Consider the following 69,934-nt stretch of genomic DNA (forward strand, 5'->3'; position numbering starts at 1 on the left):
TTTTGAGTCTTGAGGGCGCGTCTGGTGTCGGATTGAGGAGCGGTTTCACCACTAGATTCTTCTCTTCCAGGGCTTCAAAATGATATGTAGATCGCCTTCTAACTCCTTGTATTTTGAGAGATATGATCGTTTGAAGTTGAGCTTCGTGCTGATAACGTATTAAGGAAAAAACTCTTATCTTATTGTTTCCATAAGCAGTGTATATATACATTTCATAACTAATGTATCAGAAACCCTAATGGGCCATGAGACATTAACCTTATGGTTAATAGACCGGTTACTAGAAGTCCATTTGTTTATAACAAAGAATTGTTTTTCACTAAACTGATAAATTAAAAAGAAAAACAAATCTGAAAATCGGCGATTCTAATTCTCTCCCCTCCTCCACCGCAAAAATTACAAATCCATGGCCTCAATGAAGCTCCCGCTTCACACCCTCGTCGAATTCTCCGGAGGAATTCATCAGCACATATGGGTTTTACTGAGCTTGGATCTGATCGAATCGGAGACACCTTTCAGCTTGTGGAGATTCCGAAACGACGAGGACGAGGTTAAGGCCTTTTTTGGCCAACTCAAAGGCGAAAGCTTTTTCCCGATATTTTCGGTAGATTCTTGGTGGGTCTCTGAGGAAGTAGATGTAGAAATATGTTAGGGGAGATAGAAGATGTTCTTCTTGAAGATGGAGATTAAAGCCAAAAGCTAAGAGAAGGAGGAATTTTGAAGTAAGAAGAGAGCTCAATGAGAAGATAGAAGGGATCCCAAGATCACAAATTCTCAAAGTAAGAAGAGAGCTCAAAGTGGAACACAAATTCTGATTGTTAAACAAGGGAATAGTAATTCTCTGTGTACATTGATTAGATAATTGAGTGTGCAACTGTATTTGTCGGAAGATAATTTTGGGTTTAGACAAGAGTTGTATGTTGTGTAGGGATTACGGAGATATAATGTGATTTAACTGTTGTCTGTGTAGATACCGAGCCAGAGAGCAATCTAGTTTTCCAGAGAGCAATCTAGTTTTCCAGAGAAAGTGAGTCCTTTTGAAGAAATCAGATCGTGAGAGAGATATTGCAAAACATCAAACTAGTAAGTAAGTTGTTTTAACTCGAAGCCTATATGTTATTCATCAAGTCCAAGTTTTGAACTTTTGATATTGGGATGATGGTGTTTCACTTTGCAGCAAGTTCGTTATAACAGACTTGGGCTACCCTAAGTGATGTCGCAGCTACCATTCGTAATTTGGAGCATATTTGCGGTCATTTGTGTCGAAATCGTGACTTCCAATGTGAGTATATTTTCTTACCTCTCTAAGTTACCATTTGGTATAGGCTGATAATATTAGTTGTGTGAGTCTTGCAAGTGTTTTGATATATTCAGAAGACTTTTTCATTGCTTTTCAATGAATCCAAGTTTGTTTAGTTATACTGAGTTTTCCTTTAGATTTTCTTACACATATGTCCATTAACCGTAATTAGATTCTGTGGATAGTTTTTGTTAACTTAATTAAAATCCTTAGAAGTTTCCTGTATAACATATGTGTCATTTTTAGTCAAAATTATGATACTGAAATCTTATTTTTTTGATAAAGACACTGAAATTTGATTTATTTGATGAACCACACAAATATCACCGATTTTCTTTTCAAATTTGTAATGTTGTTTCTCTGTTTTATGATTTTTTCTTTTTCTTTTTTGAGTTAAATAATTAATAATTCTGCCAAAAAATTTAAGTATTTATAGTTAACTATTGTTATAGTCTAAACCCACAATAATAGGAAACCACATTGCTACCGCCATTAAAAACGGAAACCGCATTATTAATGTAACAGTCCCACATCGCTTAGGATTAACGAGGGAGGTCGGCGAATTTCCCTTATAAATACAGAAACTTTTTTGTTTTTCCTGAAAATCTTACTTTTCTTTGAAACGTCAGATTACGCAAGGTAACACACAAGTTTAGTTTTTTTTTTGGTTTTCACCGGCGACTCAATCTTGATTCTGTTCTTGATTCTGTCTCGAATGTTATCATGGTGTCTCTGTCCGAAGCTAATCTTGATCCTCCGTCGAAGCTTACACCTGAGGAAGATGATGCGAAACTGGAGAAGAAGGCTAGGGTTTGGATGCAATTGAATTCTAAACGGTATGGTGAGAAGAGAAGATTAGGGTTCGTGGAAACGCAGAAAGAAGACATGCCACCAGAGCATCTTAGGAAGATTATGAGGGAACATGGTGATATGTCATCGAAGAGATATCGTCATGACAAACGCGTTTATCTTGGAGCTCTCAAGTTTGTTCCTCACGCTGTTTTCAAGCTCCTGGAGAATATGCCAATGCCTTGGGAGCAAGTCAGGGACGTCAAGGTCTTGTATCACATCACCGGAGCGATCACGTTTGTGAACGAGATACCGTTGGTTGTGGAGCCTATTTACATGGCTCAGTGGGGTACTATGTGGATCATGATGAGAAGAGAGAAGAGAGATCGTCGACACTTCAAGAGAATGCGGTTTCCGCCTTTTGATGATGAAGAGCCTCCGCTGGATTATGCAGATAATCTGATGGATGTTGATCCTTTAGAACCGATTCAGTTGGAGCTTGATGAGGATGAAGATTCTCCTGTGTACAGTTGGTTTTACGATCACAAGCCGCTTGTAAAGACGAGTATGATCAATGGTCCGAGTTACAGGAGGTGGAACCTCTCGCTTCCGGTTATGGCGACGCTTCACAGGCTTGCAGGTCAGTTGCTTTCTGATTTGGTTGATGGGAACTATTTCTATTTGTTTGATATGCCATCGTTCTTGACATCAAAGGCGTTGAACATGTGCATACCCGGTGGTCCAAAGTTTGAGCCTTTGTATCGTGATGTGGAGAAAGGGGACGAGGATTGGAACGAGTTCAACGACATCAACAAGCTCATCGTTAGATCTCGTATGCGAACTGAGGGAAGAGTAGCTTTCCCTTACTTGTACAATAACAGGCCCAGGAAAGTAAAGCTCTCTGCGTATCACACTCCTATGGTTATGTACATCAAGAGTGAGGATCCTGACCTTCCTGCGTTTTATTATGATCCGTTGATTAACCCAATAAGTAACACTAATCAGGGATTTCGTGACAAAAAGGTTTATGATGATGAGGAAGATGACTTTGCCTTACCACAAGGTGTGGAGCCGTTGCTACAAGACACCGATCTTTACACTGACACTACAAGTGCTGGGATTACGTTGTTGTTTGCTCCAAGACCTTTCAATATGAGGTCTGGGAAGACGCGGCGTGCAGAGGATATACCGCTTGTGTCAGAGTGGTTCAAGGAGCACTGTCCTTCAACATATCCGGTCAAAGTTCGGGTTAGTTACCAGAAGCTCTTGAAATGTTATGTTCTGAATGAGTTACACCGTAGACCACCTAAATCTCAGAAGAAGAAGCACTTGTTCCGGTCTCTTGCAGGGACAAAGTTTTTCTAAAGCACCGAACTTGATTGGGTTGAAGCAGGTTTGCAAGTCTGCCGGCAAGGTTACAATATGTTGAATCTGTTGATTCAGAGGAAGGGTTTAAACTACCTGCATCTTGATTACAACTTCAACCTCAAGCCAGTTAAGACTTTGACGACCAAGGAGAGGAAGAAGTCACGTTTCGGGAATGCTTTCCATCTCTGTCGCGAGATTCTCCGGCTGACAAAACTTGTGGTCGACGCAAATGTCCAGTTCCGGCTTGGGAACGTTGATGCCTTCCAGTTGGCTGATGGCCTGCAATATATTTTCTCCCACGTTGGCCAGTTGACAGGTATGTATCGCTATAAGTACAGGCTGATGAGACAAATTAGGATGTGCAAGGACTTGAAGCACTTGATTTACTACCGTTTCAATACTGGTCCTGTGGGTAAAGGGCCAGGGTGTGGATTCTGGGCTCCAATGTGGAGAGTGTGGTTGTTTTTCCTCCGTGGAATAGTTCCTCTACTAGAACGATGGTTAGGGAATCTTCTTGGACGTCATTTCGAGGGGCGTCATTCGAAAGGAGTGGCGAAAACTGTCACAAAGCAAAGAGTTGAAAGCCATTTTGACTTGGAGCTTCGAGCTGCTGTCATGCATGATCTTGTTGATGCCATGCCAGAGGGTATGAATCAGAAGAAAGTGCGAGTAATCGGGCAGCACCTTAGTGAGGCGTGGCGGTGTTGGAAAGCTAATATCCCGTGGAACGTCCCTGGTCTGCCTCTGCCCGTTGAGAATATGATCCTCAGGTATGTCAAGCATAAGGCTGACTGGTGGACAAATGTTACTCACTACAACCGTGAGCGTATCAGGAGAGGGGCTACAGTTGATAAGACAGTTTGTAGGAAGAACCTTGGAAGGATGACACGTCTTTGGCTAAAGGCAGAACAGGAAAGGCAACACAATTACCTGAAAGACGGTGCACCTGTCACTTCGGAGGAAGCAGTTGCAACTTATAGAACTACCGTCGCGTGGCTGGAAGCAAGAAAGTATTCGCCGATTCCGTTCCCTCCTCTGTCATACAAACATGATACGAAGTTGCTCATCCTCGCCCTCGAGAGACTGAAAGAATCATATGGTGGAGATGGAAGGTTGAATCAGCAGCAGCGAGAAGAGCTTGGTCTTATTGAACAAGCTTATGACAATCCTCATGAGACTCTAGCGCGGATTAAACGCCATCTTTTGACTCAGCGCAAGTTTAAAGATGTGGGTATTCAGTTTATGGATCAATACAGCTGTTTGATTCCGGTTTATGATATCGATCCTCTAGAGAAGATTACTGATGCCTATCTTGATCAATACTTATGGTACGAGGCTGACAAGCGCCACTTGTTTCCCAACTGGGTTAAGCCAGCAGATTCAGAGCCACCACCGCTTCTGGTTTACAAGTGGTGTCAGGGTATTAATAATTTGCAAGGCATATGGGACACAGGTGATGGGCAGTGTGTGGTGATGCTCCAGACGAAGCTTGAAAAGTTGTTTGAGAAGATTGATGTCACAATATTGAACAGGCTTCTTCGTTTGATTGTTGACCCCAACATTGCAGACTATATAACAGCCAAGAATAATGTTCTGTCTTACAAGGATATGAGTCATACTAACTCGTATGGTCTCATCAGGGGACTTCAGTTCGCATCCTTTGTTGCTCAGTTTTATGGACTAGTGCTGGATCTTTTGCTTCTTGGTTTGACTCGAGCGAGTGAGATTGCTGGGCCACCGCAGAAGCCTAACGAGTTTTTGACCTATTGGGATACAAAAGTTGAGACGCGCCATCCCATAAGGTTATATTCCCGGTACATAGACAAGGTGCACATCATGTTTAAATTTACTCATGAAGAGGCCCGAGATCTTATTCAACGTTACCTTAGGGAAAATCCTGATCCCAACAATGAAAACATGGTGGGGTATAACAATAAGAAGTGCTGGCCAAGAGATGGAAGGATGAGGTTAATGAAGCATGATGTCAATCTTGGTAGAAGTATCTTCTGGGAAATGAGGAACCGTCTTCCTCGGAGCCTTACAACTTTTGAGTGGGAGAATAGCTTCGTTTCTGTGTACAGCAAGGATAATCCCAATCTGTTGTTCAACATGTGTGGATTTGAGATCCGCATACTTCCAAAGATCAGGATGAGCCAAGAAGTTTTTAGCAACATTGGGGATGGTGTCTGGAATCTGCAGAATGAACAGACTAAAGAGAAGACTGCCGTGGCTTTTCTGCGCGTTGATGAAGAAAAAATCAAGGCGTTTGATAATCGTGTGAGGCAAATTCTGATGTCGTCAGGGTCAACCACATTTACCAAAATCGCCAACAAGTGGAATACAGCTCTGATAGGTGTCATGGCTTACTTTCGTGAAGCCACTCTGCATACACCAGAGCTCATTGATCTGTTGGTTAAAGGTGAAAGTAAAATCCAGACAAGGATCAAGATTGGTCTGAACTCAAAGATGCCTAGTCGGTTTCCTCCTGTTGTCTTCTACACTCCAAAGGAAATCGGCGGGCTTGGAATGTTGTCTTTGAGTCATATTCTGATCCCTCAAAGCGACCTTCGGTACAGCAGACAAACAGACCTTGGTGTTACTCACTTCAGAAGTGGAATGAGCCATGAAGAGGATCTGAAAATACCAAATCTTTACCGTTACATTCAGTCATGGGAAAGCGAGTTTATAGATTCACAGCGGGTGTGGGCGGAGTTTGCTTTGAAGAGGCAGGAAGCACAGATCCAAAACAGGCGTCTTGCACTTGAGGATTTAGAAGACTCTTGGGATAGGGGACTTCCGCGTATAAATACGCTATTTCAGAAGGATAGGCACACGTTAGCATATGATAAAGGCTGGAGAGTCCGGACCGACTTCAAGCAGTACCAAGTCATGAAACAAAATCATTTCTGGTGGACTCATCAGAAGCATGATGGGAAATTGTGGAACTTGAACAACTATCGAACTGATGTCATCCAAGCTCTTGGAGGTGTTGAAGGTATTCTTGAGCACACTTTATTTAAGGGAACATACTTTCCAACGTGGGAGGGTCTTTTCTGGGAGAAGGCATCTGGGTTTGAGGAGTCTATGAAGTATAAGAAGCTGACGAATGCACAGAGGTCTGGTCTGAACCAGATTCCAAATAGAAGGTTCACGCTCTGGTGGTCGCCGACAATCAATCGAGCCAATGTTTATGTCGGTTTCCAGGTGCAGTTGGACCTGACCGGAATCTTCATGCATGGAAAGATTCCTACCCTTAAGATATCTTTGATTCAGATTTTCCGTGCCCATATGTGGCAAAAGATCCATGAGGGTGTTGTTATGGATCTTTGCCAAGTATTGGATCAATATATGGATGCCTTGGAGATAGAAGGTGTACAGAAGGAGACAATTCATCCAAGGAAGAGTTACAAAATGAATAGCTCTTGTGCTGATATTCTTCTGTTTTCTGCCAACAAATGGCCAATGTCTAAGCCTAGTCTAGTGACTGAGTCGAATGAAATCTTTGACCAGAAAGCTAGTAACAAGTATTGGATAGATGTACAGCTTCGATGGGGAGATTATGACTCTCATGATATTGAGCGTTACACTAGGGCGAAATTCATGGATTATACAACAGATAACATGTCTATCTATCCATCTTCAACCGGTGTTGTGATTGGGATTGATCTGGCGTACAACTTGCATTCCGCCTATGGTAATTGGTTCCCTGGTTCAAAGTCTCTGCTTGCTCAAGCAATGAACAAGATTATGAAGTCAAATCCAGCGTTATGTGTTTTGAGAGAAAGGATAAGGAAGGGTTTGCAGTTATACTCGTCTGAGCCTACGGAGCCGTATTTGTCATCACAAAACTATGGCGAAATATTCAGTAATCAGATGATGTGGTTTATTGACGATACCAATGTCTATCGTGTGACGATGCACAAGACATTTGAAGGGAACGTGACAGCAAAGCCAATCAATGGCGCAGTTTTTATCTTCAATCCAAGAACTGGGCAGCTGTTCCTGAAGGTTATCCATACAAGCGTTTGGGCTGGTCAGAAGCGTCGTAGTCAGCTAGCGAAATGGAAAACGGCCGAAGAAGTTGCTGCACTTGTGCGGTCTCTCCCCATTGAAGAACAACCAAAACAAGTTATTGTGACTCGTAAAGGAATGTTGGAGCCCGTTCAGGTTAACTTGCAGGATTTCCCTAACATTGTTATCAAGGGAAGCGAGTTGCAGCTTCCATTCCAGGCTTGCCTTAAGATTGAGAAGTTTGGTGATATGATTTTGAAAGCCACTGAGCCGCGTATGTTCCTCTTCAATATCTATGATGATTGGTTGACGAGTATTTCCTCTTACACTGCCTTCTCAAGACTCATTCTCATCCTCCGTGCTCTTCATGTCAGCAATGAGAAGGCTAAGATGTTATTGAAGCCCGACAAGTCTGTTGTCACTGAGACGCATCACATCTGGCCTTCTCTCACTAACGACCAATGGATAAAGGTGGAGGTTAAAGACCTCATTCTTTCTGACTACGCCAAGAAGAATAACGTGAACACCTCGGCTCTGACACAGTCAGAGATAAGAGATATCATACTTGGAGCTGAGATTACTCCACCGTCTCAACAAAGGCAACAAATAGCTGAGATTGAGAAACAGGCCAAGGAAGTGGGACAGCTTAGTGCAGTCACAACGAGGACCACAAATGTTCATGGTGATGAGCTCATTGTCGCCACCATCAGTCCTTACGAGCAAGCTGCGTTCGGTTCTAAAACAGACTGGCGCGTCCGTGCAGTCTCAGCTACTAATCTTCACCTTAGGGTGAGCCACATTTATGTGAACTCATATGACATAGATGAAGCAGGATACACCTACATAATGCCAAAGAACATCTTGAAGAAGTTCATCCGCATAGCAGATCTTCGTACTCAGATTGCTGGGTATTTGTATGGTGTCAGTCCCCTGGATAATCCGCAGGTCAAGGAAATCCGCTGTGTTGTGATGGTGCCTCAGTGGGGAACTCACCAGCAAGTTCACTTGCCGTCTTCTCTTCCTGAGCATGATTTCTTGAAGGGTCTTGAGCCCTTGGGATGGATGCACACACAGCCTAATGAGCTTCCTCAGCTGTCGCCACAAGATGTTACCTCACATGCCCGTTTTCTGGAGAGTAACAAGCAATGGGACAGAGAAAAATGCATCATCTTGACTTGCAGTTTCACTCCAGGATCATGTTCGTTGACCTCATATAAGCTGACCCAAGCCGGATATGAATGGGGACTGGTCAACAAAGACACAGGCAATAATCCCCAAGGCTACCTTCCAACACACTTTGACAAGGCTCAAATGCTATTGAGTGACCGGTTCCTTGGGTTTTACATGGTTCCTGAAAATGTACCATGGAACTATAACTTCATGGGAGTAAAGCACACGACGAGCATGAAATACAGCGTGAAACTCGGAAATCCCAAGGAGTACTATGACAGTGAGCATCGACCCACTCATTTCCTGGAGTTCAGCAATATGGAGGAGGATGGTGACTTCAGCGAGAGAGATCGTGAGGACACTTTTGCTTGATATTTCATTTGTTTACTGCTTTTATTGTTTTGCTTTACCTTTCTTGCCAGTCTTATTGCGCTACATAGAACTTAGAAGAATCAAGTATAATTGAGAATTAAGAACCGGATGTACTGTCTTTTACATTGCTGGCTGGGATTTGTTTTTTTGTTTTTGGTTCAAGCTAGATTCATCTTATTGTCCTTGTACACGAGTTATCTGAAGTGTAATTTGTCTTGAATATATCTGTTCTTCTGTGTCTTTGTGTATATATGCTCTCTCCCAGATATCATAACGATGTGAAGGCTTGGTAAAATTTCATATGAAACAATTTCCTTGTGGCTATCTTTTTTGCAGGCAATGGATCTTATATTGGACCTGTGACCTGACGTTTTACTAAGGTCTGATGTATTTACGATTGAAGTGGTTTGTTCATTTGTTTTCTTAATCTCTCTCCATTTCTTTTCCCTTGTGGATTCATCAATTCTCATATTGGCCTGCGTAGATATTTTTATAATCATATATACTTGCAGGTGACATTGCCAAAACAGTTCACTGCCAAAAAAGTTCACTGGTAGCCTCTGCTTACCACTAGGATTTCGATTGAGAACAAGTTTACTTGACCATCTTTTGGTAGCCTTTTGCAAAGTTCTCTTTTGGCTGCCTCTTTCTTTCTTTCTAGTTTCTGCTTTTAGTCTCGGATTGCATTGGTTTTCAATAAACAGTAGATGAGGGAATGGATTCATAGGCAGAAATCATGAAAACAGAGCAATAGAAATAAAGGCCGCGATGGTTAATACCAACATCTGTAGAAGAATCATGGCAACGACCAAAAGAGGGTTACATTAAAATGCAATTATGATTGCTAGTTTCTTGAATGATTTGGTGACAGGTAGATGGATCCTCCGAGACAGCAGAGCTCGATTCGCGCAAATAGCTTTAGAAACAGAAGGTCAGGCGTTAAGACATGCCCTTAAATCGTTATGCTCACTTGGTTACCGATGGATTATAAAGGTACGTTTCTTAATATTCTTATAAAGTGTGACAATCGAAGATGGAAAGCAATCTTATGTCGTTAGATTTTAATATTGTACTCTAAAAAAACAAATCAATGATAACATAACTTTTTTGAATATCAGACCGTCACATGAATTATAAATTTTTCTTGTAGCATCATCTCTATACAAAGTGCATCTTACTTTATTCATTCAGTAGAAGCATACACACACTCTGATCACTGACTGTTTCTTACAAGATAGTTTTTTATTCATTAATCAGAACCGTTCAACATAAAGCATGCAACCAACAACCTCAAATTGAATATAACCACTCTAATAACCAGCAGAATCATCCACCTCGGTGTCTTTAGAGATTTGAATATCAGATCCACCTGGAAACATAAGTATAAACCTTCGAAGTACTGTAGTCTCTGTCTTCATTGACCACCTTCATAAACCATAGTTACAGACATAAATATGATTGCATGCAGTCAGAATTAAACTGAATCATAAATCATTAGGTGATAAAAAAAGAGAACCTGTATCTACACAAATGATGGATAAAAGTGGCCATTAACAGCTTAGCGAAGTCAGCTCCTAAACATAGTCTAGAACCAGCGCCAAAGGGTATGAAAGTCTTGGAGAGGATTGCAGTTAAGTCTTTTTCCTTCAAAAATTAAGTTTAACATATGTTTTAAATTTAGTTTAATTATATGTTTAATATAAAGGATCTGAATTAACAAATTAACATATACCTTCCAGCGCCATGGATTAAATGCTAAAGGGTCATCATACTTCTCTGGATTGAAATGGACATTAGGATAGCCCATGAAGATCCAACCAGCTGGAATTGTATAATCACCAAATTTGAACTCATGATCAATTATTCTAAACACCGTTGGGACCGTGCTCGTGATCCTTAGCGACTCATTTATCACCTGACGCAAAACATCATATTTGTCTTAAACTATAAGTTTCCAACGCAAAACCCGTACGTTGACAATAAAATATTTACCATTTGGGTGAAAGTCATTGATTTGTAGTCTTCCCATGTTAAGCTGGCCTCCTTGTCCTTGTCATTTCTATCCCGGACTATTCGCTTATGCTCTCTCGTCAGTTCTTGCATGACTTTCGGGTTATCGCTTATGAGCTTTACTGTTGCCGCAAGGACGCTAGGAGTTGCTTCGTTAGCAATCAAAAAGAAAATGAAAATGTACTCGATCTCATCCTCTATGTTCATCGTTTCAGCTTTTCCTTCCATTTCTCCAAATAACATTTTGAAAAACTCCCCAAGCTCCTCTCCTGATGCTTTCTTTTTCAACACCGTCTCCTTTAGTATGTTCATCATTCGCTTTCTTGCCTGTCCATGTACAACATCACCTCAATTATTTTCCTTTTACTCTTACGTCCTATGCATGCATATATGAACTCAAAGCCACGTACCTTCATCATTCGATAGACACCAGTGCCAGGAATGTTCCATGAGAATCGAAACCACCCCTTTGGGAAATCTCTCCAACATAATGCGAGTTCTTTTGCGGCCTCTGGTTCCATCTCCCCCATAATTTTCTTCGCAAGGGATTCAGTCAAGATCTGTATAACGTTTAATGTTAATGTATATAATGATGACATGATCCAATCTTAAATCATCTAAGTTTATTCTAATCGATCGTGTGTCTTGACCAAAAAAAAATGATCGTGCCAAGACTTAGACTAGGGGATACCTTGCTTGCTGTTTCCTTGACGTCAAGAGAGCCGTTACTAGCTCCTAGGTCAATGTGTCCGCGAGCCAAGAGATCAAGGTCTTGCATCATTCTTAATTTCAAACCTTGGGAACCTAAAAACTGTGTGGTCAAGCTCCGGACATGTTTATGGGACTCCTTACGTACAAACAAATTGTTTTCTCCGAATAACCGTGCTAAGCTCTTCGGCATACCAGGAACATGATTTGTCTTTGCTACCTCCATGTTCAATCCAATATCAGTCGAGATTATAACTTTTGCTCCAAATAAGCTTGTCCGAAAAAGTGGTCCATATCTAAATTTTTATTTTATTTTCCAATAGCAAGGGAAAAGTAAGGCAGCGTATTTGACTAAACTTGGAGTAATCAACAGAAAATACTCACATATATAAATTTTCCAATATATTTTTTTTGTTCTTTGAAATTATATTGTGTATATAAGTTATAATGTAACCTTAATTGGATTATAAACACCATTATCAATTCTCTAATTTGACAAGTTTCTTTTCATTTTTTCTTCCTTTTACCATAGAACTCATTTTTTCACTATTATTTTTTTTAATTCTTTTGATTTGAGTACACCGTCAAAGATTTTAAAATTATTTTCTAATAATGATAATTATTCCATTACGAGAAATGTTTTTATAGTATTTTAAGCTGAACAAATTCACAACCTTATATTAACAATATGAAAGACTAATATAAACAACTAATTATAAGAAAATGTGTAATACAATGTTTATTTTAAAGAAAATCATTAAATAAGTTTATATGTAATTTAATGGATTGTAGAAACAGTATATATATTCGATTGTGTGGGCCAATATATACAGTAGTTTATGGTTTAATTGCCACATAATAAAAAAATCCAAGAGACTACGTGACATATGATGCATGTTAGAGTAATTAACTAGGTCACATGCATAAATTAATTTAACCTGAGGATTTTCTTCTTGACGAATTCTGGAAGCTGAAAAGCATCATGAGGTTTCATGAATTTGAAAGTCTCTCCGATGATCGGAAAACCCATCGTCCCTGGAGGAAGTTTTCCACTACACTTTGGATTCTTCCACTGATAGATCCAGTGACATAGCATCACCAGTGTGAGTGAAACTACTACAGTCCATAACTCATAAACCTCTACCATGGTAACTAATTTATATTGGTTTAGTTTTTTTTTTTTTTTTGGTTTTAGATTTTGCGAGGTGCATGATTCTAATGAGAGAGGCACTCTCTCTTTATACTACTGCTCTCTCTTCGATTCATATAATTAATTTTTATCTTGATGGTACGTACGTATAACGTAACTCCGACAGAGCAGATACTGATCGAGATAGATAAGATTTTAAATAATTTTGGCATTGACATCAAATTATTTACTATAAAACCAATCCATTACAAAGATTAAAAATTTTGTATACAGTCCATACTATTCGTGATCCCAAGGTGTGATATTAAATACACTATACTTATTAATTTCGGTTGGGAGTTCATTTTTATTTTATTATATTGAGATTTGATAAGGTTTTGACAAATCTGGCCTATACATTAAATTCATTAGATATTATGGAAGATGCACTAAATTCCAGGCATGGAGCTGGCTTATGCATTTATGCATTGGGTTTTGTGAGCATGTTTATCAGAAACCGATCTAGGAATAGTCAACAGTATTATCGACTTATGATAGTGTCTATATGGCACACAAGAGAACCAAGTAAGCTCAAGTGTTCAACATCAAAACTGATTCGTTTAATCAGGGCATGATTTAATACTAGATGTTTGGTGTGAATCACGTTTCTTATTTGTGTTTATATCTTTAGATTACTGTATAAGCTTCGCTTATTTAAAGATATAATAATTTTTTTAAATAAGTTTAAAAGATTCTAGCTTCACGAAGTAAAGTCAATACCCATTCAAGTTTCTATTTTTGTTTTTACAATAAAAGGGAAAATATACAAGAAACCTTATCGAAACACTTTATATATATTTTTCATGTTTGAGAAAAATCTTTCTATATTGCATCACACAAAAAGACAACATCTGAAAATACAATTTTTGCCAAACTAAAAAAAATGGTCACTTTATGTTTAGTATTGGATGTATCCTGATTGATCACACCTGATTAGTAAAAAAGTCGATTCCATCTTTTATAATCGGAAAAACTAAAATCGAAAACTAGAGTTACAAAAGATTTTTCAAACAAAAAAAATTGATCCTCTTGCCAGAGTTTGCACAACTATTCCATGTTTCATGTTAATTCCAACTCGCCTTGAGAATCGTTGATTTCCTTGATTTTGACTGTCTATATTTGTTTCGTCTTTTAAAAAAAAAAATAATTAAAAAGTTTTAGGTCTAAGCCCACTACAAGAAAACAGCGGATTTACGTCGGCCGAAATTAATGTAAAATTATCGCAAATAAGTCTTTGCATCAAATTACTGTTGATTTTTGATTCATTGTAAACCGAGCGTCGTAAATTAAGGATCGTTGTAAATTTAACGTAAAATTAACAAGGACTGAAAATCGACGTAATTTCGACGTGGTAAAATCGTCGTAATATCGATATAACCTTTTATGTCAATTTTACGACGATTATAACACTAATGTAACTTTACATTGATTTTACATCGATTTTCTGATAATTAATAAACCAAAATAATAAATTATATATTTAAGATTGATTTAAAATCGTTGTAAATAATCAACTGTAAATCGACATAAACCAAATCGACGTAAAGTTGACGTAAACCTTTCGATGTAAATTGGTTGGAAAATTACGATGATATTACGTCGATTTCAAAAAATAATTATAAAAAATCAAAAATAATAAAATTAATTCAAAAATAATATTATAAAATTCAAATAAATTCAAAAATATTTACAAAAATAGAAAATACAAAAAAACTAGGATTCGTTTAAATTAATTTTAAAAGTATATATTATTACTAATATTCCGTCAGCGTTGACGGTGGACGATGTCTCCTCTTCGCCAATTCCACTCCGCGGAGCCAAAGTGAACGCCTGAAGCTGCTGTTGATGCTGTTGCCGCTCCTGCTCCTCCAGCTTACGCCTTTCCTTCTCCTTCAATGCGGCATCTAGCATAGGGTTGCTGGCTTTGATAATATCGAAGAGGTTGTTCATCTCGAGGAACTCCTGTCGCTGCACGACTTGCTCCACCCGCAAGTTCATGATCTCCGTGTTGGCGACCACATGACCACTGGATCCTCGTAAAATCCATCCAAACGACGCGACCGGACAATTCCTAATTGAGCCCATCCCTAAAATCTGGTACTTTTTCCTCGGAGCAACCTACAAAAATTTGTACTTAATGTTATAGAATTAAAAATTTTGAATAAAAAATATTAATGAAAAGTTAAAAAATGAAATTACTTCTTCAAATATCTGATTTTACTCGAGGATGATCAAAGAAACGTCTGGTGAGACTTAAGTTTGACGCTCTGCGATCCACACAATCGTCTCGTTGTAGACCTGCACCGATAGAGCATCTACGAAAGAGCCGTCTTTTTTCCGGTGCGTCTCTTCGAAGATCTTGGTCATAGGAGGAAATTCTCCTTCGTTTGCTTCAGTCTGAAAAAAATATCAAAATTAGATAATCATGTAAAGATAATTATTAATTAAAAAGAAAATTAAATTAACTTACCATCATCAGGCGTTTGCCTGCAAAAGAAGTATGGCAAGAGTTATGCAGTGTAACCTTCTTCTGGCCATCTGGTCCAACTCTGTTGCGTACCTCCGAACTGTGTCCTGTGCGTGCGAATTGATCCGTACACCTTTAACCCGTTCCAACATGTCGTAGACATGGCACTGGACTTCGCGTCGTCGCCTTCGACCTCCCACTTGCGCTTCCAGTCTGAGACGGTGTTGACGAGACGCTTCATCGCCTTCCTCTTGAAAGCTGTCTTCACCGTCTCAGTAATCTCCAAGTCCCAGTTTCACTTTTGCTGTAAACAAAAAAAATTATAGAAAACATTAAATACATATTATTATTTATGATAAATAAGGAAAAAATAAGATTAAATAACAATAAAAATTTACCGCAAAGCACTTGAACCATGTCTGGAAAATCTGTTGTGAAACACGACTCCAGTTGTAGTGCGGTTCCACGAAGTAGCTCTTGATAATGTCAGCGATGCTCCATGACACGCAAGAATCAATACTGAACCTACAAATTAATTTTAAGTTAAAATTGATTTTAATTAAAAAAATATCTATAATTAAGAAAAAATGTTAAAAAAGACGAACCAATAAGTCTTCGACGGTCGGGTCGGTACCAACCTTGGTAAGTTTTTCCGACCCGGTTGGACGAGGAGATCATCCACCTGATATACGGATGTGGAGCCTGTTGCTCGGCTGCCGCAGGCGGTGGAGGTGGCGGCAGCGGTGCATTTAGCGAATATTCGGGAACGTTCTGGGTGCTGTTTGAAGTAGACGGCATCTCCCGAGCGTTGGTGCTCGTCGTCGAGCCAGACGTACCACCCTCGCTCATAAACTGGTGGTAGTGAGTCTTGCATGGAGCTATATCTGAAAAACATAAAAAAAAAAAATTTAATAATTTCGTTCCTTTCTACATAATCCATTCTATATAAAAAAAAATTAATTATGTCCTAAACATATAATTCTGTTCCTATATATCTATTCTAATGGATGAATAAGCGTCGAATGAGGGAGGAAGAGTAACCCGATTAAAATTTATGTCGAATTTACGATAAAATTTGCTGACGTCGTAAATTTAACGTAAATGTGATGTAAATTTACGTTGAATATAAATCAACATAAAATTTTGATGGTAATCAGTTGTTTTCTTGTAGAGCCCGTACATCTTCTCAGGCCCAATATATCAGAGCATGTTATATGGTCTCGTCCCTCAAACCAGTAACCTATAGACTTTGCCTGAGATTTTTACCTGTTGAGCTATTGACTCTTGGTAAAATATCTTGCTTATTAACCTCAACTACTAAATCAAATATTCTAGCCAGTCGCCAAATATACTCTAACAGTTAAAATCATATATGCAACATCAAAACTGGTTCGTATATAAATTGAGTCTTTATTTTTATTATTTTAGTGATACAATTTTGAATAAATTAAAACATAATCAATCATGGAATCGGTGATCGAATTCTTAGCTTTCCGGTTTATTCATTATCTTTTATTTTTGTTTTTGTTTTTGAGAGAGATAGTACAAATTATTCATTTCAGGTCCGAATACATATCAATACCAATACAATCTTAACATCTACGCTTCTATCATTTTTTAAAAAAAAAATATCAATTATTTATCTGTAGGCTCTACTACTATATTAAGTTGAAACACCCTATCCCGGCTGTTATAAGGCCGCGGACGATGTGTTCCATGTTCAGGCCGTCTCCTGGCCGAACCTCAATATTTTCTACCCTTTTTCTTATTTATTCACTTCTTACAAGCGTTTCTTTCGGATATTTCCTATGACTTTACTTAGCCATTTAACTTAGATCCATTTAACGTTTCTAATAATACACAGCGGAATTTCCTTTCTACTTAAACTTTTATTTCCCCCTTGATCTAATCCCAATCTATCACTTGCCGGTCAGATTATCTTCTACCTTCAGACAGCCCTCTTTGACTTCTGTTCGGTTTATAGAATAATCTTAGACTTGGTTCAAGTCATACATCCTATGCATTCTATTCCCTAGACCTAACCGTCTAGTAATATGTAAGTCACTAACTATTTGTTTTCAGAGTAGTGTACTTACCGTAGCCACGTTTGTGATTCGGCGCCCTTTGATCCGTGTTTTGGATTGAACTGATCAATGCGTGCGTCTACCTTGTCTGTGTTCCTTGCCAGTCCCATTCCATCCTTGAACCGTATGCTGTAGATATGAACAATTTCCTTCGGTACTTAGTCATTTAACCAACCAACCCCACATGACTAAGTAGCCGATAAAGAATTTTCTATTCCGGCCCATCAATGCGTGCAGATCCAGTCCCGGCTTATGCACCATTTTCGTGACCGTTTTCTTGGATCTATCTTGATCCGAATCTTCGTCCTTTCCCAGTCGATCTTCTTGATCGTTCGTGGCTGCTCTCGGCCGGATCTTTACTTCTCCCATCTATACCCTTGGCTGTGGATTATTTCCTTGGCCATTTATTTACTGCCTTGTAAACAACCGTTCACTCTAATCCATCCCTGGATTATGGCCGGCCTGACTTCGTTCCCTTATTTCGATGGTCCATGCCTTCGGCGAGTTTTCGTTTTGGTTGAGAAATCTCCCTTGGCGTGAATCCCCTTCTCTATTATTTTCTCTCCATATTTCTCTGCGTATCTCTGTGTGTGTTTCGATCTCTATAGCCATGAAAATATAATCGTTATATAGGATATGAATGAGTGTCTCTTTCCATAACTGCCCATCCTTCCTTCGCACCCTGATCTAAGCCGTCTATTCCTCCAACGGTCTAGGTCGCACCCCTAGGATTCATAGGCAGTTCTTTGATCCCTTGCACCTTTTGGTCGCATCTCCCAATAGCCCATGACCTAAAGCTACCACAGTCTCACCTAGCTCAGCAACTAGCTGTTAGTCCATCCAGCTGGATCAGTACTTGATTACCTTACCGAGTTAGGTTGAGCTGCCGATCAGCTTGTCCAGCTAGTTCAGCTAGTAGCTCAGCTATTTCAGCTAGTAGCTCAGCTACTTCATCTCTTCCAGCTGGTTTAGCTCGACAATTTTCTCTCTTTTTATCTCGCTAAGTCATTTGGCCCGTTTTTCAACCCTGACTAAGCCTACACGATCATTCCTTTAACTTGCATTGTTTCGCGATCATTTCTTTGATCAGACCCAAATCACTTCTTTTCCATAAAACAAATCGGCCCATTTTAAATTCGCGGGACGCGGACGTTACATAAGTTTCTTTGACTTTTAATTCAAAACTAGATGATTACCCGTGCAAATGCAAGGAGTTTTTTTTTAATATTTTTTAAAATATTTTTAAGATTTTTTGTAACTTTAAATAAACTCAATTCAGAAATTTCTTTTTGAGGTTATCATATACATGTAAAAAAAAAGTTATTATTTAGTTCTTTTAAAAATAAATTTTTATTAATTTATTTTTAGCTATTATTTTGTCTTCAAAGAAGCTAATCAAACACATATTATACTAAACAAAATCTAGTGTTGATAATCCAACAAATACTAAGTATAAAATATCAACTTATGGTTATAAACTCAAGAGGCATATCCTATAAATAAATAGATAAATTTATTCAGATTTTCCTATTTTAATTGGTAAAGTCTTTCACAAACTCTTCTGAAATCAAAAATGAATATAATGGAGTTCTAACTATGATATCTCAAATTGTATTAAACCCATGACCACTTTTCTTCATCAAGTTTTTAGTATGAAATCATTATAGATCTCATGTTGGAGATAGACTTCTATGCTAAATCTTTCACTTGAATTTAATCACTAATTTTAATATTCGTTAACTAAAGCGAATTTAAAAACTATCAGCCCAAATTTTTTCAAAATGACGTCTTATGGTTCCATAGTTCCATATGCTAAATCTTAAAAACACTTGCATGCTTGAAAAGATTATCGAGGCTTTGGTCACATAATTTCATCCTCTTAACATCTGTTTTACTTTTTGGGATGCTTTATGTAGAAATAGAAAACTTTGGTACATAAAATTGGCATATAAACCAAAATCTACAACTTTAGGCAAAGAAACATATAAAAATTGAAAACAAATTAAAAATCCAAATTTACAATTATGAAATTTGTCTGAAAAGACTATTAGAATACGAAAAAATAATTTAAAAATCCAATCTCTACAGTTATGGGATTTTTATTTTATTTAAATTTGTTTCCAAAATAGTTACTTACTTCCATGATTTTAGTTGTATTATTTCTAATTTTTAAAGTTAATAAGATTTATCAGTCCCTTCATTTGGTTACAAATTTTGGTTTTTACGTCTAAAGTTGTGAAGTTTTATGCATAAGAGAAACGTATTGGTAAATTTTACAATTACTTCCCAATAATTTGTTGCATGAGAGAAATACGACTTTTTACAAAACAAAAATTCCTTAGTCATCATTAGTCATTACAACTAAAAATATATTTTTTTTCTTTAAGTATTTTGTATTCATCTTCTTGACTCCTTTTAAAGAGATATTATTTGGACTTTTGAGCATACAAATAAGTTTGATTACAACAGAACAAAGATTTGTCAAGATTTAAAATCTGAAGGCAACATACAAACTAAAAAGATTTGTAATCCAAATGCAAGATATAAACAAAGAGATGATTATTCACCTTTAGTTCCATAACTTTATGTTGTTGACTTCCTGATATTCATTAAGCTTTTTTCAGAGATTATGCAGTTGATCTTTTTTTGTTTTCTCAAATTATATTTGATTTTTTGTTGGACTTTGATTTTTTGTTGGACTATCTTCATCAATAATCAATAGAATAACAAGAAGTAATGGTATATTCTCTCTCACTAAAATCGAGAAGAATTTTCCAAAAAAAAAATAAAAGAAGATAAGAAGTTTATTGTTCCTAAGAGTTTTTTGTATTGTATTTAATGATTTAGGATTTTGGTGTTTTCTAAACAAATTAAAAATCAATAAAATAAATTATAAATTATTTTGTAAATCTGATGTGTCAAAATAATAGATGCTGATGTGTCAAGATTGTGAGACACAACTCAATTTTTATATAATAGATCAATTGAAAATAAATGAATTAGCACAAATCTTTCATAAATTAATGTTAGTTCCTTTAAATGTAGGATTTTAACATCTATCATGGCTTGGTGAGCAAATTTGAAACACGTTACTATATTAAATTTTAGCAGAGCACACTATTGACACTAGAAGATTGTGACTTGCCCTAAGCATTTAACTCATTCGAATTTATGGCATTGCTATATTAAGTACTTGAAAAAGACAATCTACGTACCAGACAATCAAAGATTGAAGTATTATTACATACCACGTGGAAGAGCTCTCAGTATTTTGCTTGAATTAGACCTTTAATTATACCTTCTCTTTTGCCGTAAGCATTTTTGTTTTGGTAAAAATGTTTATTTTTGTTTGTTTGTTGTATTATTTCATTTTGGAAAACTCTACACGATCACTTTAATAAAATATCGTGTTTATTAATCCCAACTACTAAATCAAATATTCTAGCCAATCACCAAATATACTCTAACAATTAAAATCGTATATGCAAAATCAAAACTGGTTCGTATATAAATTGAGTTTTTTTTTTAATATTAGTAATACAATTCTGAATAAAATAGAACATAATCGATCATGGAATCGGTGATCGAATTCTTAGCTTTCCGGTTTATTCATCATCTTCTATTTTTGTTTTTGTTTTTGAGAAAGAGAATACACATTATTCATTTCAGGTCCGAATACAATCTTAACATCTAGACTTCTATTATTTGTATTATTTTTTTTTTTAAAATGTATATTATTTATCTGTAAGCTCTACTACTATGTTAAGTTTCATTGACTTTTAATTCAAAATTAATTGAAAATAAATGAATTGACACAAATCTTTTATATATTAATGTTAGTCCCTTTAGATTTTAACATCTATCATGTCTTGGTGAGCAAATTTGAAACACGTTACTATATTAAATTCTAGCAGAGCACACTATTGGCACTAGAAGATTGTGACTTGCCCTAAGCATTTACCTCATTCGAATTTATGGCATTATTATATTAAGTACTTGAAAAAGAAAATCTACCAGACAATCAAAGATTGAAATATTATTACAAACAACGTGGAAGAGCTCAATATTTTGCTTGAATTAGACCTTTAATTATAGCTAAAGGAGTATTATGTAGAGATGATTTAATTTTTAAGAAAATATAATAAACAAATATTAGATATGTTAATGAATTGAAAAAAATATATATTGAAAAACCATAAAATTAAAAATATATCAATTTATATATATATATATATATATTAGTGTTAGTTTCTTTAAAATTATGGGAATCTAGTCTCTCCCTCACTTTTTACAAGGGGATATTTGACGGTTTTTCACACATATATATATGTCATGGTTTAATTTAGGCCTGTACCCATATGTTTATTTTTGTTTTTTTCTTTGGTAAAAATGTTTATTTTTGTTTGTTTGTTGTATGAAAATGGTCTAATGGTTAAAGTATCACTCTGAATGCTTTTCTTTGGTAGAGTTTGAAACTTCATACCACAATGTCAATCATCTTGCCCTCCCGTAAACGTTTTCAATTGCATGAAATCTTGGATTTCTATGGATCTTAAGGAACTAGTCTGAGTTTTAGTTTTTGATTCTTCGGATTAACAAAAAAAAAAAAAAATTGACAAAGCTTTTGGAAATTCACTCGAAGTTATGGCCTAGTTTGTTTTTTATTATTCTCTTTCCCACCATGCATTACAAGATTGATTTTTTTTTTTATAGCCATTCCATACGATACTAATTAAATAGTTTGATTAACCTAACCGAAAATTGTAGTTTTACAAAACTAAAAGTACGTGAACGAAAATTAATTCTATATTTTATATGAAAATTTTTTGGGTTCACCATTAGGAGTGAATCACTTTATTCACCCCCTCTTATTTTAACTATTAAGAATGTGACATCTAATATTATATTTAAATAGAAATAAAAAATAAATAATTAAAATTAAACAAATAAAATAAATTAAAAATATAAATAAAAAAGAATAAAACAAATGAACCCAAACATAATATTAAACTTTATTTATAATTAATATTGGGTCAACATATATTTTTATATAATTATTTGTTCTATTCTCAGAATTTTAATCCCTAATCTCTAAATTTTCAATTTTAATTATACTCTAAATTATAATATGTAAATATTTAAGAAACTAAAAATAAAAACTAAACCCAAATCTCTAAACTCTAATCTATCAACCTAAAAAATTTAAGAAATAAAAACTAAACCTTAAATTTTAATTTTTAAATCCTGAATTCTAAATCATGGACCTTAGAAATATATAAAAAGATCTATATATATTATTTATTTATATATAAAGATACATATTTTTATAAAATATTTAAGTAAGTGTTTTAATATTTTATTAGTTAATTTGTCCACACCTCGCGTGGGCTATATATGTCTACCAAGAATAATTTTATAAAGAAATGATTTGAAGAACATTAATTTTTTTTTATCTCTATTCTAAGTTAGAAAAATCCAAAATTTACAAATAAGCTTTTGATTTTAACAAAAGGGTATATAGATAAAAAATCAAAAATCCTAATCATATATAGATATCATAATTAACGATATTTCATTAGACATATAGATTTCATTTATTGTTTTTTTTTTACTTTCTTTTAGATTTTTACTAAATTTTGGTTTTATAAAATTATAGAAATCAAAAACCCTATAAACATAAGAAATCGTAAACACTATAATAATTAGCGATATTCTTTGTTTATTTTTTTTGTTTTTAAAACAAAATTTTGTCTAATTTTTTTTAAAATTTTGGTTTAATATAAATTTAAAAATGGTTTGATTGATTATGAAATTAAAAATAGTAATTTAGATTGGTTTGTTTTAAATTTTTTTTTACACATCATCAGATAAGAAACAATAAAAAAATAACACATAATAGGGCTAAACAGTTTTTTTGCAACCAAAATTCATTTTGAAATTGATACGTAAGCAAAAAACTGTGAAATTCGCGGTGAGTGCGACATATCAGCAAATCACTACACAACTAAGTATATAGATTTTTAAGTTTATATTTTTATTTAAAATAATATTAAATGACATATTTTATTGGCTAAAATAAGAAAGAGTGAACAGAAAGATAAGTTTTTCCGTGAGGGGTCATCCTTTAAAGAACCTTTAATTAATATGACAAATATTTCCATCTACAGCCGTCACTATGGGCACTGAAAAAAATCATTGTGCTCACAGTTATCTTGCGTCTGTCACCATACCAAAGCCTCCCATATCTTGAAAATTCTAACAAATTAACAATTATTTTTCTGCCATGGGATATTTAATACATGATCTAATTAATTTCGCTTGAGTGTTCATATATAGATGAAGATACAGTTCTTATTTTCTAAATAGTCATTGAATAATATTTTTGTCTATGTTTTAAAATGCAAAGATTGTTGATTAGGTCTTAATTGATTATGTGCATAAAGATTTATTTATAAGAGGAGTAAACGACCGCTATAAATTGAGTACTTCTCTATATGTTGTAAAGAAGAGAGAACCATATTTATAAAACAAAACAAAAAAGTAAAAAGAACGAAGAATCGATGGAGACGATGAAGGTTGAAACAATCGCTAAAGAAATCATAAAACCATCTTCCACAACTCCTCTTGATCTCAAAACTCTCCAACTATCTATTTATGATCACATCCTCCCACCCGTATACACAGTCGCCTTTCTCTTTTACACCAAAGATGATTTGATCTCTCAAGAACAAACATCCCAAAAGCTCAAGACTTCTCTGTCCCAAACCTTGACCAAATTCTACCCTCTCGCTGGAAGAATTAACGGAGTCACCGTGGATTGTAACGACGAAGGAGCTATCTTTGTCGACGCTCGTGTCCACAACTTCACTCTCTCTAGTTTCCTCACGTCCCCAGATTTCAAAGCCCTCCAACAATTGCTTCCTCTAGACTCCGTAGACAACCCTTACGAGGCTGCTGCTACATGGCCTCTTCTGCTCGTAAAGGCGACTCACTTTCAATGCGGCGGCATGGCCATAGGAGTCTGCATCACTCACAAAATCGCCGACGCAGCCTCCATCTCCACTTTCATAAGAACTTGGTCTGCTATGGCTAAGGGAGATGCTGGAGACGCTGTGGCCGGTCCCGAGTTTGCTGCAGCTAATTTCTACCCACCAGCCAATGAGGCGTTTAAGCTTCCGGTTGACGAAAAAGCCAACAAGAGAAGCAGCATCACGAAGAGATTTGTGTTCGGTGCGTATAAGTTGGAAGAGCTTAGAACCAAAGCCGCTAGTGCAGAAGCAGTTGACCGACCTACGCGTGTGGAGAGCGTTACTACGCTTCTCTGGAAGTGTTTCGTCGCTGCTGCATCCTCAAAACCGACAGAGACGACTTGTGATCACAAAGTTCTGATCCAGCTCGCTAACTTGCGCTCCAAGATACCTTCTCTTCTCCCTGAAAGCCTAATCGGAAATATCATGTTCTCTTCTGCGGTGTTAAGTATTGGTCGAGAAGGGGAAGTGGAAATCGAAGAGGCCATTAGAGACTTACGAAAAAAGAAGGAAGACTTAAGAATTATGATCCAAGAAGAGGATGGGTCATCTTCGATGATCGGTTCTAAACTAGCAAATCTGATGCTTACTAATTATTCGAGGATGAGCTATGAAACTCATGAGCCCTATACTGTTAGTAGCTGGTGCAAGTTACCACTTTACGAGGCCAATTTTGGATGGGGATCTCCGGTTTGGGTCGTTGGAAATGTGGCTCCCACGTTAGAAAACATAGCTATGTTGATCGATTCCAAGGACGGACAAGGAATTGAAGCGTTTGTCACACTGCCTGAAGAGAACATGTCGTCGTTTGAACAGAACCAAGAACTGCTCGCCTTTGCTTCCCTGAATCCTAGTGTCCTAGTCTAGATCCTGCACTCAAACCTGTTGTTTTCTTAATAAAAATTTGGATACATTTAATAAATGTCTTCAAGATGTGATACAAAATATGTAACCTTTTGGTAAATCATGTAAGCTTTCATTTATTTTTTTGAGCAAATAAAGTTCCATTCTATCTAAGTAATTCTTCGTGTGTTAAAACGTAATTACAAAAAGCCTAATGGAGATGAGATGTTATCATGAAAAGAGTTGTGTTAAAAGTTAATGGTCCAATATCATTATATCCATGATTTCCATAATAGTAACAATGATGTTACGACATTTTTTACCTTTTTAGAAATGAATGAAAACTACATAAATGAAAGCCTAGCTAATGGATTTTTTTTTTTTGGAAGAAGACCTCAAGATTTTTCTTCCAAAATTCAAGTTTTTTTTTTATTAAAAATTTTCCATAGATTCAAACGACTTTTTCATATATGTATTGTATACCATCGAGTTCATCATACGTATAACATTTTCCTCCATCATCAAAACATTAAATTATTCAGACTCCAAATTTGATCCAAAAAAAAAAAAAATTACCAGACTCCAGATTTGACCCAAAAAATAAAAAATTATCAGACTCCAGATTTGACCCCAAAATAAAATTAAAAATTATCAGACTCCAACAATGCAAGTCCGTAAAATGAGGCAGAGGACCTGCCGTAACAGACGACGGTCACTATTGTCCACATGTGGTGGAGACATGGAGTTGTCTGTTAGTCTGTTACTTTCATGATTCTCGCTGAGACGTCTGTTCACCCAAATGGTCAATATAGTATATGACAAAACCATATACAGAAACCATATATATATATATAATATTAAATATATAATATTAAACATCCAGTTCTCTGCAAATTGGTTTTAATTAGTTCAAAACCGTGTTGTAGTTCAGACAAATACAATATTTTGTTTGGGTAGACAATCTATTTCCACACGAGAACTATCATATAACCAGTGACGGAGCCACTTACAAGTTATTAGGGGTCATTGGCCCCCAGTGGATTTTTAAAAATTAGAACAACTTATTAAAGCCCAGTTTTAATGCCCCATTGATTAAATTATATATGCCCCCATTCTCTTATTTATTAAACACAAACTAATAAAATTGGATTTTTAAGCCCTTAAGCCCAATAAACAAACAAACACAAGCTTGAAGCTACTAATAAAAACAAAAAAACGTGATTGATAAAAAATGAAGAATTCCACATCGACATCTAGTGAAACAAATTCTAATAAAGGCTGCATATATATAGTTTATTTTATTTTAGCAACATCAATAATTTTTTTGGGCTTAAAAGTTAAAACATAAAAGCCTACGTTTAAAGAGCTTCCGCTAAATCAAACGGAACTCGGGTAGATCAAACATTGCTTTGGTTTGATTTGGCCCACCGATTTAATTATCGGTTCACGGAGTTTTAATTGGTTTTTTTGGATTTTTAAAGTTTTTAAAAATCCGATTTTACTAGCTAATTTAGATCGGATCGTTAGCTGGTTTTTAATTAAACCGATTTAACCAACCGATCTAATCTGAGTTTTAAACATCACTGCAAAAATAGCATACTATGAATCAATTAGTAAGTCTTATATATTTGTTTAATTATTTATTTTAGTTAATTTTTTAACTTAATTTAAATTAGTAACACAATTATTTTTTTCTCAGTTGATGGAAAAGTTTTTGAAAAGAAAATCCGCCTCAACATCTGAGACTGAGAGTAATTTGGATGATTTGCCATGGGATCCTGCTAAACGGAAAAAGATTTTGGAATATCATCCAAATAAAAGAGATGAGGTAAGACGCAAATATCTTGATAGAGGTCCTTGTAAGCCTTATGGTCATAATTTTTCAAAAAAAATGATAGGAAAATCATTAGAATATTTAATCCAGCTTGGTTTGATCAGTATGCTAACTGGCTTGAGTATAGCGTATCGAAAGATAAAGCCTTCTGTTTGTGCTGTTACTTGTTTAGAGATGATATACAAAAACAAGGTGGGAATGATGCATTTGTGACCGAAGGTTTTTCTAGTTGGAATAAATCTGAAAGATTAGCTATTCATGTGGGTGCTATGAATAGCTTTCATAATATTGCTGTTAAGAAGTGTGATTCTTTGATGAATCAAAATCATTCTATTGAGCATGCTTTTTATAAACAAGATGATGTGGCAGAAAATGAGTATCGTATTCGGTTAAATGCTTCAATTGATGCTTCTAGATATTTGTTGCGACAAGGATTATCTTTCCGTGCTCATGATGAGTCAGTAGAGTCTGATAATAAAGGGAATTTCAAACAACTCTTGAAATACACAGCAGAACAGAACGAGGTTGTAGGTAAGGTTGCTTTGGAGAATGCTCCAAAAAATAACCAAATGACTTCTCCTCCGATTCAGAAGGATATCGTACACTGTTTTGCAGAAGAAGTTGTGAAATCTATTATAGAAGAAATTGATCATGGTGTTTTTGGTCTATTGGTGGATGAATCTGCTGATGTTTTACATAAAGAACAAATGGCTGTTGTTTTTCGGTTTGTCGATAAGATAGGAACAATCAAAGAAAGATTTATTGGTGTTGTTCATGTAAGAGACACATCTTCCTTGACTCTCAAGCATGCTATAGATGATTTGTTTGCTAAGTATGGATTGAGCTTGAAAAATATAAGAGGTCAAGGTTATGATGGAGCGAGTAACATGAAAGGTGAATTTAATGGTCTCCGGTCTTTGCTTCTAAGGGAAAACAGTTCAGGCTATTATGTTCATTGCTTTGCTCATCAACTTCAGTTGGTTGTAGTGGCAATTGCGAAAAAACATTTTGAAGTTGGTGATTTTTTCGATAAGATATCTACAATGTTGAATGTTGTTGGAGCTTCGTACAAACGAAAAGATAAGTTTCAAGAAATATACCGAAAAGAAATTGAAAAAGAAATCAATGATGGTGAAATTAGCACAGGGAAAGGAAAGAATCAAGATCGTTCTCTTCCAAGGCCAGCAGCTACTCGTTGGGGTTCTCATCATAAGACATTGTTCCGCTTGGTCGAGTTATTTTCAATAGTTACTAAGGTGCTTAAATTTATTCAAACTGAAGGCATTGAAGACTCGAAGAAACATCAAGCATATGGTCTTGCTAATTATTTGCACACATTTGATTGTGTGTTCTATATGCATTTTATGTTGCATATCTTGGGGCTAACTGAAAATTTATCCATGGCTTTGCAAACAAAAGATCAAGACATTCTCAATGCTGTTTCGTTGGTCGAATCTACAAAGCGAGAACTACAGAAGTTTAGAGATGATGGATGGGACTCACTGATGGTTAAGGTTCATTCTTTTTGTAAGAAACATGACGTTGACATGGTCATGATGGAAGATGAGTTTGTTGATTTCAGAAGGCCAAGAAAGAGAACCAACACAACCAATTTACAATATTACAAGATCAGTTGTTTTAATTTTGTTCTGGATTTGCAGCTGCAAGAGTTCAATGATCGTTTTACTGAAGTAAACACTCAACTCCTTATTTGCATGGCTTCTTTAAGTCCCACAAGTTCATTCAAGCAGTTTGATAAAGATAAGTTGATGAAGTTGGTTGAGTTCTATCCAGATGATTTTACTTCTGTTGAGCGTTTTTCTCTTGAGCAGCAATTTAACATCTACATTGACAATGTAAAAGAGGATAAACGATTTAGCAATTTGAAAAGTCTTGGAGATCTTTCGCGTCTGATGGTGGAAACACAGAAACATCTTGCACATCCTCTTGTTTACAGATTATTGAAGTTGGTGTTGACTTTACCAGTTGCTACAGAAACAGTTGAGAGATGTTTTTCTGCAATGAAGTTTGTGAAAACAACTTCTCGCAATCGAATTGGAGATCAATTTTTAAGCGATTGTCTTGTTTGTTTTATTGAGAAAGAGTTGTTTGAATCAGTTACAAATGAAACAGTGATGAAGAGATTTCAAACCATGGCTCAACGTAGAGTATGCTTGTAAGGTGGTTTTAATAATATTTATAAACTATTTTTATTTTTATGTATGATTTTTTAAATATTTATTTATTTAATTTTTTATATTTAAATATTTATGCCCCCAATGAAAAAAATTTCTGGCTTCGCCACTGCATATAACACCAAATCCCCATCAAACTATAATCTCGTCTTAGATCCCCACGAAAGCAAACTTTTTTTTTTTTCCACGAAAGCAAACTTGAAGATCTATATCTCTCCAACAAAAAAATAGTTCTACAACACGGTGCCGACAGTGTAGAATACCTGATCATGACATCCAAGTCGGTGCATATACAGTTCCAGCGGGTTGGACCTTCATGGGCTATCCTAATGCCCATTTCAATCCAAATAAGTATGAGGATCCTTTCGTATTTAACCCATGGCGCTGGAAGGTGATTTTAAATTTTAATCGATCGTCATCTTTTACTTATATATATTTCCAATTCCACTAATCAAATCCAGAATTTTTTTACTAAAATATGAAGATTAAACTACAGTTTCAGGGAACAGACTTGGGTCCCGTAGTCACCAATATTTTTATATTTCCTTTAATCACTACCAGAAAAATAGGTATTCTTAACACACGAAAATAGTTATTGTAGAGGTAAAATAGCGTTTTCATAAATAATATGACAATGATAGCTATAATAGCCTCACCCATACAATAGCGGTTCTACGTACACTATTATAGCGCTAATCGAATGCTTTGAAATTTTTTAAACGTATCCTAAGAAAGAAGAGGTCAAAGAGATACATATCCTAAGAGATTTTTTTTTTAGGTCTAAATTTTTTAAAGCATTCGATTAGTGCTATGATAGACAAATATATAATAGCATACGTAGAACCGTTATTGTATGGGGGAGACTATTATAGCTACGCGCTGTCATAGCATTTAGGAAAAAACTACTATACTCCTATAATAACTGTTTTCGTATGCGAATAATATCCATTTTTTCTTGTAGTGTTGTGACAAAAAACATATTTAATTTTCTAAATGTTTTTCATTATATACCATTAAATTATATAATAATTTGCTATTAACATATTTGTCATCTCAAGTCGGCTTCATCAAAGGTCGGCTTCTATATGAGAATGTCTTGTTAGCGTCTGAGTTAGTCACCGAGTTTCACAAGTCCCGAAATTGCTCAAGAGGGTGTCTTCAGATCGACTTTACGAAGGCTTATCATAGTTTAAATTGGGAGTTCCTTATCAATATCATGAAGGCTATTGAGCTTCCGGAGGCTTTCATAAACTGGATATCTGAATGCATATCCTCTCCCTCGTACAGCATCTCTTTTAATGGCGAGCTTGTTGGCTACTTTCCGGGCAGGAAGGGCATCCGCCAGGGAGACCCTATGTCATCTCTTCTCTTCGTTCTTGCAATGGATGTCCTCTCCAAGAAACTTGACATTGGAGCTTCTGATGGTACTTTCTCTACTCATCCTTTGTGTGTGGCACCCCTCGTTATTCACTTAAGTTTTGCGGATGACGTGTTGGTCTTCTTTGATGGATCAGACCATTCCGTGCACGGTATCTTATCTATTTTGGAAGACTTCAAGATCGTTTCTGGACTTTGTATTAATGATAACACCGGATTTTGACCATTTTTATGGATCACTTTAATGTTTTTTACAGGTGTTTTTACTCTATTTTCAAAAGTTTTCAAAGGATTTCTATGTTTTCGGATTTTAAAAGACTTTTCAGGTAATTTGGGTTAAAGAGGCACAAATTGGAACAAAAAAGACTCTTTTGGATAAATGCAGACCGTCAGAACTCTCATGGAGATACAAAGACCTTCTCACCGTCTGATCACCCTCAAAATTGGACAACTTATAGAAGAATCAACCAGCTTTCAAATGCGCTTGGTTTGGAGACATTCCAACGGTTGGATCTCAAGATATTCCATTAGCTCCGGAGCCACTCGAAGACGGCCAGCAAGTCACCCGACCGCGGCCACCAGCCCATTCCCCGCGGTCATAAGCCTCCCGACCACGGCCAGCCACCTATTTCCCGCGGTCACGTCATTCCCGACCGCGGCCGACCAACTCCGAATTAAAGCCCACATTTCTGAAGCCCAAAGTCTTCTTAGCCTCAATTCCGGAACCCTAGAGACCATGGAGTATTGAAGACTATAAATACTTGTCATTTAGGTCGTTTTTAGACACTACCCCTTCATACTTTACAGAAACCCTTTTCCTTTAGCCGTTTTTATGCGATTTTTGTAGAAGATTGTTCAAGTCTGAGTTCTTCAATAGATAAGCTTTCTTTCATCTATTTTCTTTACTGTTTTTGATTACTTTTATTAAAACCAATGATGATGTCGATCTCAGCTATGTCTGAGTAGATCCCGAGTTGGGTTTGGGGTTCCTGAAAGGGTCTCTCATAATCGATTAAGACATCTAGGTTTATAGATCTGAGATTTTAACTTTGTTCTCTGTTTATTCTCGTTCTTATTGCATGTATGCTTGATTGATCACCTAGTATCTGATCTAGATAGTTAATGTTGCGAAAGTTTTCATTAAGTATTAGCCCTAGAATGAAACAGGCGATTTTTCTGTAGCAGTGGAAACCTACCTGCAGCGAGATCGTGAGTATTGACGAGTCTTGTGCAGCTCTTGTGTTCTCTCCCTTCCAGGGCCAGAGTGGAAACCTACTGGTCAAGGTTGCGAGAAACAGTTGGTTATGATCACGACAGTGACGTAGTCATACCGCCGTACTCTAGCTCTAGAACCCTATATATCGATATCCGTCAATCCCAATCTATTAACCCTAGTGTCAAAACCGATTATGATCCCTGTAGAGTTCCCGAAAGCTCAGCGTTTTTAGTCATAGTTTACAAACCAATCGATTTTTACTTGCTTATTTAGATCTGCATTTTAATTGCCTTAGTTCAATATTTTGCTTACTCTATTTGCTTTCCATTCGATTTTTCTACTTGTTCATTAGGATAGATTTATTTGCTTTCTTTTGCTTTAGTTTAATCCGTGACAAACAACCAACCTCTAAAAACAATCTAGTCTAGACATAAAGTTAGAAACCGTAGAAGAATACCAGGCACACAAATCTCTGTGGATTCGATCCCTAAATACTACAACTGATTAGCTGTGCACTTGCGGCTTTCATTTGTTTTTGTTAAGGGTAAAACTTGTTCCCTCACGCAGTTGACACGCATCAATTAACAAGGAAAAAACAGCGGATTTCATTGACGGTGGAAATTTGGAGGAGGGTCGGCTTATGGCTGCTAACGCCGGGGTTAACCAGGGCTCTTTCCCCGTTAGGTACCTCGGTGTCCCTCTCACCTCTCAGAAACTCAGGAAACAGGATTATCAGCCCCTGATAGAGAAGCTCACAAAGCGTTTCAACTCCTGGACTGTTCGTCTTTTGTCATTCGCGGGCAGGCTTCAGCTGATCCAATCAGTCATTTACTCCACTATTACTTTCTGGGCTTCCATTTTCATTCTCCCAAAGCAATGTATATCTACCATTGAGAGGATGTGTAATGGATTTATGTGGAATGGGGCTCCCAACAACGCAAAAGGTGCTAGAGTCAGCTGGGATTCAGTTTGCTCTCCGAAATCTAGTGGCGGGCTAGGTCTCCGGAGATTATCTGACTGGAACTTGGTCCTCGGGCTTAAACTGAGATGGTTAATATTTGCGTCGGGTGGCTCCCTGTGGGTTTCGTGGGTCAGACTTAATCTCATTGGTAACTCTATTTTCTGGGACTTAGACCCTCGTAACTCTGGCAGCTGGATTTGGAAAAAGCTCTGCAAGCTTCGCTCAGTCGCCAGACCTTTCATCGTGTGTGAGATTGGCTCAGGCATTACTGCAAACTTCTGGAGTGATAATTGGACGGGTCTAGGTCCGATTATTGATTTGACAGGCGACACTGGCCCCCAAATTTCTGGCCTCTCCATTGGCGTTTCTGTCGGAGATGCGATCATCGACGGCTCTTGGTGGTTGGCTACTTCTAGAAGCCGTAACCCCATCATCGGTCTCCTCAAACAATGCCTCCCTCCGCTAGCTCCTATTCTTGAATCCGAAGTCGACGACTCCTTTTTGTGGCAAGTGGGGAATTCTACTCCCACGAACATCTTCTCTGCAAGGAATACTTGGGCCAGCTTATTCCCAAGTAACATCTCAGCTCCCTGGTCCACATCAGTTTGGTTCAAAGGTATGATTCCTAAGCATACTTTTTTAACCTGGTTGGTGGCTAGGAATCGATTGCATACCCGGGATCGTTTGCAAAGCTGGGGTGTCCATGTTCCTTCTTCTTGTCTCCTATGCAGCTCTGCTGATGAAACAAAGCAGCACTTGTTTTTTGATTGTATATATAGCTCGGAAATTTGGTCCTTTTTTATGAACAAAGCCCATCTCTCTCCTCTTATCGCTTTTGAGGATGGATTGAGATGGATTAAGGACCCGGTTAGAGACCCTAACATCTCCCTGATCATCAAGCTTCTATTCCAAGCTTCGGTTTACGCCATTTGGCGCGAATGTAACTCAAGGCTTCACTCTAATTCCTCGAAGCCTCAGTCTGCTCTCATTGCTGACATACAACTGACTCTCCGATGCCGCCTTGACCCGCTATCTCGTGCGCAACGGAACCTTCCCTCGGTTGTTTCTCTCTTAACATCTTGGTTTACGGGTTTTCAGCCCCCTTGACTTCTCTTTTTTGTTGTTGTGCTTGTGGTGGCTTTTTGGTGCAGCTTGTTGCTGTTTGTCCATGTGTTGGTGTAATTTTTTGTCCGCATGGTTGTAATTTCACTTTCTAATATCAATAGAAAATTCAGTTAAAAAAAAAACATATTTGTCATAGTAAAACAACATATTATAATAATTTATTTACATAGTATTAAATATTTTCAACAGGTTTTCAATGGCAGTTTATGAACAATTTTTTTTTGTCTAAAGGAAACAATAGAAGGTATTCTATATTATGCAACATAATAATACTGATTGTCGTTCTTCTTTACTAGTAATTGGTTCGCGCTACGCGCAGATTATTTTGATAAAAGAAAATAACTTTAAATTTAATAATAATTGCTTATTTTGGATGATAATATGTATTCGAATAAGATTTTTTAAATTTATTAAATGTCTATTTGTATTTTAAAAACATAATCTCTACCGAACATATGTAAGAAAAACTTAATTTTGGTTTTCTTTGCCGTTGACCCATTTGGTTATGGAGCCGCTGACTCATTTAGTTACCCGTACGGGAGTAAGGTTTTGAGCTCTATAAGCCGATATCTCTATATATACAACGACAAACGTCAATAATCAATATATTGTAATTTATGAAATTGAATTTACATTTGTAGTCTTATCACACACTGTCCTACGAATCTGTGTACTAACAATTTTCTCTTACACAGTTTATTTTAACGTTTTGTAAAGTTTGTGTTTTAACCCTTAATCTACACTAATAAAAGGAGATAGTTTGTTTCTGTTATATCATAGTATAATTTACACAAATGAGATACCATACTTTTTTTAAGTCAAAGTAAATCAGATTCACACATCACATAATAACTCAGCAGCTCGTACTTAATAAAGTTACGCTAGACTTTTTGGCTCATTATTTGTTTTACTTATGGGCAATCACATCCCACTATATTATTTAAACCACGATTATCCTTTCACAATCAAGAAGTAGTTTTTTTATTACACTAAATTTCTAATGGAGCACGAACCATGCCAAACTCTTTAAAAATAATAGTTACATACATTATTAATTGAATATATTCCAAGATCAGCAAAAGGGTTGTCTAGACAGAAAAAGATGAAGCATAGTTTGCTTTTCCCATTTGAAAAAAAAACACATAGTTTTGGAAAAGACTCTTACTTCAATTTTCTATAGTCGGGGCGTGAGGTAAGCACTTGATTGAAGAACAGAAATACATGAAAATGATAAGTTATAAATCTGGCTGAGAGGAACAATAACTTTTTTTTATTTTATCCAGAAGATACTGTTTTTCTTTTATACCCCTTAAACCACAATCTGCGGCTTGTTACTCTCATGCATAGTGATTTAACATTTCTGTGATGTGTAAGTAATGAAAGATAAAGAGATGCACAAACTGGTAGGATGAATATACACACCTCGGACAACTACAATTTCATGTTCTCTAATTAAACTACCCAAAGGTATGATATCGTCTATCATCACCATGCACTCAAAATTTATTGTTATTGTTCGTACTTTCAGACATGGTAACTCAAGCTCAGGATGGAGACCAGGATGAACCAAAAGGAACTTAAGGAAAGCTCCCTCAGAAACTTTACAACATCAAATATAAGAAAGGAAAGCTACCAAATTTAATATGTTTTGTAGGCTTGTTAGCTAACAGAGGTAACAAGCCTACTTTGATATTGTACGTTGCTAGAGCTGATTGGATTGCTGTTAATAGCTTTTTGTATTCACCTCTATGTACATAGACATTAGTTAAAACCATATAAGCATCTAAGTGAGAATACGAATTCAAATCTTGATTGACCATCAAAACACTAAATCTGTGGATATGATATTCCATTAAATATGTACATTACGATCACTTTTTATGAACTAAAATTCAGAAGTTGGAGAGTTAGATGTTCAGACCTTCAGCCATGACTTCATATATTAGCCAAAACTAGAATATTTGTGACATACTTATTAACTTAAAATATCCTCTTTCTTTTTGTAAGATTTTTTTAAAAAAAAAAAAAAAAATCCCTTGATTGGGTCCTAACCAGGCTGGGGAGAGGATGGAGAGTGGTTTAAATCATGCTTCTTTACCGTCACGTTTATAATACACGCTGCAAACAAACAAAAAGATAATACGTGTTAATTATAGATTATTTTTCAAGATGCTAAGCACTACAATACATAGAATACCACCGTGAAGTTAAACTACAATAACATATAGAAGTTAAAATATTCAATCGTTTTTATGTGTGCGCCAGCTGAATTATTTTTCCAAGAGATTAGGGTATCTAATTTCTCTTAAAATATTCGAAAAAAAAAATGCTATGTGAACATACCAAAATTGACTGAAACCCTAAACTGAAAGATGAAATTGAAATAAGGGAGAAGTCGAAGGACGCAAAAGATGAAGGTTTTAATTTTGAAATCAGCGAAGAGTTGACCTTCTCATTTAGTCATCGGCACCCCCTTCTCTGTCATAAGCAAGGTTTGGAATCCTTAATTATTTACAAATTATGAAGTTACATAACAATTTTGAATATCTGAAAATTAGATAATTAGGGTTCAAAGTCGGAACCTTCTTTCTTTTCTTCATCTTCACCACTTATATCATGTAGTTGAGTGTCTCTAACCATGGTATTAAAATTTCTACTGGCATGCCGCATGATCCCTTCTTTTCTTCCTCCACAACCTCTCGCCGTTCTTCTCAATACCTTTCACTTGTCTACATGATTTGGTCACAAAATTAGAAATCCACGAATGAAAATCTTTTGGGTATATATGAAGCAAAAAGTACAAACCTCACAGTTCTTCGATCCTAGAAGACATTCCAAGAACAATAACATATGTATGGTTTGTTGGAATCAATATTTGTGGATGTAGAATACGAAGAGGTATCATTTAGTCTTGGTAAATGGTAGACGTTGAATTTGGAAGAAGAAACGAAAGTATTAAAACGGCTAATTAGGAATGAGTTCTTTTCTTTTACGTGGGTGTGAACTTGCTGACGTGGCAATTTGCAAATAACTGTCGATTAAGCTACGATTTCACAATTTTTAAGAATGCCACATGTCTACTTGAAACTAAATTAAAACCTGCTGATGTGGATACCTTTACGAGCCTCAAACTTCTACTTTTATTAGAGTAAATTTGCCATAAAAATGAACATAAAATGAACATATTAGTGCAAAAATAGATAAAGTGGACAAATGGCAAATAAATGGCCAGAAAAAAAATCACAGCATTTCAACAGTATTACACACACAATGTCATAGTCTTATAATTTAAGTCTTTATTTGCCATTTGCCCACTTTTATCTGTTTTTTTTTTTGCGAAAAATCTCCTTTTCTATATAGTGTAATCTAATTCTAATAAATAGCATTCAAGAAAAAGAATCATATATTTGTCTATGTTATTTATGTTGTAAATTAGTTCTTGGTGATTTATTAATAAAATTATAATGATTCATCAAATCACATAAAATTATTGATCTTCTTTTAATTAGAATAATCTAAATTAGAATAGTCATTATAAGACAGTTATTAATTATAAGAGGAGTAGACTAGCTATATAAAGGAGTACTTATCTATCCTTTAAAGAAGAGACAACATATTAGCAAAAACAAGGAATAAGAAGAAGAAGAATCGATGGAAATGATGAAGGTTGAAACAATCACTAAAGAAATCGTAAAACCATCTTCCACAACTCCTCTTGATCTCAAAACTCTCCAACTATCTATTTATGATCACATCCTCCCTCCCATTTACACAGTCGCCTTTCTCTTTTACACCAAAGATGATTCGATCTCACGAGAACACACTTCCCAAAAACTCAAGACTTCGATGTCCCAAACCTTGACCAAACTCTACCCTCTCGCCGGAAGAATTAACGGAGTCACCGTAGAGTGTAACGACGAAGGAGCTATCTTCGTTGATGCTTATGTCAATAACTACACTCTCTCTGATTTTCTCACACCCCCAGATTTCAAAGCCCTCCAACAGTTGCTTCCTCTAGATGTTGTAGGCAACCCGTGCGAGGCTGCTGCTACATGGCCTCTCCTGCTTGTAAAGGCCACTTACTTTCAATGCGGTGGCATGGCCATCGGAGTCTGCATCTCTCACAAAATAGCCGACGCAGCCTCCATCTCCACTTTCATAAAAACTTGGTCTGCCACAGCTCGAAGAGAGGCCGATGCAGCCGTGGCGTGTCCCGAGTTTGTCTCTACAAATTTCTACCCACCAGCCAATGAGGCCTTTAAGGTTCCAGTTGACGAGAAAGCCAACAAGAGACGCAGCATCACGAAGAGATTCGTGTTCGCTGCGTCTAAGTTGGATGAGCTCAGGACCAAAGCCGCTAGTGTAGACTCTGTATCCCCACCTACGCGGGTGGTGAGCGTCACTGCCCTTCTCTGGAAGTGTTTCGTCGCTGCTGCATCCTCAAAGACAGATAATTGTGATTTAAAACTGTTGATCCAACCCTTTAACTTGCGCCGCAAGATACCTTCCCTTCTGCCAGAAAGCCTAATGGGAAATGTCATCTTCTGTTCAGTGGTCTTGAGTAGTGATGGAGAACGGGAAGTGAAAATTGAAGAGGCAGTTAGAGACTTGAGAAAAAAGGGGGAGGACTTACAAATTGTGATCCAAGACGAGGATGAGTCATGTTCGATGATCGGTTCTAAACTAGCAAATTTGATGCTTAGTAATTATTCGAGGATGAGCTATGAGACTCATGAACCCTACACCGTGAGTAGCTGGTGCAAATTACCACTTTACGAAGCCAATTTTGGATGGGGATCTCCGGTTTGGGTTGCGGGAAATGTATCTCCCGCTTTCGACAACTTAGCCGTGTTGATCGATTCCAAAGACGGACAAGGAATTGAAGCGTTGGTCACACTGCCCGAAGAAAACATGTCGTCCTTCGAGCAAGACCCAGAGCTGCTCGCCTTTGCTGTCATGAATCCTAATGTCTTGGTTTAAATTCTGCAATAATTTATATCAAACCGTTGTTTCCTTGATCAATATTTGGGTATATCGAATCGGTGTACTATATATCAAATAAACAAATGTGACTTGTAAGAAAATCATGTAAGCTTTCATTATATCCGAATATAATTCTCCGCGTAGAATAACGTAATTAATTAGCAAAAGCCAAATGGTGTCGGGGATTAGGAGCTATGTCGGGCCTGTTCGTTGCACAAACGCTGCGTCTACGTTGTGCGTCAAAAAAAAAAAGACGCTGACGTAGCTAAATATCTCGATGGGTTTACGCCGGACTGTTAAAATTAACCACCGAGAGGAGTCGCAGCTGCCGCTGAAATTTCCAGCGTCCTAATTTTGTAGCTGCGTCTATTATTATTAATACCGGCGGCCTTGCTCTCTACACCCGTACGTTCCAAACATCAAACTTCATCCAAGTTCCGTTTCCCATTTTGGAACGTTTCAGAAACTGAAGCGCGGGAAAACAGATTGGAAACATGTTTTTTAAAAATCCAGTTGAAACTGAGTTTGAGAATCAATAGAAGATAAGTCTACATTGATTGATTCACTAGAGTAATTAAAAGTTTTTTTAGGGATAATTAGTTTTATAATGCTAATTGATTTAGGAATTGTCCTCTTAATGTTTTCTAAATAAAATTTGTCCCCTTAATGTTTAATTTAAATTTAATCCAATTATACCCTTTAATTACGAATTAATAAAATTGTATTAGATTTGAACTTAATTTTATTTAAATTGGAATTATCCCCTTAATGTTTTCTTCTTTCTCCTCTGCCTTGTCGTATTCCTCACTTTTTCTTTCAGTATTCTCATTCAATTTCGATTCTAGGGTTTACAAATTCTCAATTGATTTGGGGGTTTTGTTGATTTACAGTTTTTTACTACCTTGCATGATTCATATTTTGTTTCTAGCTGCATGCATGATTATAATTTCGTTCATAGCCGCATGAATGATTCTGGGTTTTATAATTTTGATTCTGGGTTTGCTAATTTCGATTCTGGGTTTGCTAATTTCGAATCTAAGTTCTGCACCTTCCTAATTGCTTTGGGCTATTGTTTATAGTAATTGGTTGATTCTGGGTTTGCTAATTTTGATTTTGTGCATGATTGAATGAGCTAGTCTTCAAAAATTTACAAGTTGTGTGATGTTTTTAAACGATTATGCTGTTGTTGTTTGGTCAAAGATTTTCATATGGTTTTTTACAACTGAATGAACAGATTTTAAAAACAATAGTCATCGACAGGGGTTGTTAGAGGGATTATGCTAAACTAGATATTGAGCTTTTTTTTTTAGCAAAGAGAGTTCATTACAAGGATAGCATAACGTAAGTTTGATGCATATTTAAAAATAAGAAACAAAAAAATCAAACAGACATGTTAAATCAAGTAACAAAAGTTACAATTAATTAGTCAAATTATAAGATACTATAGTCTGTTTATCTTCTTTACCTTTTCGCCCAAAGAAAAAGAAAAATATATTATACCAACTTTGACCAGCTGGTGTCGTTATGATTGGACGATGTATTGATGATAATGTATTTTGGTCGCATATTTCTGAGTTCTGCACCTTCCTAATTGCTTTGGGCTATTGACCTATTGTTTATAGTAATTTGGTGATTCTGGGTTTGGTAATTTTGATTCTGGGCATAACTAAATGAGCTAGTCTTCAAAGATTTACAAGTTGTGTGATGTTTTTAAACGATTATGCTGTTGTTGTTTAGTCAAAGATTTTCATATGGTTTTTTACAACTGAATGAACAGAATTTAAAAACAATAGTCATCGACATGTGTTGGTAATGGAGTTGTATTAAGGTTCACTTTTGGTTGTTGAGTTCGCTACCAAGATTTGGGATACTGCTGGTCAATTGAGGTAAGATTACCCTTTGTCTCTTGTTTTAATTTTTTTTTTTAATTTTCCACCTTAGTTGAATTCAATCCTTTTGAGGAAAAGGTTTTGACATTTGTTTCTCTGTGTTTAGGTGAAATTCATGCTTTTCTGTAATTTTAGCATAAGCGATTATATTAAAATTCATATTTGATGATATATGTTTGAATTCTGTAACTTGATGAAATCTGCACACAAATAAAAATATCGTGAGAAGTGAAACAATTAAGGATTTGTCATTAACTTATACAAATCAAGTGTAGTTTATTTTAGTTTTGTTATTTTTTGTAAAAACTTCCGTTCTTGTCGATCATATTGTTCCAGGTCTTCAATAGAAATGGTACGTAGGAGTGATTAAGAAAATTTTGAAAGTGAACAATGATGGGTATGATCACAATAGCTTATTGATTTTTTAGCATTTGATCACAATAGCTTTTTTATTATAATGGAACGATGAGATGTATGTTTTTTTAGCAATTGATCACAATAGCTTATTGATTTCACCATGTAAAGCAAGCGATTGATTCTAATTTCGATTATTGTCGCATATATTTGTAGGTATGGACGAGGAACTTCCGAAACTGCTTTTCGAGTCTGGTTTTGTGAATGATATTGACAAGATCAACAATCGATGCATTCTTAACACAATGGCCCTCGTTAAGAAAGCACTTCCAGACGAATACTGTAGAGTTCTGCTAGACCCTGTCTTTGGACCTGTTTTGTCAATTATCGAGAACAACATAGGATATTCAGGGCGACTAGTCCATAGCTTTCTGTGTAAGGAGCTCATCACCGACAAGAAACACGAGCTATGGTTCGTGTTTGTGGGGAGACATCTTCGATTTTCTCTGCAAGAATTTCATGCGATTACTGGCCTGAACACGAAAGACGATGAGACTTGTGATTTCAGTGATTGGATTGATAATGGCGGGTTCTGGAGTAAGTTGTTGAGAAGCAAATGTGGAATTACTTTATCTAAAATAGAAAATGAGTATCTTGGGCGTGTAAACAAATGGAGGCGTGAAGACAGGTTGCGGTTAGTGTATTTGTATGTTATTGCTTCTCTGGTAATGGCGAAGAGCAAGACCATTAAGATCCCAAAAGAATATATCATTCTTGCTATAGATCTGTGATATAGGCACGGGCCTATAGATGGGGATGGATCCTTGTTGCTGGTTGTGTAACTCTCTCAACAAGAAGAAGGAATGGAAGTTGATGTGATAAGAGGATGGAACTCGATCAGTTGGTTGTGTAACTCTCTCTGATTGAGTCAAGGGATGAAACGATGGTGATGCAAACGGTGGAATGAGGGTCGCCACAAAGCTCTATGGACTGAACCTTGATAAGACCGGCGAGAGATGGATCAAACACCAACTCTCAAGAGGAGGATCAAACACCAACTCTTAAGCGAATTCAGAGAATTCAAGGACAAGACAAAAGCTTGAAAGAACTGCGTTATTTTATTGATAGTAGGGTAAAAGATACACGGCTGCTTATAAGGGACTTTATAAGAGAGTCCAATGCAGCTTTGCCCTTCTTGGGGACTTGAAGCAAATTACATAATAAGGACACAACTTCTGGGACTCTAAGAAAACAATACAGACTCGTGCAATAACTAAAAGATATTAAGAAATACTTTTAAAGCTTAAAACTATGAATAGAACCTGTAAAACAAACCAAAGACAGAAAATCCATATTAGGCAAGTAAATAAACGTATTCATTCTCTTACCTTGGTGGGTTGGACGGCTGAGATGATCTTAAGTTGGTATGATGCTGATGCTGAACAAGGACACTTCTTTGTTGGGTCGGAGAAGTGGCAATTCAGTTGTTGGGCGATCTTGTATCAGGTAAGCTTCTTCTTTATTAGGCTCCTCCAGGCTTCTTTCTTGGACTGTGGCCTTAAAGCTTGGGTACAAAGAGTCTTCTTGCTCGTGGATGCTAAGTAAGGCTTCAATAGCTTGATTAAACTCCTCTCTCAAGACTCTAGTTCCGGATCTTGTTCTTGGCCCTTGTCTCACGGCTGGTATAGGTGGAGCTTGTGCTTCTATGCCCTCATCATCCCCTCCCTCTTGCAAAGGTTCTGATCTCAGAACAGATTCACCTGCATCATAAGGGGACAAGTCAGTAACATTGAAAGTAGGAGAGATATGAAACTCACCTGGCAGCTCCAGTTTGTATGCATTGTCGTTGATTTTCTCCAAGACTCGGAATGGCCCATCTCCCCTTGGTGCAAGCTTGGATTTTCTTTGTTGTGGGAACCTTTCTTGCCTCATGTGCAACCACACCCACTCTCCTGGTTCAAAGGTAACCTCCTTGCGCCCTTTATCAATTCTTGCTTTGTCCTTTTCGTTCTTTTTCTCCAATCTCTCTTTAACCTTTTGGTGCAGTTTCTTCACAAAGTCAGCCTTAGCTTCTCCTTCTGCGCTTGAGTAAATAGCTGGTGGCAAAGTAGTAAGGTCTAAAGGCGTGTGAGGGTTGAACCCATAGACAACTTCAAAAGGAGATTGGTTGTCGTGTCTACCTTCAAAAGCGAATTCAATGAAAGGTAGACACGATAACCAATTCCTGAGATTCTTACCAACCGTGGCTCTCAATAAGGTTGAGAGTGTACGGTTTACTACCTCTGTTTGTCCATCCGTTTGGGGATGACAAGTGGTGGAGAATAAAAGTTTGGTGCCAAGCTTTTTCCACAATGTCTTCCAAAAATGGCTGAGGAATTTTGTGTCTCGGTCTGAAACAATGGTCATGGGCACTCCATGAAGACGCATGACCTCTTTAAAGAAGAGATCAGCTGTTTGAGTTGCATCGTTGGTCTTGTTACATGGTATAAAGTGCGCCATCTTTGAGAACCTGTCTACTACTACAAAAATGGAGTCTTTGTTGTGTATCTTAGGCAAGCCTAGAACAAAGTCCATAGAAATGTCCACCCAGGGTGCATTAGGAATAGGTAAAGGCATATGTAAACCATTAGTGTGTAACCTGGACTTAGCTCGAAGACAAATGATGCATTTGGTGCATAGCTTCTCCACATCTCTTCGCATGTGTGGCCAGTAAAAGTGCTCCATCAGCACGCTCAGTGTCTTGTCTCGGCCAAAGTGTCCCATTAGCCCGCCTCCATGAGCCTCCCTAGTGATCAACTCCCTCATGGACCCTTGTGGGATGCATAACCGCTTTTCTTTAAATAGAAATCCATCTTGTTGGTAAAATACTCCAAATGCGGCCCTTGTAGTTTCTTTGTAGACCTCTGAGAATTCGGGATCAGATTCATATCCACCCTTGATGTGCTCAAAACCCATGATCTTGGCTTCCATTGTAGAGATGAGAGTGTAACGCCTTGAAAGTGCATCAGCTACAACGTTCTCTTGCCCCTTCTTGTACTTAATCACATATGGGAAGGTTTCTACGAACTCTAACCATCGAGCATGCCTTTTATTAAGTGTGGTCTGTCCTCTTAAGTGCTTGAGGGTCTCGTGGTCTGTGTGAATGATAAACTCCTTTGGAAGCAGATAGTGTTGCCACGTTTCTAGTGATCTCACCAAAGCATAGAGTTCTTTATCATAAGTTGGGTAGTTGAGTGTTGCTCCACTTAGCTTCTCACTGAAGTAAGCTACTGGCCTCCCTCCCTGAGTTAGAACAGCTCCTATGCCAGTACCTGATGCATCACACTCAACCTCAAACATTTTATCAAAGTTAGGAAGGACTAAAACCGGTGCCTGTGTGAGGCTCTCCTTCAGATTGTTGAATGCGGCTTCTTGATTCGGCCCCCAAGTGAAAGTAGTGTTCTTCTTGATCACCGATGTCAATGGGGCTGCTATAGTACTGAAATCCTTGACAAAGCGCCTGTAAAAGCTTGCCAAACCATGAAAGCTTCTAACATGTCCGACCGTGGATGGTGTGGGCCATTCTTGGATGGCTTTAATCTTCTCCTCATCCACTTTAAGACCCTGATAACTTACAACAAATCCTAAAAATACCAATTGATCAGTGCAGAAAATACACTTCTTAAGATTTGCATATAATCCCTCTAATCTAAGCGTCTCTAGAACCTGTTCAAGATGCTTAATATGATCTTCTAAGCAGTGGCTGTAAATCAGAATATCATCAAAGTAAACCACTACAAACTTACAGATGTATGCTCTCAAGACGTGGTTCATGAGTCTCATGAAGGTACTTGGGGCGTTTGTGAGGCCAAAAGGCATCACAAGCCACTCGTATAGACCTTGTTTGGTCTTGAAGGCAGTTTTCCACTCATCTCCTTCCTTCATTCTCACCTGATGATAGCCACTCTTTAGGTCCACCTTTGAAAAGATAGTAGCTCCACTTAATTCGTCCAACATGTCGTCTAGTCTTGGAATTGGGTGCCTGTATTTGATGGTGATGTTGTTAATGGCCCTACAGTCCACACACATCCTCCAAGAGCCGTCCTTCTTGGGTACTAGCAAGACGGGTACTCCACACGGGCTGAGGCTCTCTCTTATGTATCCTTTAGACATTAAATCCTGGACTTGAGCCTCTAGCTCTTTGGCCTCTGTTGGGTTAACTCTATATGCGGCTCGGTTAGGCAAGGGTGCTCCGGGTACTAGATCGATCTGGTGCTCAATGCCTCTTATGGGGGGAAGGCCGGCTGGTATCTCCTCCGGAAAGACATCTTGGAACTTATCCAATAGCTGATTTACCTCGTGTGGGAGCTCTTGACCTTCTTCATTACCTGAAAACAGACTTTCTCTAAAGATCATAAGTAGTACCGGTTGTTTATGATCAAGAGTTTTAAGAATTGTATTCGGTGAGACAAATAGATTAGTTTTACTTAGCTGTCTTCCTTTGCTCATGGCCTGTTGCATCTCATGAACTTCTGATGGCGTGAGAGGGGCTAAGTTGTGCTTCTTGTTGTGGTGAGTGAAAGAATAGTAGTTGGTGCGACCGTTGTGCATGGTTTCTTTGTCAAATTGCCATGGCCTCCCAAGGAGCAGATGACCGGCTTGCATGGGTACAACATCACACGTGACTTGATCACTATACTTTCCAATGCTGAATGGCACAACAACTTGCTCCGCAATCCTCACCTCCGTGGTATCATTGAGCCATCTTAATCGGTATGGGCTTGGGTGCTTTGTCTTTTCAAGACCTAACTTGTCTACAAGATACTTGCTAGCCACGTTAGTACAAGAGCCACCATCTATAATGAGACTACATACCTTGTTTCCAATGCTACATCTTGTATGAAAGATGTTTTCTCTTTGGAGTGTCTCGGGGTCACTTAGAGCACCAAGAGATCTCCTGATTACCAACATCTCTCCAAACTCAGGGAAATCGGTGACCTCTTCTTCTGAGTCAGTGGCTTCTAGCTCGGCCTCATCTTGTGACTCATACTCTCCATTGTCTCTCAATATCATTACCCTTTGATTTGGGCATTCTTTTGCAAAGTGGCCTTTTTCCCTGACACTTAAAGCATGTTATATCTCGAGACCTTTGATTAGGAAACTTACCTTGCTCATGTGGAGCCGGCTTTGATGGCCCGGAAGTTGGTTTCTTGAACCGATTTTCCACTTCTATAGATTTGCCTTTGTCCATCGGTTTAGAGAAGGGTTGGGTCCAAGTAGACTTTCCTCGGTTAGTGGCTGCTTTCTTCTTGAAATGCTGCTCGGCTTGTATAGCAAAGTGCAGTAGATCCTCCATGTGCTCATAGCTCTGCCACTCTACTTTTCTCGCTATTCTATCTTGGAGGCCATCAACGAATTGGGCCATCAATGTCTCCTCCGAGTCTTGAAGCTCCAATTGATTTCTGATGGTCTCAAACTCCTCGTAGTACTCTTCTACAGGCCTGTTTCCCTGAGACAACTTCCGAAAACGTTTCTGTAAGTCTCTAAAGTAATAAGCGGGCACATACCTCTTCCTTAGGTGGAATGTCATGTCCTCCCAGGTGGTGATCTGGCCACGTCTTAGCCTCCGTCTTTCAGAGACTTCTCGGTCCCACCATGTGAGAGCATTGTCGGTCAGTTGTGCGACGGCTAGAGACACCTTCTTGGCTTCGGAATATTGGTAGTAATCAAAGATATGATCCATTCTTCTTTCCCAATCCAGGTAAGCCTCGGGGTTGACTTTTCCAGCAAAGGTAGGTGGTGTAAGTTTAAGATCTTTGCTCCCATGTCTCTCGTCTTCTCTATCTCTCTCTCGGCTCCTCCCTCTTTCACGGTGCTGATGCTGGCCTTGGCCATGGTTATCCCGTCTGCCACGCCGGTGATTTGGGTCAGGTGGGAGTTCATCTTCGAGATTAGGCATGTCATCATCAGTCTCTTCTCCATCGTGGTCATGTTGTTGCCTTGGTTAGTTCTCATCGTTGTTGGGTTGGGCTGGTGGTGGCAACCGTTGTTCCATCAAGTTAAGACGGTCGCTCAGAGTCCTCATACCGTCAAGTAGTTGCTGCATGACTTCTGGTATAGGCGCGGTATTGTCTCCCATGATTGGTGTCTACGTTCAAGAGCAAACAAAGATCAAGTGCAAAGAGAAATTGAAATACGACTAAGTGTTGTTTTTAGTTCTTTCCTTTTCTTTTAATGCAATAAAACGACGGTGCAATGTTAAAGAAATGTAAACTCTTCTTTTCTTTTGTACGTGATTATGAAAACTTCCCTTTTCTGGCTAGCTAGGGCTTTTGACAAGATTTTCGTTCTAACAATGAGCCGCAACTAATCGATGCTATGAATGATGCTAAGGAGAATGATTTTAGATATATAGATGAATGCTCAAGATGATATGCGATGTATGCAACCGAATAGAACTCTTTTTTTTTTTTTGAATAAGTGTGCGACAAGAAATCAAAGATGCAAAGGAGATTTAACCGAAAGGTATGAAAAGATAAAACCTGGTTTTGGAACCTTTCGGCTCTGATACCAGATGATATAGGCACGATCCTATAGATGGGGATGGATCCTTGTTGCTGGTTGTGTAACTCTCTCAACAAGAAGAAGGAATGGAAGTTGATGTGATAAGAGGATGGAACTCGATCAGTTGGTTGTGTAACTCTCTCTGATTGAGTCAAGGGATGAAACGATGGTGATGCAAACGGTGGAATGAGGGTCGCCACAAAGCTCTATGGACTGAACCTTGATAAGACCGGCGAGAGATGGATCAAACACCAACTCTCAAGAGGAGGATCAAACACCAACTCTTAAGCGAATTCAGAGAATTCAAAGACAAGACAAAAGCTTGAAAGAACTGCGTTATTTTATTGATAGTAGGGTAAAAGATACACGGCTGCTTATAAGGGACTTTATAAGAGAGTCCAATGCAGCTTTGCCCTTCTTGGGGACTTGAAGCAAATTACATAATAAGGACACAACTTCTGGGACTCTAAGAAAACAATACAGACTCGTGCAATAACTAAAAGATATTAAGAAATACTTTTAAAGCTTAAAACTATGAATAGAACCTGTAAAACAAACCAAAGACAGAAAATCCATATTAGGCAAGTAAATAAACGTATTCATTCTCTTACCTTGGTGGGTTGGACGGCTGAGATGATCTTAAGTTGGTATGATGCTGATGCTGAACAAGGACACTTCTTTGTTGGGTCGGAGAAGTGGCAATTCAGTTGTTGGGCCGTCTTGTATCAGGTAAGCTTCTTCTTTATTAGGCTCCTCCAGGCTTCTTTCTTGGACTGTGGCCTTAAAGCTTGGGTACAAAGAGTCTTCTTGCTCGTGGATGCTAAGTAAGGCTTCAATAGCTTGATTAAACTCCTCTCTCAAGACTCTAGTTCCGGATCTTGTTCTTGGCCCTTGTCTCACGGCTGGTATAGGTGGAGCTTGTGCTTCTATGCCCTCATCAATCTGGAGAAGCTACGGAAGTACCCATGAGTACGTGTAGCGTTTGATTTCTAGTGCAGAATATCAAGAAAGTTCGTGTGAAGTTGACGCAATCTACAGGGTATGCACTGAATGGCTTCACAATAGCTTTTCAAATCTGGATCATGGAGGCAATTCCCGCTCTCGGATATATGCTGTCTTCTAGATTGGATGCTGTGATCGCCGGTGTTCCTAGATGCTCTAAGTGGGAAGGCATTAGCTATGGGAAAATTTCAGATATTAAGCATATCGAAAATAAGTTTTGCACGAAGGTGATTTCTGATTCTTTTTCGATTTATATATATATATATATATATATATATATATATTGCTTTGTTGTATTTCTTTGCTAATTGTCCCATTATTTTTTGCAGGAGAAGCTCTATCACTATATCTCTTCCACTAGGAATGATGATGTCGTTGATCCTTTGGAGTTTGTAGGGCCTGATGAAATGGCTGACGCAAGATTGGATCTTCTTAAAACAATGATCAATGATGGAATGGATTGGAGTCACCATAAATGGGAGGTAGAAGAAGCATTACCTGCAACTCTTGACGAGAATGAGGAAGCAACAGATGAAGAGAATGAGAATGTCGCAGAAGAAAGCAAATTTAGGACACCACCTGCTGTAGGTAGCTCAGTTGCAGGTTCGAGTCAAGGAAAGAAAAGGGTCGCTGAACCTGGTGCAGAATCACGGAAGCAGAAGTTGATGTGCGATCGATCAGCTGCGAAAGCCATCGATGAGGAATTTAAGTCTTATATTCAAGGACTTTTGCAGACCTCATTCAAAGCTTTGGAGGAGAGACTTGAGACCAAGATTGATAGTCAAGTCGAGCTGTTGGATAAAAAAATAGAAAACCTAAAGGAGATGCTTGAGAAAAAGATTATAGAACCCATACAAACAGGTGGATTCACTACTGCTAGTCCCACCGCATCAAAATCACAACCTGGTACGTTTCACACATTTGCAAATTATGTCATTGCTTTATATGAAAAAATATCATTGTATTTATTTTCCATACTCGCAGGTACAGTTGTTGTTCCTTTACCGGCAAAAACATCTACCAGTGATGTTAACGTCGGTCAAAAAACTGCTACGGCGTCAACAATTGCCGCCTCCAAATCCATAACAAGATCTGCAGGTTCTACTCTAAGCAAAAGGGAGACTTCTCACCCTTCCAAAAAGGTAAGCAAGCGCAGAAATTCTAAGACCTAATGCACTAGAATGTACGATTGAAAAATGTACTTTTTTGGTTATATTGAACTTGTAATTTTGGTAAACTTGAAATATGTCATGTTATAATGTAATACGTTTGTCTCACATATGTTGTTAATTTGTAAGTTTCCTTTTTTTCTCTTCGTATCATACAAGAACTATTTTGTACATTATCAGGAAGATAGAAACAAAGAGATGTATGACGTGTTTCTCAATCAGGAAATGGATATGGACCTGGAAATGGATCTTAAAGACGCTTTATTCGCAAAAGCACTGAACAAAATTTCTCAATCATCATTTGTAGCTGGTTACGATCCGACGCAGTCAGATAATGCAAATTATCCATTGATTCATGTGTCAGATACCGATTGGGAAGGTGTAGACGAGTGGGCACAGACACGCGAGTAAGCACATAAATTCTTTTAAATTAGAGAAAAATATTGAACGTAAACGTATTTAATTATTTATTATTATTTTTTTTTTTCAGAGACTTATTAGTTGGTCCCCTCAAGTATACTACAGAAGTAGCAGATCGCCTCATGAATAAACGACATTGGTTGCACATACCGGTAAGTACCTAAAAAAATAAATATTTTTTTAAAAAATCATAAGGCATTCAATTTTTACAATGTGGTTAACCGATGTTAATGTTTCAGGAAATGGATGGAGTTATGTACTTATTTGGGGAGTAATTTTCTTTGGGCCGCTTCCAACATGCCCGTGTTGGCTTAATGAGCTGTAATTTTAGCCTCTCAGTTGGTGCTGCATACAAACAATTGGTGACAAATAAAAAAAAACCAGATGGACCAGGTGCTCATACAATATGGATTATGAGCGCTTCCGGCTCATGGAAGAACAAACAAAATATGGGGTGTCGACGTCGATCGTATATATGCTCCGGTCAATATCCAGAACAAACAATTGGATATCTTTGTGCATCAATTTCGAGATGAGAACAGTAGAAGTTTTTGATTGTGACGGGGGCAAGCACAGCCGGTACGTGGATGCATTTGCAAACATCATCCCTAGAGTTGTGAAGGAAGTTCAGAGTTACAAAGAGAAGAAGCAACTAGTTATTAAACCATACACAGTGCAGTATGTTCCGATGAGGCCTGAGATTAATAGGAGCTCATGTGATTGTGGAGTTTATGCGCTCAACTTCATAGAGGCTCACATGCTTGGACTACACCTGTCTTTTATTGTGGAGTTTATGCGCTCAAATTCATAGAGGCTCACATTGTAAGTTGTTGAGTGTGTATCTGCTGGTTCACAGAAAACGCTACTTTAGTTGCATGCCGACACGGAATTTTAAGCAAGTCGTACTTGCCACATGAACAAGTTCCTCTGCCCAAATCAACAAGATAGTCGTATTTGTCACCTCTGACCAAAAATCGACCCCGGCTAACTGGGTAAACAATGAATGTTTTACCCTTATCAATCTTTCTCTCGATCTTCGTCTCAACCTCAACTGTTAGAGGAGCCTGATGCTTTGAGCTAAGTTTTTTATGCTCATAAAACTAATTGGTTAATATTTCTCTAATGCTACCGAGTAGAGGAATAACTGTGTACTCTCTAGGAGTTAGTACTTTTTTATTTATCGAATTCTAACATCGTACCTAAATCCGGAGAATTTGCATCATGCCCATTTCTCAACACCAGCGTCCTCAGTGTACTTTCCAACAGCTGGACTAATAGAACAAATGGCAGCAAATTTGGTATCAAAAGCAGAAACTCTGTACTCTTTAGAAGCCTTTGCAATCAAACCAGTCAAACCCTGTGTCTTGAAATATGTTACCACATTATTCAGCAAGTGGTGGATACAGATACCATTGCTAGATTGTGGGTACACTTTCTCAAGTGCTTTAATTACGGAAGCATTTTTATCTGACCCAAAAACCAAACGCACCTCATCCGCAATGACAACTTTTAGTTGCATCATAAACCAGTCCCAAGACAGGTTGTTCTCTGAATCGACAACCCCAAATGCGATCAGATATAAGTTTGAGTTGCCATCTAATGCCATAGCAACGAGCAAAACTCCTTTATATTTGTTTTTCAAAAATGTCCCATCCACAACAATTATCTTGAGCAGCTTTGTAAAACCCTCGTACCGATTGACCAAAAGAGAGAAACAGAAACTTGAAACGTCCAGTAATGTCAGTTTCGTACTGCGTATGGGTCCCTGGATTCGCTTCTTTCAGAATGTGCAAATACTTAGGAATTTTTGCATAGTTTTTCCCGGGAATGCCTCTGACAACACTAATTGCATACTCATGTGCTTCCCAAGCATGGTTGTAAGAGATGTCACATACATACTCTGTACGAATAAACTAAATTATTTTTCTTGGACTAGGCCCTTCATTAGCACCCTCAAACTTATTCTTAATCAGATTACCAATAGTTTTTGCTGAAACTGTCCTACCGACTGCGTCTTTATTAGAAGGAGCGCATGTATGTTGAGTGACATACTTGTTGATTCTGAAATACTGAGACCCCTCAAGACACTTTGCACGAACACACCAGTTGCATGACTTCTCTTTGCAGCGGATAAACCAGACTCGTTTGGTTGATTCCAGTACGTTGTAGTCAAAATTATGCTTCATCGCAGAAATTTCCAAAAAATCCTTCAACTCTGTTTTGCTTCTAAAATTTTGATCCTTTTTTACAACATCAACCAAGTTAAGCCGAACATTCTGCTCACCGTCAACTTCGTAATCGACCTTAACGGGTTCATTAAACTGTTCCTCCACTTTATGGCCACTGTCTCTAATATCATCATCGCCTGACTTTGCAGCTATTGCGTCATTTTCTTCTCTACAGCTTGAATCAGAGGGCATCTTCATCAATTTGATGTGCATTTGATTCTCAGCATTCTCAGCAAACGCGGTGAATGTCACACACAGATGTACCGAAGTTTTAATTTTAGAGTAGGCAACAAAATTTTTGAGCTGACGATCATTGGCGATACTCACTGGTGGAGAACCTATGGTATCAATCAAATCACTCGGAAGATAACTAAAATCAGCTTTGTGATCGGTTACTCCATAGTCTTCGAGAACCATCATTTCTAACTCCGCGAGAGTGGTGTTTGATTCAACAGCAACTAACCTAGCTCGTTTTTGTTCATCAGCCACAAAATTCTACTTCTTATTTCTCCCTGATTTCCATGAACCACAAGTTACATAGATATGTAGCATGTTTGAAACAGAAGATACGTAAATTTAGAGAAATTCTCCTGAATCAATGGGAAGAAGAAGAAAACTATGAAGTCAAACAAAAAGAAGCAACTTCGTCAAAAACAAAGAGAAAAACGTGAAAAATATAAATAAAAAGTAAAAGATTTTCGAAAAAATAAAAATCTGGAAGTTAGCTAATTTTCCTAGATTTTTTTAAGATTTTGGTAGAAGTTGTATTCTACCAATATGTAGAACATGGTCTAATAAGTAGAAGAACTATTCTACTACCATGTAGAATTTGGTATAATAAGTAGAAAAATTGTTCTACATTAACGCAGAACTTGGTTAAATACGTAGAATTAATGTTCTACAATAACATAGAACTTTGTCTATTTGGTAGAAGTTTTATTCTACCAACACGTAGAATATAGTCTACCCGATAGAACTTGTAATCTACGATAAAGTAGAATATAAAAAGGAATGTAGAAAACGATTTCTACAAGCTAGTAAAAATTACAAAAAACTATAGAAATGAGATTATACGTAGACGTAGAACATAGAAGACGCATTCTACTATGCGTAGAACAAAATTTAAAAATATTTTTAAAATATTTTCTTTCCTTTAATGAAATCCAAAAATATTTTCTCTTCTTATTTTGGAATGTTCGATATATTATTAAAAAAATTAAAATTTTATTTTAATTATAATTATCATAACTGATTTAAAAGGGTAATTATGTCAAAAAGTCACCAAAAAATAAAAAACATTAAGGGGACAATTCCTAAATCAATTAGCATTATAAAATTAATTCTCAAACCCACGAGATGTGAAATTTATGTTATTTACTTGGTCTTTTGAAACTTATTTCTCTCAGAAACTATGAATTCCAAGGATTTTGGATGGAAGATTCCATGAACCGAAACAGAACAAGCAAGTAGATATTCGATATCAGAAATTCAAGAAGATTCAAGTTGATGCTTTATACATTAAGAGTTCTATTATGTAGTTCTCTGTTATGGTGGGATGTATGCAATGTGAAAATATGAATCAGGTCAACAAAAAATATATATATGTTTTCCAAATCTTTTGCTAAGTCTGAACATACTACATGAACCCGAAGATTTGGATCAAATCAATGACTAACCAAGTCTCAGCTGCTAAAGAATTCCTCGTTCAGACATCATCTGCGTTTCTTTTTCAACTTTGATAGGTAAAAAAAATGACGGAGTAATCTCCTCAGCAGCTGACACAAGATGTTGATAAATAACTGAACATCGACTCAAGGGGAAGGAGTAATCTCCTCAGCAGCTGACGGAGTTTTCTTCTTGATGGTTCCTAGAGAGACTTTAACCTTTGCTGGTCTCAGAACACGATCTCCTAGAAGAAATCCCCGGTTAAGCTCCTCGGTTATTATCCCTGCTTTAACCACCTCAGATTCTTCTCGCGATATAGCCTCATGCAACTACAACAATAATCTATATTGCTAAGTCAATCAAAACAACAAACATTACTCATCATCACTCAAGAGCGTACAAGAATAATACAACCAAGTTGTGTAAATATAATGAAAGCTTTCTACTACTTATAGCAAAGACAATGATCGACTTTGTTACCATTTTCAACGTAGTATCTATGATAATGATAAATCAAAGTGCGGAAATCTCTTTTCATTAGTCAAATCACAAGAACAAACATTACTACTCTTAACATCGCTTACTAGCAAACAAGAACCTAACAACATAGTTGTGTTGATATATAAAGCTTTCTATTACATTTACGCAAAGACAATCATTAGCTCTGTATTTATGTTTATAATAAGATCAATGGTGGAAATCTCCTTTTATTGATCAAATCACAAGAACAAGAGGATGTTTCTGGAGTTTCAGTCGATCTCCACAACGACTAACGAGCTATAATCAAACAAGTCTCTTCCTGAAGCTATCTTGTTCATTATAATCACTACATAGACAACTAGTGTGACTGTTTACTCAGACAAGGTAAGAGCTTTCTTAGTGATGCAACAAAGACCTGCAGAAAGTGAACATTTTGAAGAGCTTTTACTTACCAAAGGATCAAAGGGCTTCCCAACAGTTGCAATGGCTTTAACACGAAGATGTCTCAACACCTCAACGAATTGTCTGTAAATTCCTTGATAACTCGTATCGATCTTCTTCTCCTTTTCGGTATCGGGTTTAATCTGTTGCCTCGCTTTCTCAAAACTATCAATGAGTGGTAAGAGGCTCGTCATGATCTGCACTTTTGCGTTAGACTCTGTACTAAGCCGATCCTTGTCAAGCTTTTTCCTTGTGTTATCAAAATCAGCCTGCAATCGGATCTTCGTCTCCTTCTCCGAAGCTATCTTCATTGATAAAGATAAAACCTTATTGTCGAATCTGTTCTTTTCCTTCTCGATTCCGCAAAATATCGTTTCGATTTCAGAAACGGTGGTTTCGTCTCCATTAGAGATAGCTTGTTTGTAAGCTCTAATTAGGGCTTTTACATCTGTTGGGAGCTTCGAATTCGGTTCTCCACTATCAGTCTGTAAATCAAAGAATAACACCAACACCATAAACATCCGAATTTGTAGAAGCTCAATCCTATTCGAATCCGTAGGCGATTTCCAGGAGAAAGAAGGGAAATAGAACTTACAGATGAAGCTTGGTGAGCAGAGAGAAATGCTACGTAGCTGGTGCGACTGTTCACGGCTACTGGAGATAGATAAAAGAGTGGGAATCCTTGGTTGGGTTTCGAATTGAATGGAGATGAAGAAGGTCTGCAATGGAAGAGGAGGTTTCGTAAGGGTAAGGTTCTCGATTTTCCGGTGAGAGATGAAGATGAAGATGGAGAGGGAGAAGAAGAGAAGGAGAAGCAAGGAGCTCTGGAAGGATCGATTACGAGAGAAATCGCCATTGTCGGGATTAGATTTATTTTTCCCTTGTTAATTTATTTTTCTTTCTTGGCAATTGCAAGACTTCAAATTTAAACCCTCTCTCTTGAATTCAAAACTACTATTAACTTTGGATTCACATATGTGCAGCTTAAACTCTCTTAAACAGTATGGCAACAATCATATGAGAAAAACTTGTCTTTCTTCTCTGTCGTTTAAGTTTTTGGTTTGGGGCTGATTGAGATTTGGTGGTGAAAAAAAAAAAATTGATGGAAGTGGGTAGCTCCAATTCGTCGGGTCAGCTTTCCGGGCGGGTCGTTAACACAAGAGGCAAACACAGGATTCAAGCCGAACCCAAAAGGCTTGAACAAGAAGCTGGCTTCTTAGAGGTAATACTTTTCTCTGAAACCCCTTTTGTTTGGGCTGATTATTTGATTAATTCAGCTTGAAGGTGTTATATCTGTCTGATATTTATCATAATGGATCAGTCTTTTCTTTTTCTGCTCCTTCAAATGATTTTTTTTTTTGGGAGGGAATGGTAATAGAACTATATAGTTGTGGAGAATTTGAAAGTTTTAAACTTCTAGTTGTGGGAATTGGGAAGCAATAGCAAAAGCGTTGATCTGATTTAGAGGGTTTACTTGTTTTGATTCTATGAGTGGATGAAGTGAACAGCTTTGGTTAGTTTGATTTGGTAGTGTCTTCAATCTTTATGGTTGCTTTTCTTCTCAGTTGAGAAGCTGAACAAAATTGGATCTCAGATTAGCTTTTATTCATATATAAGAGAGCTTAAGCAAGATCATGTATCATTTGCTGTGTTGTGGAGAAAGGTGACTTTGCTATAGACCTTCAATTAGTTCAGACATAGTGTAACATCTAGTGTAGAACACTCTTCTTGTCGAGAGTTGATGTGATGCTAAAATGTTACCCTTATGAGAGAGAGATGATCCTTTGCAGAAACTGGTAAAGTCTTAAGGTCTTTTCATTTATGTTAGGTCATATCTTGAGCCCGTGGGGTTTAAGCTCTTGTATACGCTTTGTTTTCAACTTTTGAACCTTCATATTTAACGACCTTATCTTGTTCAGCTGAAACTGGTGGAGCTGTATCACACTGTCATTAAGTCATCTGGTTTTAAAACCCGACTTGTATCTTACATGGTAGTTACGGAACTCTTTGTTGAAATTCTATAATCAATGCAAAACTGACATACAGGGATTTAAAACCATTGTCAGAATTTGGCTTTTTGGTCAGAACAAAGGTTTTGGAGGGCTGCTCTGTCTTTGTTCAAAGCCATTCTGACATCCTAAACTTTAGCTTTTGACCCAATTTTTTTTTAATTCTTTTAAAAACCTAAACTCTAACCCAATTTCTTTCATAAAACCTAACTAAGCCCAAATCCATATTTTAATTTGCCTCTAAACCAAAACTTTCATACCAAACCCTAGTGAAACCAAAAAGAAAAGAGGAGGAAAAAAAAAAGGGAGAGAGCAGCCGTAAAAGAAAGCAAGAGAAGAAGAAAAGAAAAAGAAGAAAAGAGAGAGAAGAGAAGAAAGAGAGAAGAGAGGAAGGGAGAGAGGGGCTCACCGTTCACCACCACCACCGCACCGTCTTCGTCTCCTCTGGTCACCACCTCCACCATCACAAGCTTCACGTCCAGAGAAGGATCCACTGCCACCAGATCTTCTAATCTGCCACCGCCGCAGCTGTTGGTTGCACAGAGAAGAGGAGAGGCCTGGAGAAGAAGAAAGGAAGGAGAAGATAGAGATCCGAGATGAGGTTTTTTGAGGAAGATTCCCGTCGCTTCAGAGAGAGTTAAAACGTGATCAAGGTGTCTCTGGAAAGAGCTCGATGCAACGAAGCCATAGAAGAAAACCGCATCGTCATCAGAGTTACGGTGAGGCTACAACGAAGTTTTCTTCCTGTGCAAGAATCATCTGCGTCATCCTGCAACCCAGAAATCTGCTCCGACGCAGCAACTTTAAAAGAATGTACACAGCTCGTCTGAAATTAGATCGAGCAGAAATTTTGTGGAGGGCTTCACGGTACATCTTTCTCCAGTTTCAACGGTGGGATTTAGATTTCAACGGTTGGTTGTCGAGTTATCAGCGTGTTTCTGAGGCAGCTTTGAAGTGTTTTTAAGATGGGTGTTTTCCAGCTGCAACCATTTTTTGACCACCATATTCTCCAAATGCTATTCTAGGTTCTTTCAAATTAAAGTGAGGACAATTTTGTGAATTTCTAAAATATATTAATTGATTTAGTAATGTGTGTATGCTTAGTGTAGGTATTAAACATGATTGATGATTAATATTGATAATGCTGATTGATATGTGTTATTGATTGTTTATTGATGATAATTAATAATGAGAAATACATAAATATGATAATAAACTTTTAAGTTATTTAGTAGTTAATTGAAATAATATTTATTTGATTACAATATTGTTTAACGGCTTACAACAAAGAACTGAGATTGTGAAGTTGTAGTGATCGATAAATTGTTTGACAGCCTACAGTGAAAGACTGAATATTGTGAAGCTGTAGTGATCGAGAAAGGGCTGACGAGCCATAGTCAAACCCTGTTGAGGGTGGTGGCACCGGTAACTTGTCAAGCCCAGAACGGGTGGTGGCAGAGAATGAGTACTATTGACAGAAGTTCTTTGTGAATGTGTTAGAGGATCTCTAAGTTGATTGATTTGAATGATTGAATGATTATATTTATTTATTAATATTAGAATCATATTTATTATATAATAATAATAGTTATTTTATGTTGATTGTTGCTTGAGTTTGATGCCTATATTATGTATACTCATTATTGTTATTTCAAATAATATGTCAAAGAATCTTGTGTGTTCCAAGAGCACACCCTCACTGAGTATTTTTCCCCGAATACTCACCCCTCTCTTCTTTTTCAGGTGAGACCGAAAAATAGTACTTGTGACAGTTGTTGCGGTGTTATGTCCAGAAGTCAGGGACGCATTTTGTAATTATTTTTAAGAAGAATTTTAATTAAATTATTTTTAGTTTGTTTAAATATTTAAGATTTTTCGAGTTCTCGATTTATATATTTTTAATAAAATATTTTTGATAATAAATGATTATTTAATGTGTTAGTTATTCTTTTTAAAAAGCTGTTAAACGAGTGTAATACAAGTTAAGTTATATTTGCGAGATTAGGGTGTCTCACATTACATTTGTTGTCCTTGAATCATCTTTGTACTTGAAGAAATATTTGTTCTGCAATATGAAAGAAATATCAAAAGTGGAGGATTAATCTAAAACATAGATGTAAGTATTCCTAAGTACATGTCCGGTTCCAAAAGCTATTTGGTACTTTTTCTCGTTGTTGTTTCTTCAAATCTTGTAGATGAGCAAATGCTTCCTGGCAAACAGCACCTACAGTTCTGTATTGTTCTTGTAATTTATTTGCACATCCCATTCCTCATCACACTTTTTTAGCAGTTTTTGCCACTGCTTGGGCTTTTGAGAGATGTTTTTAAGCAAGTCTAGCATCAGAACTGCAGAAAACAGTTAATCATATTGGGTCACCCAATTCCATTTAGGATAACTACATATAATAAAACGAAAGCAAGTCTCCTACAACATATGAATCCTTTCTGAAATTTCTGCATCGTTTATGTGATTACTTCAAATCCCAACCCATGTATTTGGAAAAATTTTGCTTTTCAGTTGACCCAGAAAGAGCTTAATCCCATCTTATTCCCATCGCTCATACACAGAATATTACATTAAACTATGTGAAAAATGCATTTAAGAAAATAACTTTTAAAGAAACAGTAAGGAGAGTAAGCTCACGAATTCCTAAATTTGTCATAGACCAAAGGTTTAGTCTCATCCCATTACTGAATTATGTCTCCAATTCGATCAGATCAGAGCTGAAGGATCCCATCACGGAATGCGAGCTTTTAAGATAAGATCCATGGGTAAATATTAAATTCGATAAAATCAGTCACGAGCTTTATCCCACTTTGGGGTTGCCTTACTTCAACATGTATTCACCTTTGACAGAAGACTACTCCAGCAAGTCTCTTAGCTCGCATCTTCACTTCATTAGAGCATTATTATCAGTAACACCCATATGGGTCTTTTAAGGCATAGTCAATATTATTTCGTGTAGTGAAACTTATATAAGAAACCTAATAATTTTTGCTGTGCATTGGTAGAAAGCCAAATGGGTTTCTTAAAAAAAAATTAATAATAATGTTTTATTATAAAGAAAGTTAATTATATAATTTAAACATATTTAGAGTTTAGGGTTTATGACACATATTTATAAATATTTCATCTCACCTCTCCCAATATTCCAGGACATGTGTAGAACTTCCTTCCGAATGTCGCTGCAGCTGTGAATTCTTCAATGATTGGGGTTCGGCCACAATAAAAAAAGGAATCCCAAAATTCCCATCAGTTCGAGCACAACTACTGTTGAAGCTTGCTACGGAAGATGAATTATTGTTGTAGCTGATCGGTATGGTGCTGAACAAAGACAACAAAACAAGTTAAACATATTCGATTTAAAACCAGAGAACAAAACGAACAAAAAGAGGAATTTGAGTTTAAAAAGTAAACATCAAGAACAACAAAATACCTTAGCAGATTCGATTAGAAAACAGACGTACAAAGTTTCTCGCAAAAAAATCAACTCTAAACCCCGAATTTTTCAAAACCCTAAAGCACTTTCAATCGATTTCCTACTCAAATACTACCAGAAAATTTGATTAAAACTGAACCAAATCAACAAATCAAATACCCCATCGATCATTAACTCACAACTCTCAGAGAAACAGAAGATCTAGGATAGAGACTGAGATTAGGTTAACACCAACTACGTGGATAGACCGTCGCAGAGATCCAGAAGCCGCTGGAGAAACCACAGCTGTCAGAGAGAACCTGTGAGAGAAACTGAAACGTCGAAATCACCTCCCAAATCGCCTTCGACGGAGAGACTAAAGACTTGTCGGAGAAAGAAGTTTTTGTCGGTGGGAAAAAAATTTCTGCAGAGAAAATCTCCATTTGTTTCGACCCACTCACAAAGAAACGTCTGTTGTTGTCGCAAAATAAGAAACGTTTTTACAAGTTTTGGACTGAACTTGATTATTTTTATTATTTTTTTGGGCTCAGAGACTTGGACCGTCTCTGGGATAATGATGCTCTTATCGTCTTTCACTTATTCGGCCCTTTTACTTCTAGCTGACTAAGTCTGATTTACTGGGCCGGGATTTGCACACTCAAAGTAAGATACTCGTTTAATAACTAATTTTTTTTTTTTGATATGTGATTGATAATTTTTCACCAATATAAATATTTTTTTTGAAATTCAGCTAAAGCAGTACCATTTTCCATAAACTGATTTCATCTTGTAATAATCTTTGTAAATGACGGAAATAATATTCATACAAAGTGATCGAGAAGACGATCTAACCATCTGTCTTGATTACTTTATTTTTTCAATAGAAACATAAAACATGATGAGTTGATGACCAACTATCTCAAATAGAATATTAACTTCTCTAGTAACCAGCGGAATTATCCACTTTGGTGTCTTCTGAGATTTAAACATCACATCTATGCGGAAACATAAGCATATAGCTTCGAGTTACTATGGTGTCTGCCTTCATTGACCACCTGCAAACCATAAGTATATACGTTAAGTTAATACTTTGACTGTATAGTAGAAAAACTGAGTCATGAGTGATGAGTCATTAGGTGATAAAGATAAACCTGTGTCTACACAAATGATGAATGAAAATTGCCATCAACAGCTTAGCAAAGTAAGCCCCCACACAAAGTCTAGGGCCAGCGCCAAAGGGGATGTAATTTTTGGAGACTAGCGCACTTAAGTCTTTCCCCTGTTAATTTAGTTTAATATATGTTTTAAGTTTCTGGAGTTGATTAGCGGAATTCGAGAGTAAATAATATGATAAAGATCAAATTTAAATCACCTTCCAGCGCCATGGATTAAATACTAAAGGATCCTCATACTTTTCTGGATTGAAATGGACACTAGCATAGCCCATGAAGGTCCAACCAGCTGGAATTGTATAATCACCGACTTTGATGTCATGATCAGGTATTCTAAGCACTACAGGCACTGTGGTTGTGATCCTAAGTGACTCATTGATCACCTGAAACAAAACACCGTTTATGTGTGAACTAATTAAAACCAATTGGCAGTGAGCAGAATGTTAGATATTCTATATCACATATACATGATTTCTGTATCCTGATGTTATATATACATACCATATGAGTAAAAGTCATCGCTTTGTAGTCTTCCCATCTTAGGCCAGCCTCCTTATCAGTCATACCCCGGACAATTTCTGCATGCTCTCTTTGCAGCTCTTGCATGACTTGAGGGTTTTCGCTAATGAGCTTTACTGTAGCCGCAAGAATCCGCGGAGTTGTTTCGTTAGCAATCAGAAAGAAAGTATATATGTACTCAATCGCGTTCTCCACGCTCATTGTTTCCTTTCCTCCATCCTTTTCTCCAAATATGATCTTAAAAAACTCTCCGAACTCCTCTCCTGATGCTCTCTTCTTCAACACTAGATCCTTTAGTAATTTCATCATCCTCTTTCTCACCTGCCACGAAACAGTCACCATCACAGCCTCCATTTTTTTTGTACTAAAGCCTTATGTGTATATAGTGCTAGTAAAGTTACTGAAAAAACTTACCTTCATCATATTATATACACCCATCCCAGGAAAGTTGAAAGGGAAACGAAACCAGCCACTCAGAAAATTTCTCCAACAAAGTGCGAGTTCTTTAGCCGCTTCTGGTTCCAAGTCACCCATAACTTTCTTTGCAAGGCATTCAATTAATATCTATAACATTTGATGATACGAATAATTTTGGTATACCTTATCTAGTTGATAATAATATTGCCAAGCGACAAAAAACAACGCCAAATGAATTGTTTTTTTGTTTACCTTGCTTAATGTTTCCTTGACGTCAAGGAAGCCTTTCCTAGCTCCTTCCTCCATGTATTGGCGAGTCAAGAGATCGATGTCTCTCATAATTCTCAATTTTAAACCTTGTGAACCCAATAACTGGAATGTCAAGCTCCGGACATGTTTATGGGATTCTATGCTCTGCACAAACAAGTTGTTATCGCCAAATAGCCGTGTTATGCTCTTCGGGACACCAGGAATACGAGTTGTCTTTGCTATCTCCATATTCAGTTCATTATCCATCGAGATTATAACTTTGCCTCCCAATAAACTTGTCCGAAAAACTGGTCCATGTCTATATTTTTCCAAAAAAAAGTTAAAAAAAAAAGAAAGAAAAAAAGAAAGAAAAAAAGAGGACAAAGCAAAGACAACGTAACTTTCATAAGTTAGGAGGATTAAGAAAAATATATCTAAACATGCAAATGAAATTGTAATGCATGCTAGTAAATAAGGAGAAGAACCTGGGGATTCTCTCCTTGACGAAAGCTGAAAACTGAAGAGCGTCATGAAGTTTCATGAACTGAAAAGTCTCTCCAATGATCGGAAACCCCATTGACCCTGGAGGAAGTTTTCCATTACACTTTGGGTTGCTCCATTGATAGATGCAATGACATAGCTTGAGCACTATGATTGAAACTATTACAATCCATAACTCATAAACTTCTACCATTTTCATTTATCTGTTTCTTTCAATTATTTTGGATATATATGTTTGTTTGAGAGTTTCAGCTTGTATAGTTAGCTTAGGGAGGAACTCTCTCTTTATACTATTAGAAAAAGGTATAAAGAGGTAGAGAAGCTCTTTATTTAGTTATTGTCAAAGGTTCTTTTTTTTTCAAAGTTGAGATCCCACATCTCTAAAATTATATGAAATAAATTAACTGAGAACCTTTGTATGTTAAATAAATAATTTTTCTTTTTTGTTTCTTTAGAGAGATTTTGATAAATATCCAAATCTTATCAGAAATTTGAAAAGTAGACTTACTTTTATAGTAATTTGACAAATATTAATCACCAACATAATTTATTATTTACCTAATCATTATATAAATTAATCAATTTTAAAAATAAAACTTTAATCTATAGTATAGCCTAAAATAAGTAATATGAAATTATATAATTTAAATTCTGAATTAATTTTAATTTATTTAAAGAAAATTATTTATTATGTTTGGACTAATTATCATCTAAATATCGAGTAAATAAACAAAAAAATGAACTTATAATTTGAAGTTGTAATTAATATATTTTAAATTAACTGTCCTGTTATCTAATTAATATTGACTAGATTTTTACCCGTGCTATGCACGGGTTGAGTTTTTTTTTGAAATGTTTGTTTTTCGATTTGTTAATGAAAAGTATAGTTATATATGGATGAGAACTTTATGAAGTCGGAGATTTAAAAATTTTATTGTGTTTTGAGGGATTTTATATATGAAAATAAACATTGATAATAATATATTTTAAAACTTCTGTTGGATGCGGTAATGATAGTCAAGATTTTTTTTGTGTGCTTGTGAATAGAGATTGAACTTTAAATTTATATATGTTAGACAATATAATAGTTTGTGAATGAAATGTATATTATATAGATAATAGAAAAGTTTATTATGGTGACGATATGTTTGAAAGATTGTTGATGGTTTGCGATTTATATCTCGCCATTTTTACTATTTTTCTTATAAAAATTTGACAGACTTTAGTTTATTTTAACTATTAGACTTTACAAAATTTTATTTCATTTCAAAATCTTAAAGTTCTAATTTATCTAATTAAGGTTTAGTACATTTAAAGCCTTTAAAATTCTACTAATTAACATGATCTAATATTGTCTTTTTGTTTCTATTATGGTTTATTTTTAGAAAGCCAACAAAATAAAACTGTATTTATTTTTAATTGCTACCCATTTTCTTAAAATCATGTTTTCCACAATATTATTTGAAGTACGTTAACAACCTATAGTCTTTAAATTTAGAGTTACTACGTATCACCTCTCGATTAAATCAAATAATTGCAGCTGACAATAATTGTGTGAGTGATATGTGAACAAACAAAAATTCTAGCTCAAACTAATAGTTTAAACTTTACTGGTATTGTGATTAATAACCTATATTCTTATGTTACTTGCTTATACACCTATTTTTAATGAAAATGTTATTTAACATATCTTCAATATGCCTTAAGAGCGTTCATATTCGTGCAGGCCAACCACATATCCGCTCTTAAGACAAATTGACTATATTATTAAAAACTTAATTAATATTGTAACTATATATGTTAGTATTATATCATTCATATTTTATACTTTTACTAAAATATTAAATATGTTTTATAATGCATAAGTAAAAAAGTGAAGAAAAAAAAATAATTGATTACACATTCCACCATTTTTACAATTTCAGAATATTTGAAAATAAAAAAAAATTGATCAAGCCAGAGTAAAGATCATTGTTGGTAACTCAAAGAAGTTTGTTATGAATCCAATCATCTTTTTTTATAACATCAGATTTTATATTTGTTAGGCTATTTATTTTTAAATCACTACCCAGTATTTTAAATTCTTAAAGTCAAATGATCTATAATGTTTCTTTTAAGTACATTAACAACTTAAAGTTAAAGTTAGAGTTCTTACATATCACCTATCTATTATATCAAATAACTTCTAGCAAAAAAAAGAGAGCAAATTTAACCCAAAATAATCTTTTAGACTTTTACCTGTATTTTGATTATAGACCTATTGTCATATGTCTCTTCATTATACACTTACTATCAGCAAAAAAGCTTTTTTTAACCTTAATTTGCTTTAAGATCGTCTACGTGGTTGGCCCGCACATGCGTACAGGCCATCTATCTAACCGCTCTTAAAATATATTGACTATAAATAATAAATCTTTTTTGTCATAATATTTTTATATCATTGTAAAAAAAATTGACTAATATTATAATTATATATATTGTTAACATATATTATTTTAATATTCATACGTTTACTAAAATACTTTCACATTTTTTAACACCTTCAACTTCTTATCTCTTTTTCTTGTTTGTCATAGAAAGTTAAGAGTTCTTCGATAAAAGAATGATAATAGGGTTTTTAAATAGAAAATAATTACTTTTTGTGTTTTTTAAAGAGAAATATCACTAGATACCAACAGATAATTTGGAAATTGATCGCCCCTGAAAAGCGACTTTGACCAAATACTGTAGTCCGCGAAAACTCTATTTAGCCCCTAAAACATATATTACGTAGATGTGTTTCTCTTTCATGGCATGGGCCCTGGTATCTGAAAAAGGTGTCAGTAAAAAGTTTTATGTCTGGACATACGCAACCATTTGCTTTTGTCGATATGTTTTAGGAGAAAGAGAAACTCTTGAAACTGATATTCTCTATAACTCACATCTAACTGAATTTACATACACACTTCAAAACCGATATCATCTTCCATCGTTTTGTCTCCTCTAAACTTCTTTTCAAATCTGTTTTTTTTTTTTCCAATCGGTGTCAGCCGGATTCCATATCGGTGTGAGCCTACTTACTCGAATAATTGGTATATAGTTTTCTCTTTCATCATTCTCAAAGTTTTTATATAAAAAAAGAGAAATTCTGGATTTAGGGTTACATCTGAAGTTGCTAATAGAGTTATTGTTGCAGGTTTAATGGCGGATCTGGAGATTCCTCAGCGAATTCTTGCCGCCGATTATGTCCCCACCGCTGATTAGGGGCTAAATGGGGTTTTCGCGGACTACAATATTTGGTCAAAGTCGCTTTTCAGGTTACATCTGAAGTTGCTAATAGAGTTATTGTTGCAGGTTTAATGGCGGATCTGGAGATTCCTCAGCTTGCCGCCGATTATGTCCCCACCGGCGAGAGAGTGAATATATATCAAAAACTCTCTGTGCTTTCAGATATCGAACATGCACTTGACGACGAGGAACGGAAGTTATAAGCCATTTAGAGGAAAAAAGAGTCATATCATTCCGGAATACAGTGGTGTAGTTCCATGTGTAGATAATAACTAACTGTGTTATATCGTTACTTATTTTGTCGCTAACATTGTTTTGTAATCTGGATTAGGATAATTACACTAGTTGGAGCCAAGAATCGTTAATTATATTATCACTAAGTTAGGATAAGGTAAACATTATAACATTGTCTAGATAAATACATGATAACAACATTATCAACGTTAAAGTCCGAAGACATTCAGTGCACATGATAACAAAGTTAACGATCGAAGACATTGCATTTGCAAATCACATAAGGGTGTAATTCTATGTTATATTATCACTAAGTTATGATATTATAACATTTGTCTAAATAAATACGTGATAACAACATTATCAACGTTAACGTCGGAAGACATTCAGTGCACATGATAACAAAGTTAACGATCGAAGATATTGCATTTGCAAATCACATAAGGGTGTAATTCTATGTTGTTAACAACGTTAACGGTAAAAAATATTGTTATATTAGCACTAAGTTAGGATAATGTCAACATTATAACATATGTCTAAATAAATACGTGATAACAACGTTATCAACGTTAACGTCCGAAGACATTCAGTGCACATGATAACAAAGTTAACGGTCGAAGACATTGCATTTGCAAATCACATAAATGTGTAATTCCATATTGTTAACAAAGTTAACAATAAAAAACATTGTTATATCGATAACTTTTATCGTGTTAACAATATTATATATATGATTAGCAATTGCCAACACTATTAAATATGTTCGCTTGGTTATTTACAACCTTTTTACGCCATATGGTCTTGTTTTAACTCTTGTTTAGTGTTTAGTGTCTGGTTTTAGAGTTTATTGTTTACTGTTTTGTTTATATGTTAATGATATTTAGTCTTACAAATAACTAGTATAACAGTACACAGTTATCGTCCATTTTTATTAAGTTAGAGAATACCTTTGATATGTTAGGTTTATCGACATTTGTAAAAAATTAGATAATGTAGTTAACAGATAGTTACGATAATGAGATATTGTTTGTTCCCTGTAAAAATTTGGAGATGTAAAAAAAAAATTGGAGGTGTTAAATTTTTTAAGTTGTAATTTCGTTTATCAATGTTTGTTATCTATTTTTCACCACACAATAATATGATACACCAAATCTTTTTACAGGCGACCAGGTTGTTATTTATGCTATCTCTGCATCTTTCTGACAAGCATTTAATGCTCCTATCCCCTACTAATATTTTTTTGTCAGCTGCAAGTTGGTATGACGTAATAGAAGATAGGGGTAAAGTGGTGATAAAAATTAAATGTGTCAGTTGCTAACTAATTTTCGATTATCTTTTGGTATATGATTAATTTCCTGGTCAACTTTTGGTATAGAGTAAATTGATCCTTTTTCAAAAGACAACTAAAGAGATGTTGAGAGATATCATACAAACAAAAAAAAAGCTGTTGAGAGATGTCAGTGCAAATGCTAAGATTACACTCTACACATAAAATATTCTTCTCGCTCTTCTTAAGAAATTCATACTCTAAACGAATTTTCTATGTGTCTTCTATATATTCTCTATATATTGCATTAAGAAAAAACAGAAAAAGAGTTTTCCACAGAAAAAAAGGGAACAAACGGTTAACCTACAAAAAAATGTATGTCATAAAACTTGAAACTAACTTACATATTCCTAAACGATTAATATGGATTTTAGTGATTCACTAACACTCCATTGGATCATAGTATGAGTATTTTAAGAGGGATTCGCCAACCCCATTACATCATATCTTAGTTGAGTAATTATTGGCACCACATTAGTATCTATTATATAAAGACTCAGTTGAGTCTCACAATTTGACACATAAGCACTCCCTTTTTTGACACATCAGCTTTTGAAAAAATTAATTTTCTCAATCCCAAAAAAAAAATCTAATTCATTAGCCATGACACAAGTACAAATGTAGTTTCCATCTCGAAAAGTCATTCTCTTACAATAAAAATGAAATGCATTGAACTTGTAGTGTTACCACTTCGTAAAGGACACCTGAAAAAAATTGAACGACGCTAAAATAAATTCGAAGAATCAAGAGCCATAATCATATATTATTATAAAATAGAGCGGTATTCCGCCTATTTTTCATCTTTCTCTTACACGCTCAAAGAGCTCCAGAAATCAGATATGGTGCCACTGCAGTCACGTTCATAATCAACATTAGAAAAGAATTAAGGTCTTGAAATAACATATCCAAAATATAGATTTCTTGTGTTACTTTTGTTTTAGTGATTGTGGCTTTTGGTGTTTCAGATCATAAAGGTGATCAAATGATAACCAATCCTTCCCTCATGATAACCAATCCTTCCTTTCATGGATATAATCACTCTACGTGTCTACGAGGAAGCAATGATAACCAATCCTTCCCTCATAGAAAGAGAGCTAGAAACAAGATGTATGTAGCGTAATTACACTATATATATATATATCAATATTCCTAATTTATGTATATATACATTAGAAAAACTTTATGAGCCATTAAAATAATTATTTCTTGTTTCCATATTAATTTAGAGTTTTATACGACGTTTTTTGTTGTTCGAAATAATTTTTAGTTTCCAGTTTTCGTGAAGAAGAAAATCCTCAGGTTCTTCTGCAATAATTTTTTCATCTGCATATTTATAAATATTTTCTGATTACTCCTAACTTATCTAAGTTACGTTGTCTTTGCTTTGTCCTAGACATGGGCCCGTTTTCGGACAAACTTCTTTGGAGGAAAAGTTATAATCTCGATGGATAATGAATTAAATATGGAGATAGCAAAGACAACTCGTAGTCCTGGTATCCCAAAGAACATTACACGGCTATTTGGCGATAACAACTTGTTTTTGCAGAGCATAGAATCCCATAAGCATGTCCGAAAATTGACATTTCAGATGTTAGGTTC

At 36.4% G+C, this 69,934-nt stretch overlaps 9 protein-coding genes and 1 pseudogene across 23 annotated transcripts; 6 read left to right on the forward strand and 4 right to left on the reverse strand.

Moving 5' to 3' along the window:
* Positions 1-346: 346 nt before the first annotated feature.
* On the forward strand, positions 347-9,269 carry LOC18028817 (pre-mRNA-processing-splicing factor 8A). Its single transcript, XM_024149353.1, is given in 3 exon segments — positions 347-779; positions 971-1,083; positions 1,178-9,269. A coding segment is annotated over 1 exon segment (6,987 nt). The 5' UTR covers positions 347-779; positions 971-1,083; positions 1,178-2,023; the 3' UTR covers positions 9,011-9,269.
* Positions 9,270-10,165: 896 nt separating this feature from the next.
* Positions 10,166-12,875, reverse strand: LOC18028818 (cytochrome P450 708A2). Its single transcript, XM_006414458.2, has 7 exons — positions 12,667-12,875; positions 11,712-12,024; positions 11,431-11,580; positions 11,003-11,347; positions 10,743-10,925; positions 10,527-10,654; positions 10,166-10,435 (listed from the first exon to the last, which is right to left on the reverse strand). The coding sequence occupies exons 1-7, from the start codon at positions 12,873-12,875 to the stop codon at positions 10,321-10,323; spliced, it is 1,443 nt and encodes a 480-aa protein (XP_006414521.2). The 3' UTR covers positions 10,166-10,320.
* An 11,104-nt stretch (positions 12,876-23,979) lies between these two features.
* LOC18028819 (BAHD acyltransferase BIA1) lies at positions 23,980-25,514 on the forward strand. Its single transcript, XM_006414459.2, has one exon. The coding sequence runs from the start codon at positions 24,029-24,031 to the stop codon at positions 25,361-25,363; it is 1,335 nt and encodes a 444-aa protein (XP_006414522.1). The 5' UTR covers positions 23,980-24,028; the 3' UTR covers positions 25,364-25,514.
* Positions 25,515-27,041: 1,527 nt separating this feature from the next.
* On the forward strand, positions 27,042-29,353 carry LOC18028820. Its single transcript, XM_024149038.1, has 7 exons — positions 27,042-27,167; positions 27,278-27,492; positions 27,601-27,704; positions 27,795-28,055; positions 28,151-28,156; positions 28,236-28,429; positions 28,844-29,353. The coding sequence occupies exons 1-7, from the start codon at positions 27,042-27,044 to the stop codon at positions 29,351-29,353; spliced, it is 1,416 nt and encodes a 471-aa protein (XP_024004806.1).
* An 8,321-nt stretch (positions 29,354-37,674) lies between these two features.
* On the forward strand, positions 37,675-39,149 carry LOC18028821 (BAHD acyltransferase BIA1). The gene has a single exon (XM_006414461.2). It carries the CDS (start codon positions 37,699-37,701, stop codon positions 39,025-39,027), a length of 1,329 nt encoding a protein of 442 aa, XP_006414524.1. The 5' UTR covers positions 37,675-37,698; the 3' UTR covers positions 39,028-39,149.
* Positions 39,150-48,449: 9,300 nt separating this feature from the next.
* On the forward strand, positions 48,450-50,682 carry LOC18028822. The gene is made up of 7 exons (XM_006414462.2): positions 48,450-48,545; positions 48,815-49,045; positions 49,148-49,724; positions 49,803-49,960; positions 50,168-50,394; positions 50,478-50,559; positions 50,647-50,682. Exons 1-7 carry the CDS (start codon positions 48,450-48,452, stop codon positions 50,680-50,682), a joined length of 1,407 nt encoding a protein of 468 aa, XP_006414525.2.
* A 3,513-nt stretch (positions 50,683-54,195) lies between these two features.
* On the reverse strand, positions 54,196-56,122 carry LOC18028823 (protein GrpE). Its single transcript, XM_006414463.2, has 3 exons — positions 55,817-56,122; positions 55,233-55,706; positions 54,196-54,629 (listed from the first exon to the last, which is right to left on the reverse strand). The coding sequence occupies exons 1-3, from the start codon at positions 56,075-56,077 to the stop codon at positions 54,447-54,449; spliced, it is 918 nt and encodes a 305-aa protein (XP_006414526.1). The 5' UTR covers positions 56,078-56,122; the 3' UTR covers positions 54,196-54,446.
* Positions 56,123-59,240: 3,118 nt separating this feature from the next.
* On the reverse strand, positions 59,241-61,149 carry LOC18028824. Of its 13 annotated transcripts, none has more exons than XR_002896742.1 (5): positions 60,850-61,149; positions 60,370-60,555; positions 60,079-60,119; positions 59,875-59,981; positions 59,241-59,576 (listed from the first exon to the last, which is right to left on the reverse strand). XR_002896742.1 is itself a non-coding variant. In XM_024148553.1 (3 exons), exons 1-3 carry the CDS (start codon positions 61,090-61,092, stop codon positions 59,555-59,557), a joined length of 399 nt encoding a protein of 132 aa, XP_024004321.1. In that variant the 5' UTR covers positions 61,093-61,133; the 3' UTR covers positions 59,251-59,554. The 13 variants fall into 13 exon arrangements, 3 of the variants coding, with proteins under 3 accessions (XP_024004321.1, XP_024004323.1, XP_024004320.1); XR_002896741.1 differs by having other exon boundaries at positions 60,079-60,124; XR_002896744.1 differs by having other exon boundaries at positions 60,902-61,133.
* A 482-nt stretch (positions 61,150-61,631) lies between these two features.
* On the reverse strand, positions 61,632-63,706 carry LOC18028825 (cytochrome P450 708A2). Of its 3 annotated transcripts, XM_024149861.1 has the most exons (8): positions 63,492-63,700; positions 63,010-63,325; positions 62,755-62,904; positions 62,323-62,661; positions 62,129-62,204; positions 62,022-62,065; positions 61,801-61,928; positions 61,632-61,704 (listed from the first exon to the last, which is right to left on the reverse strand). In XM_024149861.1, the coding sequence occupies exons 1-8, from the start codon at positions 63,698-63,700 to the stop codon at positions 61,632-61,634; spliced, it is 1,335 nt and encodes a 444-aa protein (XP_024005629.1). The 3 variants fall into 3 exon arrangements, with proteins under 3 accessions (XP_024005629.1, XP_024005628.1, XP_024005627.1); XM_024149860.1 differs by having other exon boundaries at positions 62,022-62,204; positions 63,492-63,706; XM_024149859.1 differs by having other exon boundaries at positions 62,022-62,204; positions 63,447-63,700.
* Positions 63,707-66,845: 3,139 nt separating this feature from the next.
* The window catches only part of LOC18028826, a 4,679-nt pseudogene continuing 1,590 nt past the window's right edge, over positions 66,846-69,934 (forward strand).

This window comes from Eutrema salsugineum, unplaced genomic scaffold, assembly GCF_000478725.1.
Source record: "Eutrema salsugineum unplaced genomic scaffold, Eutsalg1_0 scaffold_1, whole genome shotgun sequence".
NCBI classification, from domain to species: domain Eukaryota; kingdom Viridiplantae; phylum Streptophyta; class Magnoliopsida; order Brassicales; family Brassicaceae; genus Eutrema; species Eutrema salsugineum.

Bases quoted from the DNA above. Each gene is read 5' to 3' on its own strand.
- LOC18028818 (XM_006414458.2), bottom strand. From the start codon at position 12,875: ATGGTAGAGGTTTATGAGTTATGGACTGTAGTAGTTTCACTCACACTG. The intron at 11,581-11,711 runs GTATCCCCTAGT...AACGTTATACAG, and splicing joins TCAAGGAAACAGCAAGCAAG to ATCTTGACTGAATCCCTTGC. The intron at 10,655-10,742 runs GTATATGTTAAT...TAATTTTTGAAG, and splicing joins TTAATCCATGGCGCTGGAAG to GAAAAAGACTTAACTGCAAT.
- LOC18028819 (XM_006414459.2), top strand. From the start codon at position 24,029: ATGGAGACGATGAAGGTTGAAACAATCGCTAAAGAAATCATAAAACCA.
- LOC18028820 (XM_024149038.1), top strand. From the start codon at position 27,042: ATGGAAAAGTTTTTGAAAAGAAAATCCGCCTCAACATCTGAGACTGAG. The intron at 27,705-27,794 runs GTAAGGTTGCTT...TTGCAGAAGAAG, and splicing joins AGAACAGAACGAGGTTGTAG to TTGTGAAATCTATTATAGAA. The intron at 28,430-28,843 runs GTGCTTAAATTT...CAGCTGCAAGAG, and splicing joins TATTTTCAATAGTTACTAAG to TTCAATGATCGTTTTACTGA.
- LOC18028821 (XM_006414461.2), top strand. From the start codon at position 37,699: ATGGAAATGATGAAGGTTGAAACAATCACTAAAGAAATCGTAAAACCA.
- LOC18028822 (XM_006414462.2), top strand. From the start codon at position 48,450: ATGATCTTAAGTTGGTATGATGCTGATGCTGAACAAGGACACTTCTTT. The intron at 49,046-49,147 runs GTGATTTCTGAT...TATTTTTTGCAG, and splicing joins AAAATAAGTTTTGCACGAAG to GAGAAGCTCTATCACTATAT. The intron at 50,395-50,477 runs GTAAGCACATAA...TTTTTTTTTCAG, and splicing joins GAGTGGGCACAGACACGCGA to AGACTTATTAGTTGGTCCCC.
- LOC18028823 (XM_006414463.2), bottom strand. From the start codon at position 56,077: ATGGCGATTTCTCTCGTAATCGATCCTTCCAGAGCTCCTTGCTTCTCC. The intron at 55,707-55,816 runs GTAAGTTCTATT...TTTGATTTACAG, and splicing joins CTGCTCACCAAGCTTCATCT to ACTGATAGTGGAGAACCGAA. The intron at 54,630-55,232 runs GTAAGTAAAAGC...TTATTGTTGTAG, and splicing joins GGAAGCCCTTTGATCCTTTG to TTGCATGAGGCTATATCGCG.
- LOC18028824 (XM_024148552.1), bottom strand. From the start codon at position 61,092: ATGGAGATTTTCTCTGCAGAAATTTTTTTCCCACCGACAAAAACTTCT. The intron at 60,556-60,901 runs GTGTTAACCTAA...GTCTTTGTTCAG, and splicing joins ACGGTCTATCCACGTAGTTG to CACCATACCGATCAGCTACA. The intron at 60,120-60,369 runs GTGAGATGAAAT...AATGAAGTGAAG, and splicing joins GTCCTGGAATATTGGGAGAG to ATGCGAGCTAAGAGACTTGC.
- LOC18028825 (XM_024149859.1), bottom strand. From the start codon at position 63,700: ATGGTAGAAGTTTATGAGTTATGGATTGTAATAGTTTCAATCATAGTG. The intron at 62,662-62,754 runs GTAAGTTTTTTC...GTTTCGTGGCAG, and splicing joins GTGTATATAATATGATGAAG to GTGAGAAAGAGGATGATGAA. The intron at 62,205-62,322 runs GTATGTATATAT...GTTTTGTTTCAG, and splicing joins CGATGACTTTTACTCATATG to GTGATCAATGAGTCACTTAG.